Source organism: Trematomus bernacchii, unplaced genomic scaffold (genome assembly GCF_902827165.1).
Source record: "Trematomus bernacchii unplaced genomic scaffold, fTreBer1.1, whole genome shotgun sequence".
NCBI lineage: Eukaryota > Metazoa > Chordata > Actinopteri > Perciformes > Nototheniidae > Trematomus > Trematomus bernacchii.
Window position 1 is genome coordinate 21,569,885 of NW_022987739.1, and position 72,089 is coordinate 21,641,973.

A 72,089-nucleotide genomic window follows, 5' to 3' on the forward strand; every position below is an offset into this window, starting at 1 on the left:
TTTGCATTGTTTTATGAAATTATTGTAATATGTCATCATACTATTGTGTCTGCTATGTGTTTTATCAGTATAAATAAAAATATATGCTCCTTGAATTAGAAAACCATATGAAAATAAATTCTCTAGTTCATAAAGTTTGTGTGAGAGCAGCGGAGGTGAATGTAATTTGTTTTTGTACTTCACACATTTTAACACAAAATGGTATGTCACCTTTAAATACTTTGAATTCCTCAGATAGCCTTTGCCACCATTGTAATGGGATGGAAGTGGATATCTCAAACCGGGACAAATAAACCCGTAACTATGTATGTGATGAAATTCTAGCAGGCCTGAAAAAAAATGCATTTATGTCATTTTTGCAAAGGAACATCCAATGTCTGTCTACACATATCAGTCTGTAGGTCAAAGCATTGTTCTGTTTGTATGTTTTTCAAAGGGTTTATCACTTTACCTAAGGTCACCTTGATCTGCTCTGCTGAGGAGGTTATTATGACATTTTCTGCATGTTTTAAGGTGTTTTCTCTCAGCACGTCACATTCCATCTGCGTGGACGTTCAGAAGAGACCAAACAGGCAGAAGCTGTAGTAGACGGTTAGTAAGGGTCACTGGTGTTAATGCAAAACATGGAGTTCATTGACCCTGTGTCTGTGTGTGTCTGTGCTGACGTACAAGATCGAGAATAACACTCTTCCACTGGGGAAATCTTTGAGGAGAAACAATCTTATGGGAGAATGTTTTTTCTCAACTAATCAGAAAAGAGCAGTTTTTGTTTTTGGCTATGTTGGAGATCTCCAGGAGACATAATGTGTTGACTTCACTTTTGCATGAACTCTGTTGCGAAACCAAATTTCTCGGAACAACATTTTGGGTTCTGTATTCTGGAAGCATTTGAGTGCTTAATCCACGCATATGGATTTGGTCAAATCTAAAATGAAATACTTCAGGATGAATCGTGATTTGTCCATAAACTATGTTCTGCACCTGACAGTGTGATAGTTCTGGGAGCCAAAAGTGAAGCCAATACGCGGAAATCTACGTATAACCTGCTGCTGGTGTAGGGTTATCCAGAATACGTGTTTTCTGCATTTTGGGTTTGTAAATAATATCCAAACATTTGACAAAAGTACATATTTTAGTCAATTCTAATATATCTAATATGCCTATTTAAAAAAAAAGTATGCTTCTAGCTAACGATAGGAGTAAGTTGCTCTGTCTCACTTGAAATACTAACTTTACAATGCGCACATTTTGAGCCTGTAGTGTAATGTGCCCTCACGGGAAGTGGCGGTTGCTGCTGTTAGCTAGCTAGCTAGCTAGCAAAGATCGTTTGCGGTACTAAATCATTACAGACTGCTGAATAAACCCTATAACATAAATATGGCTTCTTTTCTTGGCACAAGAATAGTGGTATGTTACTTAAATAGTAAAAAACACCCATGTGGCCTATATCCTTTTTTTTTGTTGTATAGTGCCGTTATCTGGAGAAACCACGGTGGTCTCATAACTTAGCTGGTTCTTTATCCAAGATGGCTATTGTTGAGTGCGAAAAATGTCCAGTGTACCACACACATTTTAGTACACCATCCGAGTACTCAGGCCTTTAGTGCACTGCATTTTGCTATTCTTCTACTGGGACACCCTTATGCACTCAAAACAGCAAGAGTAAGTTAAGAAGTACGCAATTTGAGACACGCTAATAAATTAAACCTTGTTAGCTTAGCTAATGTCTTAAACACTCAAATTATGAAGGGTCCTGTTTGAGCCAGAGCACGTCCTCAAGCTGAGTGACTATTATCTAACACACCCTATAGCGCTGGACGTTAATCATTAGTGAATCATTAGGTTGAAACTAGCTGGTATTATTACACAATGTGGAAGGATTTTAACACAACCAGTGAACTTGGCAACCCAAAAAGGTATTCTTTTTATTGTCTTCTAACTTTAAACTGGATTCATTTGGCAGATGCTTTTGACTTGATTTTGAAAGTAATTTTGTTTCAAGAGTGTTTGTTAAAGACTTAAGGTGTCACTGTCTAAAACATTTAACAAACCAGTCAGAACAAACACGTTTCTGTTCATTTATGGTGCCTCCACTAACGATTGAAAGACACAAGTTTCTGCTGTATTTTACAGTAAAAAAAAAGACGTTCCTTTTGCCATGTTTCATTCATGTAGTGAAGACACCAACATAAAGCCTAGTATGAATAATAGGGCATGCAGTAGGTCAGACATACGATATATTTTTAAAATCGTGCACAGAATGGTGTTCTCACAGATTGAATATTTAACATCGATGCATGTTTGAATGGAAGTTTGAATTTTGAATAGAATAAAAATGAGAGCTACAGTAACCAATACAAATTATTAATTTATATAGCCGTTAGTTACAACTTTTCAATTTCATAAAGATTTTCTGGTTTGGTACCAAAAAGCTTATCATTATTTTGAGTGGCAGAGATGCTTTGACAACCAGTTCGGGAACCAGGAGAGCAGGGCTTCTTTATTTTCACCATGAGAGAGTCATGTTTGCTCTCAACTTTATGCTGCAGACTTAACACGTGTTTGATGTTCAGCTGAAAGTTTACCACTTCTTTGGCCTCACTCACACACAAAAATGCACTTACTTAAACACGAATACAAACAGAGATCAACAGACAGGCGTGCAACTGAAAAATGAACATAAACTGAGTTTTGTACACACACTTACGCAGTGGGGTTGTGTTTTTCCTCCCACGCTCAAGTGTCCAAATTCCAGTAGGGTTTACAGTAAGGGATGTTATGACACACGGGATCATTGGGTAAGCAGTGCGTGGGAGGAGCGGGGGCAGAAATACTATCGCTAACCCCCCGGTCAATTGGCTGCGTCACTACCCCAAACTCCACTCGTCAGCCCCTGACTCAAGCTGCTGATGGGCTGCAACACAGCTAAAAACAAGGCCTGAACAGGCCCCCTTCCGCTCGCTTATCTAGTGTGTGTGAGTGTTTACGTTGTCACTTCTGGACCGGGCGTGTTTGATTATATCGTAAAATCCAGCAGGTGGTAAACACACACACACACACACACACACACACACACACACACACACACACACACACACACACACACACACACACACACACACACACACACACACACACACACACACACACACACACACACACACACACACACACACACAGGCTGTAAATGTATGGACATCCTCTGAAGTGATTGCACATGAAGGAGGCCGACTGGTTTATAATTTACTCGTTGAAAAACACAACCCTGTGGTTTCGTGTCAGGGCAAGATCTTGTTGTGTTGCCATGACGACCTGTCAATCAGGATGCTCCACATGCCACAGCACTTCCAGCTGCTTTGCTATACACACACCAGCAGAAAACAACCACACAAACAGTTTAACATCACTGATGAATGTTTGGAAGTCGGTTCTTCCTGCTACAGGACTTGAAACATCCCTTCGCACTCAGCGAGACACAAAACAGACACAATGATAAGACCTCACGTTTGTTTTGCTTTCTTTTTCCTTTTAAAAACCCCCGTTTGTTTGTTAGATTCCTTTGTTGGGGGTGAAGTGAGACCGAAATATGTATAACACACTGAGATACTGACACATTTCTCACACTCCTGACTCCTCCAGTGCAGAGAAAAAGACTAATCAGAGAAATAAAATAATGACTTGTTTTTACCAGAAGGTTCAGCTTTTGTTCCTGTTTTTTAATCAACAGTCATTGTTCCTTTTATCTAACTTAACCTGAGCATAACACATCAGAAGTTGTTTTGGAAGGAATTGGCGAGAGGATTGGCATATTTTCTCTTTTTTACAGACGGATCAGTCACGTAGTCATTGGTCCATAAATTGTACTTGCCCTTAAACATTTCTAAGTGTTCCCAAAGTAAGTCCATGAGAAAAGGTATTTTTGGGCTCAATGGCCTCAAGCTACACACCCGGAGGTTCTCATTCCCAGATGCCAAGTTAAAGTGATTTAAAACCAAGGACTTGTTTTTGTACAATCTTTTAACAACCAGAGGAGTTGCCCTCGGAAGGAAAGTTTAAGGTAGTTCTGCATTAAAATGAATCTATGCCTTTTATGACTATCCAAAGGGCTGAATCAGGCAGATACTAGCTTTGTTCTTATTTCCACCCTTAGGTCTTTGAAGTTTACAGTATGATAGTAGCTCAGTCTGCAGGAACTCGGCTGATACATTAGCTACCCACTACTGTGATTAAAGGGAAATAGTGTGGGCACGTGTGACCATTTGAAATTGTATTTGATTCCAACTCTCCATTTGCATACATGATGTTTGAGGACTGTTACAAGCGTTTTCTGTTTAAAGTTTTGAGCAATTTATGGTCTTCAGGCTTTGCTCAAGGGAATAACCCACATTGCGTGAGAAAGTTTAAATAGTGATGCCTGTAAAACCTTTTGCAAACCAAACATTATAAATCAAAAATACTGTTAACACAAATGTCTCTATCCAGTTTGAAATGTCACAATGTGCTGTTCCTCTCACACACTCACACACTCAGGCACTTACACTGATGTCCACTGCTTCTAGTACTAGACTCCTGGTACTAGGATGGGTTAAATGCAGAGGCCAAATTTCGCTGTGTGCTCTGCATGTGTGACCATTAAAGAGGGTTTCATCCCTCCGATTCTATTCTATTCTATTCTATGTGACGGGTGACCTTAATTAACCGGGGTTAAGAGCAGGAAATCAACAGGTATGATTTATTACATGAATGATGAGCCAACCGCAGCCATGATTAATGTAACTGATTGCACCTGTGCTTTTTCTACTGTTTGATAGGAAAAAAGGCTAGTTGACCTACATAACTGGAAATCTGTTTTGGTGCTGTAACGGTCAATCATAAACTCTACTGACTGTTGGACTCTTAACAATCTGATGTTGTTTGGTCAAGCTTTGCTTAAACTTTTAAGACTTTAATTTAAAGTGGAGTAGAGACCATGCACGTTCATTTGTGAGGTGTGTGGTAATGTGTCTTTTGTCAAGCAAGCAAATGTCCAACAGCTGGTGTTTTAGTTTTTTTTTATGACATTTTACGTCAAACTTGATTACATCAACTTGGGCCTTTAAAAAAGTTGATTTTACAAAAAAAAACACCTTTCTCATATTTTGTACACTCAATTGTTGAAATGCATTCTCGAAGGACTTTTCTTAAATCTCTTCCAAAAAACAAATTTTTATAAACTTGCATTTTTGTACCATGTCACTTTTATCTTGTTCACTGTATTGTAGCTAACTATTTATTACATTCCCCCCCCCCCCCCCCCCCCCCCCTATTTTGGTTATGTTTTTTGTGAAAAACTCAATAACATTCCTTTGAATTGTGCCATTAACCTAAATTATATTAACCAAATGATTAATTAAAGTTGAATTATTCTAAATAAACACATTTTCCCAAACATCTCTGACCTTGAACTCAACCTTTACTAGCACTGACCAGCAGAAGTCTTTTTATCTACAAGTGTCATACAGTATCTGCTCTCTCCACACACACACACACACACGCACGCACGCACGCACGCATGCACGCACGCACACACACACACACAGCCCTCATGCTGTCTAGTTTTTCTGTTAGCAGACATTTTCATAACACCAGCAGGAGGCTTCTCCAACAACAAACTGACATTGACCCCGGTGTTGCTCCAAACTTACATCAGCCCCTCTGTTTTTTACCGTTATGTAACTACATAACCAAGTTTGATGGACTCTCGGTATGCGGTATGCAGTGTGTGTGTGTGTGTGTGTGTGTGTGTGTGTGTGTGTGTGTGTGTGTGTGTATGTGTGTCTGTGTGTGTGTGTGTGTGTGTGTGTGTGTGTGTGTGTGTGTGTGTGTGTGTGTGTGTGTGTGTGTGTGTGTGTGTATGTGTGTATGTGTGTGTGTGTGTGTGTGTGTGTGTGTGTGTGTGTGTGTGTGTGTGTGTGTGTGTGTGTGTGTGTGTGTCTGTGTGTGATAACAAGCATAGAAAGAGGGGTTTTTACTCTAGGAGACACATCCCCCGCTGGCTTTATTTTTGTAATCATAATACGTCAATATCATCGCAGTGCAAACACTTAGTATAAAATATCATCTTTAACAAAATGTACATTCACATAAAACATCTCAATAAATACATCTTCAACAAAATAACTTGACTAATATCGGGTCATTCATAGTATATCTCTGAAAAAGACTCTACAATGTACAATAATAACAAGTAATACCTACATATAACAATTGAAACCCGTATCATACAGTATGAAAATATCCAATTTACAGGAAAAATATTGTACACAACTCCTTTCCATCAACTGTTTAAAGCAAGTGTATAAAAATCCTCGTTTTTAATCTCTTTAAAAACTCAAAATAAGCGTTTAAGCTACTATATAGTAAATCTATTTAAAATATGATAAATAGTACAACAACATCATTTCAGTTCAGGTTACGGTGTTAAATAAATCCCCCCAAAAATCGACTCTTTCTATCATTTGAGTTACAAAACTGCTCAAGAACAGCTGTAAAAATACAGGCATTCAACAGAAGGAAATCGACAATATCCGTAGCCACACATTCAGTTGTGCTACAGCTCAACACCAAAAAACTTTGATATGTTTATGAAAATAGGTTGGCACATTTGAAAACCAGCTACCTGTTGACTACAGCAGGAGCGGGGGGGGGAGGAGGAGGAGGAGGAGGAGGAGGAGGAGGAGGGACCCCCGTCCTGATGTCAAACCACCCTGAAAAAGTCCTTGAAAAAGGTTCCGCACACTAAGCTCATGAAGAAGACACGGGTCAAAAAAAGCACCTTACATTCAAGAGGACGGCTACCGTTAGCGCATGCATGAGGACTACATTAAACAGAGTCACTGTGTCCGCTGCTCGGCCTGTATGAATGTTCCATCAAAGCATGCATGTAAGAGCCACAGGCTTGCAGGCAGTGCATGCTAGAACAGATTAAAGGATAGTTAATGGCTATGGTAAGCCGTACTGTGAGTTGCATGCTATTCCATCAAATAAATCATCTGGATTTGTATGAGGAGGCCAGACACGGAGGTTTGGGTGTCTCCCCATAAACAGCAGTTTTCTTCTCTCGACCAAAGCAGCTTTTTAGTTCATAAAAAATACTATAACAGGATTTTTTAAACAATAGAAAATATTTCTTAATACCAAGCACGCAGAAAAAATGTTTTTATTTTTTTAAATAGAATCCCTTGAGGAAGGAATCCCACTCGCACAATACAGAAAAAAAAGTTTTTTTCTAAGTCATGCTTCAACTCCACGGAGATACACACTGGTGTGGCTAGCTATGCACACTCTATTGGCTACATACACTATTAGGTCAAACTAGGATCCAGCTGGCTACATGCAAGGGGCTGAGAGAGGAGACGAACCGCTTTTATTGCTACACTTTGACGAGGAAGAATCTGGAAGTCAAGCATCACAGGGAAACAGACAGCAAACGGGACTGAGGTGCAGCAGTGGCATCATGCACTTAAAGACCATGAGCGGCTCGGCTCAGGGAATCAAGAGTTTACCTCATGTGCCGTCCGAGGGTTCAGGTGGGGGGGGGCACAAATGTCCAGGAAATGATTGAAGGCAATGCCCTGTCGTATTTTGGCGAGTTTATACCTTCAACTGCCATTTACAATTATACATTTGGCTTCATCCACTTTAAAAACATATATCTCTTGGACTACAATGCCCCTGTAATTAAGTCATCTGAGTTGGTTTCCAATAAATCAATCGAAAAGGCAACGAAAAGATGGCAAGAAAATCTTTGTGAGGAGTGCTCGCTAAGGCAACAGCACTGATTTGGTTTGATACTGAGAGAAAAGGGTCAGCTAAAGTTGTTAAAGGAATTTGAATGTGTGCTTGTCGTTGCGAGAGGCTTGCGTGCTACACTAACAGTTGTGCAATTGTTTTTATTTTGATGCTTATTTAGTTTGTTAAAGTTGTGGAAACAGTTCTGGGAGTCGACTCAGAAATCGTGGAGACACCCTTGGCCTTTGATTGGTCACAAAGCAACGTGGCAAAAAGCTTCCTGGATCCTGTTCACGACACTCCACGGCGTGAGACAACAAACAGGGCTCGAGTGAGTGAGAGAGAGTCTGATCGAGACTCCAGTCCTAAACGCAATCCAGGCCTCCCATTGGACGGTCAGAGTATGAGTTGCCTCCCACAGACAGTAGAAGAAGAGTCGAGGTCAGCTGGTGTTATTCCTCTTTTTAATAAACTCTCCATTCTATCTCGACATTTTCCCCACCTCCACTCTTTTTTTCTGTATTTCCACCATCACCATGGAGACAGCATCCATCACAGCGTTGCCGTGGGGACAGAGGGCAGGTACCTTGTGATGCTGGTGGAGGTGGTTGGTTTGGCCATGCCGGGGCTCGGGTTCCTGGTGGTGGCGTAGGTGGTGACGGTGGGGGCGGGGCTTAGCCTGGTGCACACGCTGCCCGGGTTGAGCGCGCCGGAGCGGCGCTCAACGTTGGTTTGAGATGGCTTGCTGCCATGCCTGCGCCCCTCCAGGAAGTATGTGAGCATTTGACCTTTGCCCTTCACACTGACCTGGCCCCGGCAGACAAAGTCGTAGTGGTCCGTGATGATACGATGGACGTCTTCTGTCACCTGGAGAGGGAACATTGAAAAAGGAGGGGTCTCAGCAAAGAAGATCTCAAATACGCTGCAATGCTTTCACCGAAAAGCACCCCAAAGGACTGGATATTTAAGAATAAAAAAACGTTATTTATGACTAAAAGATAGGGAGATTGATACCATTTGCGTCTGTTTCCTTAATGTGTACATCTAGGAGTGGTTAGCTTATCTTAGCTTAGCATAAAGACTGGAAACGTGTAAACAGCTAACCCGGCTATTTCCAAAGTGTCATCGTTAACCTGTACAAACAGTTAGGTGTTGGTACTATTTCTCAATAAATAATAGTTTATCTACCCACTCAGCACTTCTGTGGTGTACCAGACTGTGGCACAGGGTGCCAGATATGGTGTGAGACATTGATACCAAACATGGTTACTTCCACTTACATAACCAGACTTCAGAAAGCTACAGAGAGTTCTTTGGACAATAAATTGTTGCTTATAAAAACTAAACTGACATTTTCCTACAGACACAAATTGTAGTTTTATCTGTCCTTCGGGTTTTAATCCCGTCCTTTTTGTCCAGGTCTGTCTTGAGCCTTTTTGATGGTAATATTAATTGATATTAGAGGACCACAGTGTACCTGTATCTTTCCTTGTACTCCAGTGCTGTCCATCCTGCTGGCTACGTTCACTGTGTTTCCCCAGATGTCATACTGAGGTCTTCTGGCTCCAATTACTCCTGCCACCACTGGACCCACATTGATACCTGGACAAAAAAACGAGGGGGGTGAAAAACACATCTTAAAGTGTTTAATAAATGAATGCACAGGTTTAGGCTGATTTTTGTTTGTTTATATATTGAATATAATGGAAGTCAACACTGATTTTAGGATATCAGATGAGACACAAACGCTGGTCTCCTGGGTGAAAGTCACATGTTTCACCCACTCATCCATCCAAACTAAATGCATTAACATTGTCTGAGAATGTAATTTAAAGGGAATCAGGCTGTTGAATGCTAAATAACAAATATGTGTACAGTTTAACATCTGTGACAAAGTGATCGCTGCACATCCCGAAAAATTATCCAGTGTGAGACAGATTTATTTTTTTCTTGTTGTTATTGTTTTTATCGAAGCAAGCATCTATACTCAAAACAACTTGAGTAATGCAAAATAAATTACATCACAGATGTCCATGCAAAATCAATGTTGTTGCTTCATCTTTACAGTCACAGTTCTGCAGGTTTTAGATATTGGAAAGCAACATGGCACACAGGGACGTGCACAGGTACGGGTTATTGTTGCCCTGACCTGCCCCTCTGGAGAGAGCGAGAGTTTTTTTTTCTTTTTTTTCTGTTGTGGCCGAATCAACATGATAAGCCCACAATTAGTATTGTAGCGTCTCGCTGCGATAAAACACACCTTGTCAGCGCTGTCATCTGCCGGTGCGTTAAAGACCACCTCTAGTGTCGGACTTTGGAAAATAGATTTTCAGTTTTCTCATGGCAGTTAGAGTATAGGCGACAAACCAGGGGACTTATCTTCCTCTTGACACCGTCTGTTATTTACAAAAAAACACCTAAATATACTTGTTATTGTGCTTCTGTCTTTCTGTGTCTTTTCATCTGTAAACTCCCTCACCCTCTCTCTCTTCTCTTGATCGCCCTCTCTCAGGAGAACACTTCACTGTCCCGCTTCATTGTAGGATTTCTGCCATGTCTCTACTTCAGTTTGACCATCTCTGTTATGAAGTTATGGAATACTAAATAAATAAGTAATTAGATACCGTACCGTTACTGCGCTCATAAAGAATGATAAGAATAAGAATAATGCGTATTGAACTGGTTTAATTAATTAGTGAGTTTATTTAAGGTAATTAGTTAGAAGCCCTATTTTATCAGTATGTCTGCACAGCAGTTACAATGGTCAAACTACATTAAAACAGAATTGTCCCCATTTTCTCTTTAATAGTTATTAACATTAGATATTTTAATGAGATATGGACTGCAAAACTAAAAATGTCCCTGGTTTTCCTTTTATGAACTACCGAATGCAAGTAGTCGCCTTAGCTTATTTTGTTATGAGATGATAATGTAAATTACTCTTCAAATTAGTTCATGTAAAAATCGTTTGGTTTCTTTTACATTAAAAACAAGTTAGAATTTTCAAAAGGTCTTATATTTTTTTCCGGGGGGGTGGCCCTTTTTCCAGTTTAGAGCAATAGCCCCTCCAAATGTCTGTGCACGTCCCTGATGGCACATGCTGAATTGAAACTAGGCCAATCTTTGTTTTTGTGCACTTCCTCGAAATCCAGCATTACGCAAATGACTAAAAGTTGCGTTTCTGCAATGGGGGTTCAGCCAAGCACACACACACATTGAGCCCCGCAGTCTGCAGACAGGATGGCACTGTGTACACCAGACTACGCTGGGATTAAACAAGCGCTCCTGCCGCAGGCTCCCCACAGGATACCCAACACAATGGAACCCAGAACTTCAGGTCTCGATGTGACGAGCTTCCTGCAGGGTTCGCTCTTTCTGTGATGCATTTCCCTTTAAACTTACTGGCAATGAGCATCAGTGGTGCCCAGTGCAATAGGTCACCAGCTCCAGCGCCAATGTTTATGTAGACCAGTGTGTTTGTGCATGCGTGTGTATTTTCGCTCACCCACTCTCAGGACAAAGTCGTTGTAAGACTGGTAGTTGATGGCATCCAGGACGTCAAACATTTCGATGGCGAAATCTGAAACTGTGCATAAATGTGAAGTGATGGACTTCTTCACCTGTGAATCAGAAAAACACAGACATATCAGTTAAAGACACATTGATGCACATACAGGCATGCTAACAGCCAAGGTAGGAAGTGATATTACCCTTCAGATGTGTTTCCTTTATGTGATTATAAACATTACAATCTAGGACGCACCAGTTCTTTTCTTTCAAAAGTGAAACCACCTTTGTGACTGACTGTTAAGTTTGCAAAAGTTGCAGAAAGGGCCCTTTTGTTTGTCAGCTTTGCAGGATTTAAAGCATTTTTACGAATGCAAAATGCACAAAAAATATGCTGATGCCAGAGGCCGGTAATCCCTCACGGAGAATTTGTGGGGTGAAACGTGACAGCATTGTAAATATCAAGACACAGGAAATAGCTACCTGCATATACTAGGCCTCTCAAAGTGGCCGTGTGCACTTGATTTTTTATTTCAATGCGCTGATTCCCTGCAAACACACAGAAAAGTTGACACGGAATCTTAATATAGCTACGACAGGTGTACCATGGAGGCAGTTGTAGGAACCAGCCCTACTGCAGCCATGTATGTACTGCCAATAGTCTTGATTTTCTCGATATCCCTGTAGCACTCCTTGTCCATCAGCTGAAAGGTGGGAAAAAAATAGGAAAACAGGGGGGAAGCATTACCACTATTTTCAAATTGGAATAAAGTGTTAGTTCTTATATATCATAGGTTGTCTTGGTAAAATGTAATATTTTGGCGTGTTTGAGCAAATGAATGCTTCAAGATGCTGATTATAGATTCAAGCAGGCCAAAAGTCATCTGTAAGTAATTCCTTAATTTGGAGGACTTTCCCACCAGCAACCATAGCTTATTATGGTATGCTGCGTTGATAAACACAGTATGTTTCTGACCGTCGTGGCCACAATGTCATCTTTAAAAATGATGTTATTGAGGTCATATTGCACCAGAGCTTTACCTCAGATTCTCAAAAGGCCAACATGGGGTAAAGATAGACATAAAAACGGATTTGCGATATATCATCAAGAATGTTCTCACCTCATCAAAGTCAGCAATGATCTCATTGAGCAGCCGAAGGCACTCGACGCCCATGTTGTTGCCGTCCAGCTCGATGTAGAAGTCATTAAAGTTGGCGATAGAGGCGAACAGCACTCCGACCTGAGCGTAGGACTGGTAGTACAGATCCTGGAGGGGAAAAACAATTATTCAAAACTGCATTCATTAAATGGTCTGTTTTAGTTTTCGTCCCGATAAGTTCTGAGCTATCTTCCTTTGAGATGTCTGCCTATACTAAGGAACAAATTGTACAAAAAAGTGTCCGTCACCTTGAACAGTTTTTTAAAATGTTTAAAACAAATTCTCCTGAGGAAATAGTCACACACAAAACTCAAAGTGTTCTGTGGACTATCCAGACTAACAGAGAAAGATGCAATGCTTTTTGTATGCCATTTTCAAGTGCTGTCATACACAATTGTATTCAATAAAATTGTACATGGGTCAGTCCTTTAACTGAACTCATATTGTACATTAATCCTGGTAAAAACCTCAGAATTGCATTCAATGTACTGGTAACGAGGTACAATTCATATGGTCTTTACTATGGTAATTGTAATGAAAACTTCTGGAGCATGGAGTCGAAACACAATGATACACGGAAGAACTTGATGACAAACACTGAAGATTTATAAGAAGTTACAACGACTTTTGCTGCAGACACAAAGTGACACAGCGCTTGACGTAACCAATTCTGAAGATTCCTCACCCAGTCCCATGTCTTTATCTCTATCAGCTGACGCCAACGGGAAGGAATAAGGAGACAAAACACTGAGAGCAAAGCAGCAAGGTTGCAGGCCTGTTATCAGCGAGTAAACTGATAAACTGGGTCAAAGTTATGGGCCTTGAAAATATTTCATCAACAGTTATTAATCTTTAGTCAATAATTATGTATTTTCCGAGTGTTTTGTCTCAGATTTATACTTGTGTTATACTTGAGCATTGGATTCATACAATGATTTTCTCACCATATATTCTACATCCAAGTTCTTACTGTGATTTTGTATTACTTGCACATAATGCATTCTTTTAATGAATTAAGATGTATTTCGATGCTTAAATAGAGTTCCCATGAGATAACCAGTAGTTAGAAAAGAACATAAAAGACAGATGCATTGCACCTGACTGTTAAGAAAATTCAAAAGAACTTAATTTTCACATTGTCTGTGAGAGCAAATTCAGCAAATCAGGTGCTGAGTTATTAATAAATGTCAAATAAAAGAACCAAAGAGAACTGGGACCTATTTGGTTCCATTTAAGTCCAGCAACAGACGAAAGGCACTGTAGTTCCCCATGCAACAAAAACAAATATTATTTTATTATGTTGGAGCGGTGAAACTTTGTATTCCTGGCAGCACTGCGCTGTGTTATGAATACAGTGTACGGTGAACTTTAGCCCAGAGGAAAGAGAGGAAGCCTTTCTATACACTGTAGCTGCGAGCACTCACCAATGTGCCGGAAACAAACTTCCTGACTTCCTGCTCCCAGTGTTTACTAGTCTCAGCCTCAGATGATCCCTGCACCGTCTGATGCACAGCCCTCTGATTGTTGAGGGATAAGGACCACCTACTCTATCTTTTTGTTATTATTAGCAAATCACATGACAGGACCTAAACTAACAATGCATTTAACCATATAACCTGCACTGTGTGCGCGGCCGTAGCCTATGAGTGATGCATCCATGCACATAGTGCTGCAGTGTAGTCCAGAAAGCTATTTAAAACAAAAAAGGGCCACATTCGAATGAGAAAATAAATATCTGTTATGATGGATTCATGTCATAGACTTGATTTAATCTCATCAAATGTTCATTGATGATAATAAAAAGCCAAAACAAAGCAATGCAAATATTCATCTTAAAATAGTATCTCCTGTAGCTCTGCAAGAACTCTGTCAAGTAACACCGGATGATGTCACTGTGTTGATATCGTGGTCATTTCAGACCAGGATTAAAGACTTTGATATACAGACTAGGGATATGGAGTTTCAATCACAACATGTGCATTGAAAAGAAGCTGTCTATGTGCATTATGGTATATGTAGGATCTGCATTGTTAGGAGCTTGACCCACATCTGGGACTCCTAAAACTTACAATATTAAATCACTGGTTTACATTTTCTGCAATTTTCTAAAACACTTTTAAAGTTTTCTTGCAGGTGTAAACTGTGCATCATTAAAACCCCCCTTGTGGTCAATGTTCTTGTAATTCTTGAGCTCATTATGCTACCATAGCTCTGAGGTTTTTTTTTAAGTTGCTAAATTAGGGCTTGCAAATTAAAGCTGTTTTCTAATCTTAGTTATCTTGTATTTAATGAATGCTTTGTACTATACAAACAATTATCCCCTTGTGAATGAAACCATGTATGATAAATATTCACAATGTTATATTTGGCAATGCTATAAGCTGATTCTAGAATTAATGTAGAATCAAAGTTTGCCACATTTTTGCCTCAAGGATTTTGAAAAATGTATATAAATGTAATGCATATTTTAGCTGGATAATTTGGGTCTGCTTTGTTGCCCTTGGTTATCATTTAAAAAAGGACCCTGACAGGATGTACATTCATACGTTTTAGGTACTAAATGTTGACATTGCCAACCAAAAATGTCCATACGATCAGTTTTGTAGCCTGGAGAATCTGTACACAGCGTTAGAGTTTACAAACTGAGCTTGTACTCTTGAGGGGCTTTGAATGTCCTGAAAGGATGTATGTTTTCATCACTTTCTGAGAAAGGGAAGAGGGGGGCGAGGAAGGAACAGAGATCAGTGGAGGGGATGTGCATCACTCAGTGGACACAGACACACAGCTGTCAGCTCACACTCTAACACATGTTCAGGTCAGGGAGCGCCCCTGTCCTAAACAGCTGGAATATTCTCCCATTGAAACACTTGTGGGGCATATATCTTTTCAATATGGGAAGTTCAAACAGAAAAGCCTGTAACTGTAATTTGGTTGAAAACAATGACAGATTTGAAAACATCTAGTTTTACAGCAGCAGAAGCTGGCAGTGTAAACTGGCTTTAGCACCAGCAGGCCAGCGGTAATGAGAATGACTGTGTGCATAACTTCATCACCCAAGAGATCCACCCCAAGATCATTTTTAGGAGTGTAAGGAAAAACACATCTGATTACACTTAGGGTGTAATATCACCAAAGTGCTTAAAAATAACATGTCTAAATCGAATATTTTGTATTGATCACACTTATGTATTTCATGCCGTTAGCAGGAGATGTCTTTATAATTCAGTGGTACTGCGGGTACTGATATAAGTATAACAAAAAGTGTATCAGGCGGCGTATAATATTCATATCATATCTAGTTGGTTTTCGTGCTACACATACTTTAATTCTAGTATTCTAGTATTTCTGATGTATGTATTTAAAATATAACAATATGTTATATAATATAGAATATACAATGTAAAGATATTGTTCTGTCATCATTATTGAATGTTTGAATACGTTCATATTAGGGGTTCCTTCTTAATGAATTAATATAAAATACAGTACGTTGTAGCTCCTTAACAGTGAGATCATTCATATTTTTGGTTTTATTCATGTATTTTCATCGGTGTATTGCTGTGAAAGCACAGGCCCTGACTTACATACAGTTAGAAGAAGCAGTCTGAATGTTTTATTGTGGAGTTAAAACAATGGTTATATTGTAGGTAACCTAAATCATCGTTGGGATCAGGATCTCCAGATTGGTCATAGGATGAATTTAATGTGAAGCATTTAAATAATATTATTTTGATTCTATTTTTAGACTTTTTCCTAGTATTTTTCTTGTGTGCTCCTGTGTACTTTAACCTCTCCAGGCTTCAGGCAGGAGGGAGGATTCATCTTTCAGGGAACTGTTTGCAACAGGACATTAATTACTTACGTATTGAAGGGTGAAAAGCAAAATCAGGTCAGGAATTAATGATCTTAAAGTCATAATAAAAATTATCTTTCAATTAAGTTTTGCCATTTGCTTTGACCTAAATGTCTCGGGGGGTTTTGACCTGAACATCAGGTTAACAAAAAAGCAACTTCCTTGTTTATCAGGAAACACCGGGACGTTTTTTGCTGGAATCAGACGTGTTAACCCCGTTCAGACTAACGCTCCTTCATGTTGGACGAGTCGTGGCATGTCTGTGATGCTCACCATGTTCCTGGGGTTCGACATGAGGAAGTGCTGAGCCACATGAGCCGGCAGCAGGTTGAACAGGATCCTCTTGTTGTCCAGCTTCACCTTCTCCATGTCCCCCCTCTCCTCCTCCGCCTGGATGCCATCAAACAATTGACACGTGGACAAAAGAGAGATGAGTTGTTATAGAAGCATACAGGATGTAGTTCCAAAGTGAAAATGATGCTCTATTGTCTAGATACAATGAACCTTCAATGTGGCTCAAAGCTCAGAGGCAGATGTAATTGCCTTTCCTTATCACTAGAGGGAGATAATGATTTGCAAACAAGACAACATTCACTGTCATTCTTAAAATAGAAACATATACCCTGTCAAGATCCACAAAAGACTGAGCAAACATGCAATTCAAACACACACTGAATTCATTGTGTATTATATATAGCTTTTTCTAAATACAACTAAACTCTTTTCCAGTGCAGTTCAGTGAGAATATTTCAACCTGTTTCGATCACAAATCATCCTTTTTGTGGGTTTTTTGTTAATTGTTTAATTAGAGATGGGTATATATCCAAATAAAAACAAACACATGAATACATTCCGCAAGAGATATGAACTAACAGAAAGTCGCATATTTTGACTTCATCAGTTATTCAATATTATATGATCTTACCCAGCGAGGAACATCGGTATAAAATGAATAATTATCTACATACCAACTGTATGATCATGCCTACACCAAGGTCTAAATGAACGCTCTAATGGGAAGTTAACCAAAATATTTTCACTTTTTGAAGAGTCCATGTTTCAACGGTCTATAACATACTATAATAAGATTAATAACAATAATAATAACAAGAGAGCTTAATATATACTGGATTCTTATGTAGCTAACACTATTGGTATTTAAGAGACATTTTATATTAAAATAAATAATGGCTGACATTTCAGTCAATATATTGCTGCAGTTAAATTAAGAAGAATAATACTTGATTTAGAAAATACTTGAAACCAGTTAATTTGCCTTGGAAGCCAGCTAAAATATTCGAATTGGCATAAAATATATATAACTTTTTGTATATGTATATTAACACTTTTTAAAATTATTTTGCATGATTTGTAGCTTTACATTCCATGAGACATATATCAATATTGACAAACCACAAGCAATTCTACTTCAGATATCTAACCCTACAAAAGAGGATTATATTTGTCCGTAAACACAATTTGGGTTTGAGTGTCTTGCTCAACGAAACATTGAGCTGTAGCAGCAGAGCTAAGGATAAACAAACTAACGCTAAATAACCAGCCAATCTGAGCCAGACCCTTGTTGGAAATTCTTCATAAGGAATAACCCCTCATAGATGCATCAAACATAACTTGATGAGAAGACTTATTTTGCAGTGCACAAGAGCCCAGTGTGTGCACAGACAAAGCTGTATGCAAGTATGAGCAGGTGTGCTCCCTGTGCAAACTGACGTACCTGAGTAGCCCAGAGATAGTCGAGCCGCAGCTTCAGGTCCAGCTGTCTTGAATGAAGAGCCAGAGCACCAAAAAACAGCAAGGCAGCCAACACAGGATCGTACCCCCGTGTGTGGAGAAAACCTCCTCTGAAACACACACACACATAAAATGAGTTTTCTGTTTCTTAGGGAAATAAAAAAAGAAATTAAGAACAAATACAAAATTGGACAATTGGAAAATAACTCTACACATGCAGTTCGTGTCTAACCCCACAGCTTGGCGATAGCCGCTGGTCTCCATGACGACGGTGTAGGTGACAGAGAGGAGGAGGAGCAGGATAATCTTGGGGAGTGAGGACACCCGGAGGTAAGGGACAAGAGTGAGGGTGCCGGCCACACAGGACAGCAGGCCGTAGGACATGTTGGAGCAGGCTCTGTCCGCCTCGGTGCTGTTGGTGTCCGCGAGGACCTCCTCCACTGTGAGGCTGAAGTTTGACACCACTCTGCTCCAAGGAACACAGACCACCTGGAGGAAGGGAAAGAAGAAGGTGGTGGGTTATTGGTGTCACAAACCATATGTCACTTTTGGGTTGAGTTTCAAAATGGTATATAACTGATTTTGCAATAAACAAAGAAAACTACAATTGTAAAATGGATAAAGAAGTTTGAAGGTAGAGTTAGTCTGCAATAGCACAAGGCTGTTAAATTAATTAGCGATTGGAGTTTAAAAAAAGAAAATAAACCCTTTTCTGCTGCACTATTACAATCATTACTAAAACTCATGGAAGTCAATGTTAGCTTCAACAAGATAATTCAAACCAAAATAGTGTCTAATTGCACCTGAACATGTTAGCATTGTCATTGTTTCTTGCTATATTATGGTCCCCATTAGCACTGGTTGCAACCCAGTCTCACTGCATTTCGTGTTATAGTCACGAAATTAATCTATTGATTCGTGTTCATCAAAACGATTTCGCCATTTCTTTCGTGTCACACAGAACGATTTAAAAAGCAATGTAAATAATAACAAATTAGAAGGAAAAACATATTTAAAAAAATACAGATTTCAGTATTCTGACACAGAACGATTTTAGAAGCAATGTATTTATATTGGTAGTAGGCTATGTTTCGTGCCTGCACCAAATAATAACAAATTAGAAGGAAAAAAAGATTAAAATAAATGAAGCTTAGCGCAAGTTCAATCAGGAAGACCAAGCTCTTCATTCATATTACACGTCACTTCATTACTCCCTCATTAAGTGATCGGGGGTGTCACTCCCCAGCTAACCAATCTCTCCTCTCTCCATTCTCACAAGCCTATCGTTGCACCCGCTAATCCCTTTATATCTGCTCTTCCCTCTTGTCAGCTGTCATTTCAAGTGACAATACGCAACCCTCCTCCACCCCTTTCGCCTCCCGTCTCCTTCAGGACCAAGCTAACCTTCTCCCTTCAGTCCGTTCCCACCTACTTATCACCACCACCAGTGTCTAGACCCCGGGGGGTTTCTTCGGAGCGGTTCTTCCCCTCCTGAATGATAATCCTGCAAACCGGGGCCTAATCGCCAAACACCATTCCATTCTCCTGTTTTAATTCTGGCAATCATTATCACATTCATATTACGTGTCCCGGTAATAAATATGTATTTCATACATCAACGTCTCTCCTGATTGAAATACAGATTTCAGTATTCTGAGGCTCTGAGCCCCATTTCTTTTCCTCGCGGACGGCAAAAAAACTCCGACATTATACAATTCAAAATAAAAGGGATAGGCTTAGGGTAAGATATTGAGTAAGAACATGTTTTTATGAACCACACAGCTTCTGGTATTCCAAGACCCGACCGGACAAAAAGACGTGGTGCAGGCACGAAACATACTACCAATAGAAATACATTGCTTTTAAAATCGTTCTGTGTGACACGAAAAAAAAAGTGAAAATCGTGTTGGTGAACACGAATCAATAGATTAAATTAATTTCGACACGAAATGCCGTGAGACTGGGGCACACAAGCAAAGCAATCAAGCATTGTGAGCATGGTAGCATGCTAACGTTAGCAACTAGCTTTAAAGCACTGCTGTGTCTTCAATTTTGCAAAACAATCTTTTTAAGACATCTATTCAGGCTCTTCATTAATAAAAAACAATAATTAAATAATTATACAAGCCAATATTAAAGAATTATCAATGACTGGCAGGGGCTATCTCTTCACTACACCCCTGCTGCTGCTACACCTTCTCTTTATATGTCATTTTACACTAAGAGTAGTCACACACCCACACACAGTTGAGCCTGACAGAGTTCACGGGTTGATGCTGACACCAACCAATTTGCGTTTAAAATATTTTAATTAGTATTTTACATTTGAACAATAAATGTTTTATTCTTCTGAGACTCTGCGGCAGCATCTGCTCGGCTGTGACTCTGCCAACTCATCACAGCAGAGACTTCAAATGAAAATTAAATCATGACACTGTTTCTACACAAATGCTTTGTTCTGCATAATGCAGTTGGAAGTTTAAGAAATTGTCAGCAATAAATACATATTTGTTATTACATTTACATGCACACTAATGGTTTTGATTATGGGGGTATGACGTTGATAAGAAACATAAAGAAACCTGGTTTTTCATGTCGCACTATACATCATCTTATAGATATTTGATCATCTACAATGGAGAAGTCTTGTCTCTGATGAAAGGTCCCATGTCATGGCCATTTCTACTGATCATAATTCCATTGTTGAGGTCTGCTAGAATAGATTTACATTGTTGAATATTTTGGAACATTCAACATTGTAAATCTATCCAAACTCACATTGGTTTCTCATACAGCATCTCTGTATAGTATGTGTATTCACTCTCTGTCCTAAATGGCTTGTTGGAGCTCCTGCCCCCCCCCCCCCCCCTCCCTATGAGCCCACTGTGCTCTGATTGGTCAGCTCGCCCACTATGTTCTGATGAGTCCACCACCGTTACAGCGGAACATCAGTGATTATGTGTTACAATGGCGTTAGCAACCAAAAAATGACACCAGTAATGACAAACAGATGAGAATGCTGCGTGGGGTCTGGGTGCCGTGTTGGCGGGATGTTGAGGGGCTCGCTGCTCCGCCCTTTGAGGCTCGAGGAGCGGACAGTGTGAGCTGTATTACTGGTGTCGTTTCCTGGTTGCTGCGTGGGGTCTGCGAGACAGCGTGACACCGCGGAACTCAGCTACACAACACACAAGAGGGCGGGTAATAACCGGAAAAGCATGTCATGGGACCTTTAAGATGTTCATCTAGGTTGATCAACCCACTTTGATCAATAACTAAATGCTAAATAAACACTTTATGAAACTACTCAAAATAGTTGAAAACGAGCAAAAAAACGTATCTTTGATCGGGGTAATCCTGATCTTTGTTAAATACTGTTTTGATCGAACCAAAAATATATTCACCTAAGGTCTATTTAATTGCATGTTCTGGAGCTTCGACTGCATTTCTTGGTCTGCCTTAGAGAATAAACTTAACATAATTTGTTCTCAGTGGTGGAAAGTAACTAAGTATATCTACTCAAGTTGTGTACTTAACTTTAATGAAGTGCTTCTTTATACTTCTACTCCAATACATTTCAGAAGCGAAATGTACTCCACTTCATTTATTTGAACACCCACAGTTACTAATTCTTTGTATAAAACAAACACATGATGTGCTGAAGGTAAAATGCAGTAATGTACTACTAATCTACACAGCATGTAATTATTCTGAAACGGGGCATTGTGCAGAATGAATACTTTTATGGTTTGTACTTAAACTACATTTTGATGCTAATACTTGTGTACTTTTACTTAAGTAGAAGTTTGAAAACAAGTCTTGTACTTGTAATGGAGTATTGGAAAGGAACATAGTTAAAACAGAGCAACGCTATCCACTAAAAAGACAAAAAAGTTCAACTTAACTCAAGTTTTTGTTCTATCTGTCATTGCCGTGTTTTCAAGGTCACACTTTCACACTCAACTTTTTTTAATTTGTTTCAACCTTTGTCAATCGTGTTTAACAAAAAATGTTAAATGTAATCCACTGTACACAACTGCACACTTACCACACAGGCCTGGGTAACAGAGTATGTGAGCAGAACGAGGAAGACACACAGCACTGTTCGGATCTGGATGGTGAGGCAGCCCGGTTGGCACTAAAACCAGAGGAAGCAGGGAAAAGGGAGGTTGGAAAAAAGAAGGAGCAAGTCAATGAAGCACCTTTTTATCTACCTCAATAGCATTTCATTTGGACACATCATTAGCCAGGAGTGGAAATGAACTGAATGAGTTTTGTGTTGTGGCTCATTACACGCAGGTCCATTAGAGGAAACGCTTAAAGGATATGATGACAGTTCAATGTAGCATGATAACACAGTGTCATATAAAGGGTCTGAAGAATAAAAAGAAGAAAAGATGGCACGGACACTCCAGCCCCACAAGTATGCAGTATGAGAGGAAGTACTCAGATCTTTTATAAAGGTAACATTGGAAATACCAAAGAGTAGAAATGCTCAGTTTCAAATAACAGTTCTGCATTGAAGCAGCTAATTTAAGATCAATGTATATCAAAAAAGTAAAGTAAAAAGTACAATATTTCCCTCTGAAATGTAGTGGAGCAGTATACATAAGTATGCCTTATGCCTTATATCAACGGTGTGCTGAAAAGGTAACTAACAATCACACCGATTTCTTAAATCTTTATCTTTATAATCTTTCTTTTCCAGAAGTTAGTTTAACCAGGAAGTTGAGTTTAGAATAAAGTGCAGATAAAGTCTTTGTGACTTTGAACAGACAATTTGTGTTTTAAAAGGTGAGTGTCTATGTATGCGTCTAAACAGTCTGTTTAAGGAAATATAGTGCAGACACAATTCAAAGATAAGACTAAATGGGCCACAACATTGATCATCATCTACTTGTTTAAGTGGTTTAAAAAGCAAAAAGGCAAATCATTCACTACTTCTACCGATTTATGTGTAAGCACTTTTGGCTGTTGAACTTTCGGAAATGATGTAGACACATTCATCTCATAAAGGAATGTTGTAGTCATAGTGTTATCTTCCTGGTTGAAGCTACAATCCTCATCTTGGTACAACAACACTAAATGTGGCATTTCTATTGTAAATATAAGAACTTGTTTTTCGATGTCGCAGCTCTTACTGTTCAGAGCACCTGATGCTTTTATTTTGCAACTCTCAAGAGAGTGCTATCACGTGAGAAAGGGCTTCAGGGCAACCTAAAGAAAACATGGAAATTAGATAGTATCCAGTTCCCTCATCTCAAAGTCAACTATTTGTTTTGGTTAGAAATAAGGACTGTGGTTAATACAAGCTGAAGACATTTACACGTTTTGTTCTATGACATATTATTCAATGTCAATACGTTTCTTCACTTTTGAATGTGAAAGGTGTCAAAAAATGGTCTGTTTCTGACAAAAACCAGATTAGATTATTAACCGTCATTAAGTCAAACACGAGTCTGTTTTTAAAGTCAACTTTTTAACTTTGCCAATTGCATTTATGCTTCAAAAATCAAAGAGTGATATTAACATGAGAAGATTATGCTGTTGAATAAAACATGTCCGTTTAATAAATGTGTTTTTGTCACAGGTCTTATTTCCTGCAATATTTGAAAATCCAATGGAAAATCCCATTGGCTTTTGTCGAGAGAGCCCTTCTGATGATAACTTCTGGTTCCTCTACAAAAAGACGTTACTACTGCACTACTCCATAAACAGAGTCAGGTCTCTGAGCAGCAGCAGCCTGTGGGAGGTGGTGTAGGAGTCCTACCTGAATACTGGTGAGATGCAGGTACATGACACAGGCCACGTGGAAACACACACACAGCACCAGCAGCAGCAGCACCAGCATTCCCCTGAGAGAGCAGAGGAGAGACCAGAGTGAGAAGGGCTTTCCCACTTTTCCACTGACTGCAGTAAAAACACCTTCCTTTTTAATTGTCACACCAGAGCACGACCAATCCAATTATAAAAAATGGACAAACTGCAAATGTGGAGGAGTGTGTGTTCGTGTGTACGTACTGTGGGATCATTAGCAAATAGATAAGGCCAAACAGTGCAGCAAGGATCAGAGAGAGAACCACCGCGCTGATGAAATGGTCATCATACACCTGGTGATACTAAGAAAGGACAAACAAGAGAGGACAAGTCAACATAGGAAGCTTTCATCCATTATTTTATGTGTATCTGGTTCTCCATGGAAAATCATGACCATGTTTTAACACCAAAGTTTGACATTGTTTAAGAATATTATTTCCAATGTGATGATCATCACTTTGCGCCCATTACAAGAATGTTTTTCTTGATAAAGACTAACATAAGTAAGTGATTGGCCTGAACATTTTAAGATGTATTGAGCACCTCACAGTGCTAAACAACAGGGCCATCTCACACATCGCAACTACAACAGAACTGGACATCACAGACCAACTCAGTCAGTATCCTCGCCCCACTGCCACACGGGCGTGAGTACAGAACATTGAAATATAAAAGAGCTTGATTTGGATAAAGCTTGTTTCCTGCAGTCATTGCTGCCTTAAAGAACAGGCCTCGCTGAGTGTAACTGCCATGTGTGTCGCTATCTGTTATTGTCTATTTTATTGTTGTTGTTGTATATATATTGTATGTATATTGTGTACATGTACAGTTCTGTGAAAATGAATTTCCCCCTCGGGACAATAAATCTATTCTAATCTTAACAGCAAATACTCCAACCTTCAAGACAATTACTAAATGCAAATATAGCATGATAATTAACGCAGCACCAATCAGGGAGAAAATGGAAGGGAAGTCAAGTTTTTGTATCTCTGATATTTTAGTCTCAATATCGTTTTGTTGGTGGCAAGGATGGGGCTATTCTTTACATGTGTGTAGGGTTTTAATTATTCTGCTACCAGTTCTAATGTAAAGATCACACACACACACACACACACACACACACACACACACACACACACACACACACACACACACACACACACACACACACAAACCCATCCCTGTTCTGTGTCTCCTTTATGACTCTACCCACGCAGACACAGGAGAAAGATATCACGTGTGCCGCTCAGACGTTCCCAAATCATTATCTGCACCCCCTCCTGAGAGGGTGGGTGGATTCCTCTCACACACACACACACACACACACACACACACACACACACACACACACACACACACACACACACACACACACACACACACACAGGCTGAGGCGTGGGAGAGAGGGAGAAAGGGGAGACTGAGAATAAGATCGGGTGGGGGGGCTGTAGTCACGAGGCATGATGTTGTGTGATGAGGAAAGTATGCATTTGTAAAAATAATCCAAGTTTCTTTGCAGATGTTCAGTGAGTGATTCCTCACCCTATGCTCCCTGTCTCTGCTCCTGTAGAACAGGGTGATGTAGTTGAGGTCTGTTGTCTCGGACTCGGTCTGCCGCGCCTCGATGAGCCGCCCGATGTAGCGGTTGACTCGTGTTCCTGGGGAGTGCTGCACGGCGGCGGCTGAGGAAGAAGTCCGATTTCTCAGCTTATCTGGAGCAGTCCGCAGGGCTCTCCGCTGTCAGACAACAAGAAGACAACACAATCAGTCTCTGCAGAGGCAAGGCCTGGGTGATGTGCGACAGTTGGCTGGTGTTGTGAGGAATACCAATGCAGAGTTTGTGAAGTCAGCATTTCACCACTGTAACATTCACGAACATCAGTGGAAAACAGATGAAAAGCATCTGTGAGGCTGCAATGCATCAAACACTAAATTGTGTGATGTAATTTGGACAGATAACCTAACAAATCATCATCCTCAGTCGGGTTGATTTGTTTGGCTTTACCACTTAAACTTTTGAGGATTCAGAGCTAAACTGTTGGCTAAAGTAAGTTCAAGTTAATGGTCGTAAAATAACATAACGAAGGCTACAAGCATTGGCTAAAATACAAATTGACTAACAATGCGTTAAAAAAAAGTCAGTTATAAAAGTGGCCAAATCAATGCTAAAGCAAGGATATAAAACTATGTCTAAAATGACTAAAGGAACCAAAAAACGAACTTCATAACCTGTGGAATCTGAACCTTGGTCTGAGGTCACAACTTATAGGGTGTTATTGACTTAAATATGATAGCGGACTGGGAGCTAATGCAAGGAATGTATGGTGCCTTTTAATGCGTTTGCATAAAGGCATTCTGCACAAATCGTACGTAGATGGGTGAAATTCAAGTGTGAGGGATTAAACATTTATGTTAACAAGTTAGAACGTAAATGCATGGACACATTTCCTCTGGTTGGAAAGAGATACAAAGTTTCTAATTGTTGATAAATGATAAATATACCTACAATTTATGAAGCCATTTAGGACATCTCAGACCGTTGACACATTATTCATTTTAAACACTTTGTTTATATAGCTGACATGTAGCCTTCTTGTTATTGCTAAATGTGCAAAGGTGTAATTAATTATATTAATATCTGTTCCATTTAAGTGTCCCTGTAAGCCAGTGTTGACACGACCAGAGCCCTGTGACAGGAATTCCCGAATAGAAAACAGTGATGATAAATAAAATAAAATACACATGTGTATGAAGGCTCTGTCACACCTAGCTAGTTCAACTGATATAAATAAGGCCTTAACAACAAAGGAATGCTAACCAGGCTAGCATCAGCATGTTATGCTCTTAACGCTGCTGCTACAGCTACATGATTTCATTTTCTACGCACAGTAGCTATGTGAGTATATATCATGTTGCTTATTCTGACTATTAAAACAAGCTGTAGCTAAAGGTGCTTTTAGACAAAGCTGAAAGCTAAAACGTTAGCAAGTCAACATGTCTACAGTTAGCATACAGCATTTAGCATGTGATATTTATTACTTCCGCATGTTTAACCCAGTCACACGGCATTTCGTGTAATAGTCACGAAATAAATGTAATCTATTGATTCGTGTTCACCAACACGATGTTCCCCTTTTTTTCGTGTCACACAGAACGATTTTAAAAGCAATGTATTTCTATTGGTAGTATGTTTCGTGCCTGCACCACGTCTTTTTGTCCGGTCGGGTCAGACCGGAAGCTGTGTGGTTCATAAAAACATTTTCTAACTCAATATCAAGCCACGATTATTGTTTTTATTTTAAATCGTATAATTTCGGACTTTTTTTGCCGTCCGTGAGGAAAATAAATGGGGCTCAGAGCCTCAGAATACTGAAATCTGTATTTTTTTTAAATCTCTTTTTCCTTCTAATTTGTTATTATTTACATTGCTTTTAAAATCGTTCTGTGTGACACGAAAAAAATGGGGAAATCGTGTTGGTGAACACGAATCAATAGATTAATTTCGTGACTATAACACGAAATGCTGTGAGACTGGGTTGGCATGTTAGCCCGGTTTTGTTAGCATGTTATTATGTATGATATCAAATAGTGAAGTAGCTAATTGAAAAAAAGTTACATTATCATTTTAGACAACCACGGCAAGTTTAGCACATTTCTTTAACTTTTAATCAAACATGGTAACAAGCTACAGCAATGTTGTGTGTTTACAAAGGCTAAGCATTCATTTAAAACTAAGCTAACACTTATCATAATTATTTTTGCTGTGTTGTTGTAAACAAGCGGACATGTTTACCTGTTTAAGTAAGAGAGATGACAAGCATTTGATGATATTAATTAAGTTCTCCTTTTTAATCTGACATGAAAAAAAAATTAAATGCAGGAAGATCCCCCTGTTACGTGAATGTTTTGCATTTTACAGTAATTGCCTTTTGGGTTTGATATAATCTTGTGGTGCTTCCAGGGGAGATGCTTTTATGAAGCTGGCCTGATGCCATAAACAAAATAAGGCCAAAGTTAAAAATAAACACAATTATGAGACAACACCTTACTCAGAGCAACACATTAGAAGGACAAAAACATCCTTTGTTATTCCTAAAACTGTCAGTGCTGTTCACCAGGGACATAATGTAAGACTGTTTCAAGATACCACAAAGAATGTTATTATATGAGCACTATCCAGTGGCGTAACAAGGTTGTGATTGGCCCCGGTGCAAATATTGTTTTGGGCCCCCCCCCATCGCCCCAAACATAAGCACATACTGATGCGCTCACACACGCACGGACATCAGTGGCGGCGCCAGAGATTTTCTTTTGGGGGTGCTGTGGGGTAGCTTGACGTTTCACAGAGGGTGCTCAAACATTTAGGGTTTTCCCTTACGGTACGTCTACACAGCAGCGTTAAAGAAATCTTGGAGGTGGGCGTATCTGAAGCTTGAGGATTTTTTGCGAGCAACCAATCACATGAATCTCCCGCCCGCGACATACGAAGCAAAAAAGCCCGAAGTAAACTGGATATAAACTCCCCAAAACAGGCGAAAACCTACCACTGTCTCTGCCACCTCCCTCCATGCCTGGCTCCTCCGGTTTATATCCCGGTAGGTCTGGTCATAAAGCACCGGGTGATTGATTCGCTACCGCTAATTTCTCCTCCATTTTTTGGAATATGAGGAAATGACCTGCGGTATGTCTCTCCCAGCATACACGCCGTTTGATTGGCTAGAGCTTGAACTGTCAGATTTGCGTACACGGGATTTGATTGGCTGACGCTTCCACCTCAGCCTCAAAAGTTGAACATTGTTCAACTTTGAATCCTGAAAATCCTGAAAATCTCCGCTCGCCTGCCCACAATGCATTTCGGCGAAAAGTGAGGGAAAGTGACGTCACCCCATTCAAAGTGAATGGGCAGAAGCGTTTCAAGATTTTTTTAACGCTGCTGTGTAGACGTTCCGTTAATCTACCGGGCGCTACTGTGGCATTTTCTACTGCAACACTCCCCACACGCACATACACAGTATATATACACTTGTTACAATGAAGGCTCGATAATCAGCTCACGGCATATAGGTGTAAGCAGGGGTAAAGTGCTATGTTTTTCATATTGAAGCTAAAAGCATCAATCTGGTGCACTTTGAGAGCAAAATGAAGAGATCTATGGATACATCTCTCAACACCCATATGAAACAGAACTGTAAAAAGATTTTCTTTTTCTGTATGGATATTTTACAAATCACTCCCCTTTTAAACTGTATTCTTGTTTTACTGTCATATAGTATTTCATAACTGTTCATTTATTCTCTTATTGTTTTATAACTATAATGATCATATGAAGGTGTGCCTCGGAAATAATTGTTTACATAAATCGTGACCAAACCGTTTGAGACCCACTGAGATAACTTAGACTAAAGTTAACTAAACACTCAGAGTCCTTTAGCCCACGGGAGTCCCTCAGTCTGACAGGAGAGGACATTCCCTTCACCTTGTTGTAGAAAAAGCTCCTTATATCCGTTAGTGCAGCTAGCTAAACAGATGCTAACAACACGGTCCCTGGCACCGGTGCGCTCTCTCTCTCTCGCTCGCTTAATCACACTAAATGCGCGCCTGCCACACACAAACACAAACAGAGCCGAGCTTGAATGAAACACAGAGACCAGAAGTACTTGTTCTGTACTGTGGCATATTTTTTTCGAATCAATCGTTTTTCAAATTATGAATTTCACACGTAAAAATAAAAAAAGACACATACTTTTCTTGGGGGTGCTTGGGGGGTGCTATGGCTATCCTAGGGGGAGCTTCAGCACCCCCTAGCGCCCCCCTGGCGCCGCCTATGACAGACATACACAACCACTCAGAAGGGCCACATGTAGGCTATCAACAACAGCCTGCCCTGGCCTCAGACCACCACAGCCTGACAACGGCACAGCGAACTAAGAAGAGGATTACACCTGTGTCCTTGATGTTTGTCTCTGGGGAATGGGCCGGTAGGCCTTCATGGACCGGTTGCTATAATATAGCTTTTGATCTTGGCGTCGGGGGTCTCAATAGCGCCATAGAGTCCCCTATCGGTTGGGACCCTTGGGGGAACTGTTGGACCACCGCCGGGCACAGCCAAATCCAGCCTCTCCTCCTGGCTGGCTGGAGAAGAAGGTTGCACAGCCACGGCCACGGATACAGCTTCACTTGTGGAGCTAGATGGCAATGATGGTGGTGAGGCAGGTGAGCTATCGTTAGCCTCTGGCTCCGGCTGCGACTGCACGTCAACATTGCTAACGTTAGCGCTCCTGGCCGGCACTGACCGGCTCTGGGCCCGGTTACGCCACTGGCACTATCTGTCATAAAACAAGCACATGCTGTACTTTTTTATAGTTAAAGTATTACCAGTAGTTATTTTAAGAGTGGTTGTCAGTCAGTTCTCTGTTTCACTTACAGGTATTTGACATTTACAGAATTATAATTAGAGTGTGAAGTATATTTAAAATGTACACCTGCTTCAGTGCTTCTACAATATGAAATGAAAAAGGCAGCTCTTTCATTTAATCATCCAGCCTCTCTGGAAGTGACACAAAGATGGTTATATAATTACTGTTCAGTTACATCCATCTTCACAAGCCATTTAGTCTCATTTAAATCCTTAAAGTCGGAAGGGGATTTTCATTAAAGTTTCCTGAAGCTAGTTTTTCTTGCTACAGGAACTTTTGTGAATTCTAAAGTCACAGTTGACACGTTTTGAATCAAGCTGATTTGTACTATAAGGCAAAAAAAGAGAATTGCAAATCATTAGTTGATTTTTGGAGTAAAGAAGTTAATTAAAAAAAGACTATTTTTCCAGGTAGTCACATATTCAGTACTTCCAAAAGGGAGGTACCAGTCCTCTAATCTAGCTAAATGCATAACTTGCATGTGCAGCATTTGGAGGCAGATATTGTGCACAACAGTTTCCCCTTTTATTCCAAATGACTATTGATAGTACACTGTGACTGGCAGCCTGTCTGAGCAGCTCTTCTTTGTTTCTACTTTTTTGTATTTTTCTTTTATATCCCATGTGTCTTTTCTGTTGCTGCCATGACACATGAATTTCCCTACAGGGTCCATTTTATCTTATTTTAGAATTATTTAGGAGGTGCTAGCAGAAATTGAAGCACTTCTACAGCAGCTTTCCGATTCAACTGTAGCACATATTGTACATTGCACATCTGCAGAGTCTTGCTTCATATGGAAAACCTTTATTTTAATTTAACTCTCAACAATTAAACAACGCTATTCCCTACAAACTGGCAAGAGATAGATAAAGGTTGGACAGATTACAAACATTCCATTGCATCTTTCTGATGATGAAAAGTCTGTATTGTAGTTTATATATTTTTAAAGATTAAACCAAATAAAATGCACAAATGCATTATAAAATGCTGTGTCACAATACTAGGATTTTGGCTACTTGGATAATCATGTAACAATGTGGCTAATGCTATTAGAGGAGATGATACCAGGCTGCGGGTGATTACCAGCAGTCATAAGGCAACCTCATCAGAATCATGAAGTACTAATGCCCGGCCAGGCTCACACAGTTGGACGGATTAGGCTAGCAGGCTTTTTCTGACAGGCGGACCCTGTGATGCCATAACACCAATCATCAATCACCAAATAACATCACACCAAGGAACCAACCAGCAGCACTGATATTGCTGCAGGAAAGCAAATATAGTCACAAAGAGAATGAGAAACATTTGAATAAGCAACATTGTTCATTATTGATTCATCAGAGCATTATTTGATAGATTAATCTATTCATTGTTAAATTTATAAAATGTCAGATAATGGTAAAAATTGTTCATCCCAGTTTCTTTATGTCCAAGGGGATGTCTTTAAATACAAATAATTTGTATTTGATATGACATAACACTACAGCTCCATTAAAGGGATTTCTCCTTCTACATAACCCAGATATATTCATATCTACTTTGTACAGTAGTTGTACACACGTGCATGCACATTACAGAATAATGATTTCTATGCGATACAGACTCTAAATACCTTGTCGTCATCATCGCAGGACATGGCGTTGGAGAAGGGGATCTCGGCCTTGAACATCTTCCTACAGTGCATCAGCTGCACCAGCAGGTAGCACACCGTCTTGAACTTCATCCTCTTGGCTGGTTTGATGTCTGACAGAATAAGACCTGGGAAGATCTGGAGATGAGGAAGAAGAAATCAGATGATCAGTACAAATTTGAAACAGTTGGAGGTACATAAAACACGAACAACTTTTTCTACCTACAATCTTCCAATTTATGTTTATGTAAACTGAAAACAAGCTCTTTTCCAGATTTTTTATTAGAGCTTTTATGGGAATAAAGTAAGCATTGGCATGTGACAGCAGACAACAGTACCCACAGTTAGCATACTAACGTACATGCAAACAGCTACATCATGTAAATAGGGTATATGGCATCTAACAAGGTAATGTGTTGTATGCAAATGATGTTTAGCATTTTATCGCAAATCAGTTAGTATTTAGAATGTAAAGTCTACTCAAGTTTAACATGTGTTAGAAAGTTGTTTGGCATCATGTTTTGTTTGTCATGTTAGCATGTTAGCCTATATTTAACATTGCTCACATGTTAGCATTAACTTTGAACTAAAGCTAAAGCTGATAGGCGTTCAGTAATTTGTTTCAAGTAAACCTGATAAACCTATAACCGCTTTCTATGGTGCTAAATTAGAAATCAGGTACAGTGAAAGTTTGTTCAAAATGTAATGGCAAAACTAAAACCTACAACATTGAAACTTCAATCATTACCAACCTCTTTTACCTACAAAAACACATTATTTTGAAATGCAGTTTCTTTAACCTCTTAAGCCCTGAGCCTGTTTTTCAGGTCTCAGGCTCGAAAATGACATTCCCAGAACAAATGACCATATCTTCCCTTCTAAAAGGGTTAAATTAATCATCTTTATTCTCAAAGTAATGATAAACCTGTGAGTTAGATGTAGAAAAGTCAGAATCAATATAGATGTTTTTTATTTTAAAGAAAATTCAGATTTTACATAGTAAAGAACTGTAAATTATAGTGTCCGTCCAAAAACTATTTTTTACTTATAGTGAAAACTACCCTTGGATGATGGTAAGTTAGACTAAAAGCTTTAGGAATCCAAAGTACAACATATAATAAGTACCCTGTATCAAGATTGATGCAAAACAAGTGAAATGTGACCTCTTTAGAGAGATTTAGCAAAAAAAAAACACTTCTGGGGTCATTTGGGTGGATTTGACCTATCTCTGGCCCCCCTTACTTGATTTTGATGAATGCAATCTCTTTATAACCGCTAGAGCCAATGGAATCGAGGGAAAGTTATATACACACCAAAACGTTAACAAATAAGGAGTGAGAGTGACGCGTTACCAAAACCGGAAGCTGCATACACTCTGGTGGCTACCATTAGCAGCTAACTTTTCCGCTCCGATATTTACATAAAAATGGAATTATGGATTATAAATAATTTTTTCAAAGGCACAGGCACATTATTAACCTATGGATCAACAGTTGTAGCATTTTTTTTTCCGTTTTAATGCCATTGAACACGTCTTTTGACCTAATTGACAGCTACGGTGAGACGATCTGCCGTAAATGCTCCGTAAAGGTACGTGTTGTGATGTCTGTGTTTGCTTCCCCTGTCGCAAGTTCGGATCGCTCAGTGATGATACTATACCTAAATAATCAGTGGAGTCTCAGCTTTAATCGGCTATATTGTATGTGCAGTTACGATAAGTAATAAGGGTATCTTTATCTTGAATTGTGTGCCGCAGTGCGTTAGAATATTTTCGCTCAGGGGTCATTTAGATGCTTCTTATGAGACTTGTGTTTTGTTTTGGTAAAAATGGTTCATATCTTCAGTTAGCTGAGATTCTTCCCGTTAATCTGGTGCTACACATTCATAGTTTCATAAATGTTAAGAAGCCCTGAGACATTGTCTCGAAAAAAAAACGGTGGGAGGGGTCCAATGGGGGGACCGCCGTGCTTAAGAGGTTAAAGGGGACCTATCATGCAAAATGCACTTTTGTACGTCTTTTATACATGAATATGTGTCCCCGGTGTTCCAGGGAACTCACCAAGTGTCAGAAAACACAACCCTCTCTATTTTCCTCCATACCCAAATCTCTAAAAAAGGGGCTGCAACGGATCTGATAAAAACTGATCCAGATTTGAACACTGTCCTGACGTCAGGACAGTGGCGCTACGGCTATTGGGCCAACTCCACCAATCAGGAGGAGACAGCCACGGCCATTGCCGTTCGAAAGCGCTGGAGACGCTGTAGTACATATGCCAGGCCTGTAGGTGGTGCTGTTCTCACAGAATCAGCCCTTGCAAAAACAGGGGTTTAAAAGTGCAAATTGAGCAAAATGAGGCATGGCTAAAATGCATGATCTGTTTGGTATTTTGAAAAAAAAAAAGTATAAATATGCCTTATATAGGTATGGTCCTACACTATATTATTATAATATAGCATGATAGGTCCACTTTAATAATAAACCTGAGAAAATGTTGCATTATGTAGTCAAGGACCGGAGAAAATAATGACCTGATGAGAACTCATTTTAACGTGCTTTGGCAGAATTGTCTCATTCATGGAAATAAAGTATGTTTGAGTGGGATATTTACAGTGACGGTGCAATGTTAGTGAGTGTGTGTGTATGCGTGTGTGTGAATGCTCACACAAATACTTTAGCTGCGGATTTAAAATGCTATGAGCAGGCACACTCAGCTCTCAGGCATATGTACAGTAGATAGTGATATTATCCATGTGTATGCCAGCTTAACACATGGCCTCCCTACCTCCCTCTCTGCATCAGAGGATTAACTAACACTGATAGATGTGTCACCTCTCCAGTAAGAGAGAAGACCTGCAAAACCAGAGATGACAGTGGCGTACTTTGCGTCTGTGTGAGGGCACGATGAAAAATGTTTCTATTTGATGTTTCTGTAGGAAGGCATGTCTCTCGTGTCCGAGGCCCGGCTCCACCTCGTAGTCTCCATTCAAACACTCCAGGGTGGTCCTTGTGATGTGCACCTTGCTGGGAGCACAAGCAGAGCAGAGGACGCAAGGCAGTTAGAGATACAAGTCGGACACTAAGGTCTCAAATCATTATCCCCCTAATTATTTTTATCCGCATAAAAACCCTTTGGCTGGCTCAAAATTCTTCACAGCAGAGAAATGTTCATGCTAACGACCTATTTAATCTGGTAACCAGTCCTAAAATCGTATTACTTCACTTGAAACAAGACCAAAATGAGCCAATGCAGCCCAAAGATATCTCATAATAAGGAAACTTATGATTATGACATCCTTACTTTAGATAACAACATCTGTATCTGAAAACAAGCTCATAATTAAGAAAACCATCTTATATTAGATAAAGATCTTGTAATTATGAGATTTCCATGGTGATGCTATGTCATTAAACTGCCTCGTAATTACAAGATAGCATCTCCAGTTTGTCTTTCTTTGGTAAATGCAATGTGCCTCTGTGGTTTTGGAAATGTTTATTAGGTTGCAACTACATAAACAACATCTGTCAGGTGGCTAAATTCATTTCAGTTTTTTGTCTTTTCTGTGAATTTTTTATATATTTGTTTCATCAATATAAAAGTGATTTAAAAAAACAACATGTAGTGTTCCTGAGGTTCATATGCAGAAATAATACATTTCCCAGCTGTTACTGCTGTGAACAGATGCACACATCATAAGCCTATATTATATCGCTGTTGCTGGGATACTGTGTGTGTGTGTGTGTGTGTGTGTGTGTGTGTGTGTGTGTGTGTATGTGTGTGTGTGTGTGCGTGTGTGTGTGTGTGTGTGTGTGTGTGTGTGTGTGTGTGTGTGTGTGTGTGTGTGTGTGTGTGTGTGTGTGTGTGTGTGTGTGAACTGTGAACTGTGAACTGTGACTGCTCCGAATCTAGTTTCAGTGGGTGTAAGAGTCAGCACTGACCCAGGCAGCCCTCCAGTCTCCATCACATTTGCCAGTGTGACATCATTTGACCAGACGTCATACTGCCATTTCCTGAGGCCCAGCACGCCACACAGCACCCGTCCTGTGTGCAGACCCACCCGCATGTTCAGATCCACCTCCGTCGCCTCCACCACGGACCTGCAGGAAGGGGAAGGGGGGAGGTTAATCTCAAAACCAAGAAAATGTTATGTTTGGTTGTTAGGTAGCAAGATCAAAACACAAATGACATTCCATCAGCTTCAACTGTCATTTATATTTAGTGCAAATTAGCTAAATGCTAGCATGCTAACACACTAATCTAAGATTGTAAACATTATGCTGCAGCATCTTAGCATTGCACTGGTAAGCATCCTGTTATTGCTGCATTTATCTCATAGTATACTTTATAATGTTGTTGCTCTTAACTTAGGAACTACCTAACTTATATTAAAAAAAAATTATGGCTGTTAACAGATTAACTATTTATCATTATGCTTGATTCTCTGTGTTTGATGTTCAACTGGATCAACATGCATATATAACTTTTTTAAATGTCTATGTGGCGTCACACGCTCTCATGGTAATCTTTCTCCTAAAAAGGGCCTTAATACCATTTGCGCTAAGGGGTAGACACTAATGACTAATTATGTGTGTTGCATTCATGTTGAGTAAACTTTAATGTTTAGCTGTCTACCCAAAATCTAAACTTAACAATTGCCTTGATAAATGTGTTTATCAAGTATTTTCACATTGTTGTATTGCTCATTTTAATACCAGTATAAAATTAGTGCTTTTTCCATCGCTACCAGTTGCAGGGGAAGTCAGCCCTTTTAAGGAAGACAGCACCTTAACAGTGGTCTAAAAATAGAAAATGGTGTGTGTGTGTGTGTGTGTGTGTGTGTGTGTGTGTGTGTGTGTGTGTGTGTGTGTGTGTGTGTGTGTGTGTGTGTGTGTGTGTGTGTGTGTGTGTGTGTGTGAGACTCACGCGATCGTGTCAATCATGTCCAGTCCCATCTCCACACAGCAGTGGGCGTGGTCTGCTTTGGGTTGGGTCAGTCCTGACACACAGTAGTAACAGTCCCCGAGGATCTTTATCCTCCTGCAGTGATTCTCCTACAGACACAATGAGACGGACACGTGATTGTCTGAAACAGCATACTGCAGTATACGGAGAATGTTAGTTATACTACTAGTACTAGAGTCATAGCTGCCAATACATTGGCTATCGAGGTGGTAATGTTCATCTGTCTGTCAATACAACACTTCGGTCCGTACTGAAATATCTGAATTGCCCTGAAGGTGTCCAGGATCACTTCCTATAAATTGGATGATTGCTTACATTTTCCCTCTCGCAACATCATCAGCTTAATATCTCAATTTCTCCAAAAGAGCTATTGATGATGGAATACCTGCAAAAGGAATTACATTTTCAACAACCTCAGCTAGCTTTTAGTTTAGTGAAGCTAGACTACATGCAAAACTAAAACGTTGAACAGGGTAATAATGTATACCTATACCTATAAGCATTGATATGATGAAGAATCTAAGCATTATGATATTAGCAGCCTCAAAGAGCTACTAGCATGGCTCTAGATTGTTAGTCCCAATCCCATTGTTCCCTCAAATACTCTTTTTTGTCAAAACAGCATTGTTAAGCAACATTCCCAAAAAGAATTGATGAATAAACTCAATGTTCAACATAGCCATGCATGTATTCCTTCAATGTCATGTGTTATTAATGTGCCATCTTTAAACGTAATGTAGTGCTATGTAAAGATGCCAGGCTAAACACCCATGGTGTGCCGGTCCTCCTTGTTTCCTTTTTTTTCTTTTAACGCCTCAAGGCTTCAGCTGGTAACCCTGTGCTTAACGTCAGAAAGCTATGAACTGTGGGAAGTTCCCTTTCGGCAAAGTCTGCAGAAATGTGGCCTTACAGAAAGCATGCATAAAGGGATGTCCGCGAGAGAGCCCTCAAGCACTTGACAATTTGACAGTGGGTCCGCTATAAGCACTCATGGAGTTTGCGGAAAGGCACCCTCCAAGACTGAGAGTCGGAGAGTGTGTATATTAGAATTGGCCCACAGTCTTTTTTTTTAGCAGTAGATCTTACAGTCCATCATTAAAAGTAGTCAAATTCTCTGGATCTGGATCACAGATTGCTCGTTGTAATGCCTTAGCACAAGTCCTTTTGACAGGACCATTGCTATACAAACTTATTTTTTAACAGTTTGAAATCGTGACTTCGGCCATTTCTACATGTATTGGCCGAGAGTTGGTCGCACTAAACATAAAGAATGACCTTTCTTTTACTCCTGTACAAACACAGCATGGATGCCTGAGCTGCATCTCTGCTTATGTAAATCAGATGTGTGTACTTGTGCAACCATGTGTGTGTTTGCAGTTGAGGCCAACTCTAATTGCTCCGACATGCTCTTGAAGTAGGATCCCGCCCACACATTCCCAGACAGATCAGCTATTTGTCACATAGCACATTGTGCACAAACTCCACAAACACCAATACCTCTATGACACAGGAACACACACACAACCCTGCATAGCTACATGCATACACACTGTACAGGTACTTCTGTTGAGTCGCACGTGCAGGGTTTCCATTTGGCGCTGTATCACTCATAGTCGTCAAAAGATCGTAATGGTAGACCCTACAAAGCTTAGCCTGCAGGCACCCTCTGAGTGACAAACACACGCAGACACACACACAGACACACACATACAAAGGCTTCATGACAAATGCAGTGTAAGAGGCGGGGATGAGAAGAGAGGAGACGGGGTGCTCTGGTTTTCTGCTCACGGGAGCAGAACGAGTCTGGCGTGGGAGGATATGAGGAACGGAGTGTGAGTGTGTGTGTGTGTGTGTGTGTGTGTGTGTGTGTGTGTGTGTGTGTGTGTGTGTGTGTGTGCGTGCATGCGTGCGTGCGTACAGAAATGAGAGAGAAATGATCAGCTGACAGAAAGCCATGTCTCTGGAGAAAGGTATCATTGTGTCTTTTTCGGACAAACGCTTAGGATTTTAAACCAAATGATTGGGGACAGTTGGTCTAATTGGTGGAAAAATCAATGTTCTCAATTTGCCTTGTTACATTTCACTACGGCTAGGGTTAAGTAAGGCCTATGTCTGTTATGGTTACGTTTAGGTTGAGCCTTGGGGTAATAAATGTGTTGTGTAGCGTACAGCAGTCAGACAAGCTCAGTAGTTGTGACAAAGCCTGTTTGAAAGTGAATTTCTCTCTCGCTAACACGACAGGGTATAAATCTCAATTAGGATGCAGCTGCGGTTACACACACACATACACACACAGGAAGACACATGCGCAAAATATATCCTCACAAGGTTTCCATATAATGGCTTTCTGAGTGCTGGAGCACTGATAGCACCTTGTATCTTGCTCTCTTGGCCCCTCTCTTCTCTCTAACTCTGACCCCGCATTAAGCCATGACTGATTGCTGAGATGCAGAATGAACTCAAGAGTGATAATCCTGCTGAGCATATGACTGTTGTGTGTGCATATGTGTGCGTGTGCATGCAGAAAGGGAGAGTAAACTGTCTGAAGAGATCTCTTGGCTGGGAGAAGAAGAGGTCATCCGGGTGGCACGCTGAGCGTTGAGTGGGAATGCGCTGTGACCGACATTATGGACAAGATTAACTTTTATTTATCATCAGAAATAAGATCTATTTCATGATTGCATCATAACAATAAACGATTATATTATGTTAAGTTAGGTGTGAACATTTACCATAAATCTAAAATATGTGAGATGAGACCATGTGCATAACAAACTCTGCAGATAGCTGAAAACACACATCCATAATACAAATTATAAAAGTAGGGTAGACATGTGGATATTTTCCGGCTGAACAAAACGTGATCTGTCTGTTCAATTTGTGTCAACCACAGACCTTATTTCCAGCTATTTTCCAAAATCCTATGGAGAAATTGCATTGGTTTTTGTCGAAGGAATTTCCGGGTTTTAGGACGCGTCACTGTGGCACTCTATGGAGCTGAAAAACTGAGAGGTAACATTATACAACAGTTCACAATTCCACTGGGGTTGTGTTTGTTTCTACCTCATGAATTGAGTCAAATTGTAATGCTACTTTTAGCTCTGGTTTGGTCTCCACCAACTCCTGAGAAACAAAGTTACTCTTTAGCTGCTAATTGCTCCGCTTTCTCAACCAGTCAATGATCTCGATTGGCAATGTTTTCATTAAACCCAATGTTCTGGACCAAACAATCTGAACTCAAGGGCTACTCACTTGCTTTTTAACCCAATCTCACTGCATTTATAAGTGGATTGAGCTTGCTCAGAGAAAGACCAAGTAGGGTATCTTTGAAGTACTCAGAGTTACACTTGACTGCAGGTCACATTATGATAACAACATCAGCTGATGAACACCATGACATGTGCAAGAAATAGTACTGCACCATTGGGGTTATAAACTGTGTGTGTATTTGTGCATGTGTTGAGGTAGTCTTAAGCCTACTGCAATTGGTAGTGGATAGAACTATGTCTGTGTATGTGTGTGTGTTTGTGTGTCTCATGCAGTATTAATATAATATAGTCTAGCGGCAGATAACCTATCACTCACCTAATCTCCTTTCCCGTAAAACAACACCACGCAGGCTTACTGACTCCAATGTTTGCAATAATTCACACACAATCTCTATATATCAAGTGCAGTAGTCCCAGTAGTGCTCCTACACACTTACACACTTACACACAAACACACACCATCTCCTCAGGTCTTATCTCCACTTTGTCAAAAAATGTGTTCACTCATCTCTCCCTCTCTTCCAGTTCATTCTCCTTCTTGACCTTCATCTCCATCTCCTCCTCCTCCTCCTCCTCCTCCTCCGTCTCTCCAGCTTGACTTGCACCATTGGATCAATATATGGCTTGGCATGATAAATCAGTTGCGGAACTAAATAAAATATGTCATGTCCTTGCAGGCCTTTTTTGTTAAAGGCTTTTCTCAAACATCTGAAAGCAGTAATTCATGTAATGTATATCCCACAAAAGCAATCTGCTGTGTCTCGTATGAAACCAGAATTGATTAGTCGTCACATAACTTCCATCCATGCCTTTTCCTTCTGTAGTTGTTTTAACTTAACCCACAATGTAATGCTAAACTTAAAGGGGCTCTATTATGCTTTTTTTGGTTTTTCCCTTTCCTGTGTTACATAGGTTTGTGTGCATGTAAATGGTCATCAAAGGCTAAAATCCGTCATAAATTCCCTCCAGAGTGGGTTTCTCTCCCACACCAACCCGCCTGCCTAAAAAACCTTCACTGTAGTCCTTTGTTTACTTCCGTAACATAGTGACATCACTAGGTAATACTCAAGCTTCGATTGGCTATAGCTCCAACACATTGTACGTGATAAGGGGTGGGATATAATTAAGTTGTTGATCAATCACAACAGTGCTGGCCAGCTAACCAATCAGAGCAGACTGGGCTCTGGTTTCAGACAGAGGGTGAAAAGAGGTGAAAAAGAAAGACCTTTTTGAACATTAAAGCATGTAAACAGGACACAGCAGTGGCACAAATCAAATTATAAATGTGCATAATGGGCTCCTTCCCTGTGAAGACAGACGTTTATTTTCGAAAAAGACTGAATGCACTGACAACAATGAAGAGACTCCACCAATACGTTGCATATATCCATACCCGCATATTAATCAGCTGAAACATTTTTTAAATATTTAAGATCATATGCAAAAGAGAAGAAGTTGTTGGAAATGAACATCTTTTATATCAGGCTCCCTCGAACAATGCACATTAAATATGTATAAAAAGGAAATTACGCTTGTACAAATTTCAAATAAGAAAAACGATAATGTAAGACATTAAGTAGGAAAGTGCAGTAATCCGAAAGATGTTTTAAGTCATTTTATAAAATAGTTGCCCTAACACACTTTGTCCACCTAATAACACTGACAAGTTATGTTTCATCCTTTCGGTACCTGGCTATAATACTCCAACACCCACATTTAAAGCCGCTTTAATCAATATTTTAATACAAACAATAGATGAAATGACTATGTGTAATGTGAAAGGGGGTTTCTTGCTACCTCAGCAGTTCCTTTCAGTCCACCGCTGTGGTTTTAGTGCCTGCACATTTATAGCTGTCAGCATTCTCGTTAGCAGGCAGCTGTTTCATCATTAAACTGTGCTCTGAACCCCCTGTGCGCTACATTAAATATTACAATGTGGAATAAAATGTAAGAGTTTGGAATAAAATTCTGAGGAGACTATTTGTATAATAATTCAAACCACCTGTACATGTATATATATATATCTCAATAACCTATCAATCATTGGAGATGCATCACTTGAGGAACAGGCTATAATTGAACCATCGATTTTCATGAACCTTGATCACAATGTGCTTGATTATCCACTCATTTTCATATTGTAATTATGAAGGACATACACTAAGGGGCAGAGGTGGGAAGTAGTGGACTACAAATACTTTGTTACTGCACTTAAGTACATTTTTCTGGTATCAGTACTTTACTCCACTACTTATTTTTCTGACGACTTTTTACTTTTACTTCTTACATTTTTAACACAAATACCTGTACTTTATACTTCTTCCATTTCTTAAACAGGTTTGTTACTTTAGTTTTAATCTACGTTTGGTGGCGTGATCATTATTATTTAGAGTCAGTTGCATGCCTATTTATTTTAACACGATCCGTGTATCCATCATTTCCTGGTCTTCTCTAAAGAAGACGGACCAATGAGAACTTTGTCATGTTGCCGTTGTTCAGCATGGAAACATTCATTAGCTAACAATGACATTATTGTTCTATTAATATAAAGGGAGGTCAGGTACTCTTTAAAACAGCTGCTAGTTATGGGTACTTTTTACTTAAGTACATTTTGAAGCCCATACTTCTTTACTTTTAATTGAGTAAAGAAGTTTAGTCAGTACTTCTACTTTTACCAGAGTATCTTTAAACACGAGTATCTGTACTTCTACTTGAGTAAAGGATGTGTGTACTTTTGCCCTCTCTGCTAAAGGGTAGCAGCGGGGGATGGGAGAGCACTTACTGTAGCCAGCTCATCAAACTTCCCGAAGAGTTCGTTGAGCAGCTTGACCAGTTCCTGAGCAGTACACTGAGAAGCCAAGCTGGTGAAACCCACGATGTCTGCAAACAGGATGCTGTCAGAAGGAAGAGAAAGAAGGGTTATACTCTGATGTGAAGAGCTCTATATCTCCTGACAGCTGATGTCCTCATGTGGAAGGAAACTACTCTATTCTTCTCTCTTTTCTGACAACAAAATACCAACAGGTCACACCGAAGCAGAGAAATGAACTAATGGCGATCAAAAGACAAGCAAGAGTAATCCAATCCCTGATAAGTGGAATCGTCTTCTCTGCCAAGCACTAAATCAATTACAGATCTGAGTTGCCTGCTGCTGTAGTGGGGGGAGGAAGGTGATGAAAGCTACTTAGCCCCTCATTAATTTGCTCAGATGGCAACCAAACAAGGTGTTATGGATCTTATTGACTTTCAGTCTGAAATAAAAAATAAATAAATCACTGTTCCCAGTGGAGTAACGCATCAAGGATAAAGCCGTGTGCAGAGCTGGGTAGGATTTGTTGATACTGATACACACAATTAATTTGACTGATCTGAACAACTGTTTAAATTATAAAATACGTTTAACTCAATGCCCATCTACGAGCCTTCTCCACAGATATTATCTGCATCTCAAAGCCTCTTTTAGCAGATGGAGACACCACAGTTGGTATTTCCATGACAACAGTGCAAACACTATCAAGTTTGTGAGATGCAATTGAAAGTCTGGAACAAGCTTAGTAGAATACATAAGGAAGGTTTTAGCCACCACTTTGGTCCAGAATTAAATATTTTAACAAAATACGGAAATCTACAGCTTCACAATTGTGTTATTTGAAGAGTTAGATTATGTTGTATACTGTATATATAGACACCCACTGTTGTGTCTCGTCAAATGTGTTAGTTATGTTTATGTATTATGTCTGTCATTTCATGTTTGTTCACGTCTGGTCATGTCTCGTTTTCCATTTCCTGTTTTATTTTGTGCTTACCTCCTGTCTTTCATTTCAGGCCCTGTTGTCTTCCTCCCCTTGTGTGTTTTTCCCGCCATCATCAGTGTCTGCCCCGCCCCTGATTGTTTCCACCTGTTCCCACTCACCTCATGTTTAAATAGTCCTGTCTCTCCCCTGTCCTGTGTCAGTTCATCTTGTTTGTTTCCCCGAATGGTCGTGCCAAGCCTCAGCTCAGAAAGGATCGCTTTCTCTCATGTCAGGTTTTGTTTTGTTGTTAATTTTGTAGGCTTAAGTTTTTCTTAAGTTCTCTTTTTGTTATGCTTAGTTTTTTCCTCCTTGTGAGCGCTTTTTGTTTATGCCAGTACTCTGTTAAGAGGGATTACCTGATCTTTGTAATTAAAAATACATTTTGTAACATTCAAGACTTTGTCTCTGGGTCGTGCATTTGGGTTCATCAGTTTGTATCGAGGTCGTGACACCCACTTTGGTAACTTTTCATCAAGTCAACACCAACTACCAGCCAATATTACACGCTAAACTAAAATCCTAATACCACACACTCCACCGTCCACGGTCAAGAATAACCTTTAACATTTATTTGTATTATTGTTTTTGTATCTTCCTCCAAAACTGTTAATACTTGGTTATCATTAGGAACAAAAGCATTGTCTGGGCCAAAAATGAATTGTTTTCATCCATCCACTCCAACCTCCTCCAATGACAACACAGTTTTGTTTTTGGTAAGGGGTAGGAGGGGGAGAGCAGACCGGTGGCGAAGCTAAATAGGTATGCGATCAAACGTTCTAAGGGCCACTTCAAAGGGGGGCCAGATCGGTGGGGATGTCACGCCCCTCCTCGGCAAAATAAAGCTTTTTTTTTCTATCCCCATGTGCTCACGGGGGCATGTGTGTGTTTGTGGCGGCTCCCTGGAGACAGGAGCTCGCTGGGTGCAGAAGCATGATGTTTGGCCGAGTGCCAGCGCAGCAGCAAGGCTGGCGAGCGGGCGGCGATGTTCCCGAGCAGTGTGGGAGCCGAGCGGAGAGACAGACACAGACAGAGGGAGAGTGGAGAGGATGGTCTCTTGACAGGAGTGCTGTTGACATGCTACCTAGCCCTACAATCCCACACTCAGCAGCAGTGGTACAGCTCTCCATGTCTCATCTCTGCCTCGTTGGATTGTAATCAGCTCTAAGTCAGGCCAGGTTCTCACGCTCTGTAATGTTGTTTTCATTACAAGTGCAATACAGGTTGCTGCTGGAAAGGATCTTTAGTGTATGACTTTAACATATCACCTGCTTAACAAGTTGTTTATTATAAAACAATTATATATATTTTTGGCCATCAAAAGGTTTTAAATCCAAAGGAAATGTGTTTTAAATAACTTGTATCATAAGTCAGAAACAACTTAAAAGAGATTCAACTTAGAATAACTTAAAACTGAGATAAACCAGCAAAACTAGAACATGAATGATATCCCTCTTTCAAATAAATAACTGGCCAATCAGGAACATATTATAATGATGATAAGTCATGGATGTCAGGAAACAGGCAACAAAAAGTTTTCCAGAGGTCAAAGTCATATCTTCAAAGTCTGAGTTTGATCCATAACCAAAACATTTTCAGATTGTAAGGCGATATAGAACAGAGAGGAGTCCTTGCGTTTGGGATGATAAAAACAACAAGTGTTTGACATCATGACCACCAACATCTTGTTAGCGCCAGATGTATATTCTATAGTTGAGGCTACACACTGACAACAAATACCTGCTGTGAGAGTGAACCACAACAGGGAAGTTCCATCAAAACAGCTACACAACAATGTGCTGAAACTATAAAGCTCCATGAAGCCAATGGAAAGCCTGACAGGATGTGATGAAATGTGTGGTGAGATGTCACCAATGCGCTTCATAGTTGTAAAGTTGAAATACTTTGATATAGCCTCAACGTTAAAAAAAACAACTAGTAGGAGAATCTTGAGAAAATAGCTCCTGTAAGCTGTAACAGAGCCCCTAGAAACAGTCACTGCTTTACAGCATTTCCTATGCAACAACACCAGAAATGGCTAACGAGGAGCTTTTCTAGTCGGTGGTGGCAACAGCGCTCCGTCCAACTCTCCTTAACCTTTAAGTAGTTAAATAGCGTCACCCTTAATGGCTAACTTTAATTGCTCTTCTTCTATTCTGGACCCTGACGTCACAGACGGGGACTCTCGGATCAAAACACTCCGCATAGCTCAGTGGTCCACAGTTGTCATGACACCCCCGTACCTGACATTGTCATGACGTTGGATGTAGATCTTGTGAAATATCCGCTCAGGCGGCTTCAGGAAGTCCTCCTTCATCTCCATAGCAACATTCCTGGGCAGTAGGCTCATCAGCAGACGCTCCTGAGGAGGGAAGGGTTAACAGAAGAAGAAGAAGAAGAAAAAGAAGAAGAGGCAGTGAGAACTTTAAACGGAAAGGACGTAAATGTACATTTTGAATGTTTGTATTTATGCAGCATGAATACACGTATTTTTTTACACAAATGAAGTAATGAAGTATACTCCTTTGTCTATGACATATGTTAAATGATTATTCATTCAACTAAGTAGTCAATTTGGTTGCATCAGTTGATTGTTTAAGTTAATTGCATTCACCAAATCCAGCATCTCAACAGGAAGATTTTTAGATGTTGTTTGTTTAATAACATTTTAAACTTTATAACAGCTTGGACAAGTCCATAAATCAACTAAACCATATCATTGCAATTTCAATTCATCGAGGAATTTGGTCTTGATCTCATGATATTGAATTGTCTTCGTATTTCCCATCCCTAGTTTCTGATTGTTGGCAAATTAAAGACACTAACTCGTCATTGGGTATTTTTACACAATTTCCCAACATTTTATGATTAACAAAGAAAATAAATAAGCTGATTCATCATTTAACATTAATTACATGCACAATTAAATGTATTTTAGTTTACAGACCTTGAACTCTCAGAACTCTATTGATGTGTTAACACTTTTATTTGAAGATTAATAGACTAAACAATTAATCGATTCATCAATTGGTGAAAAATACAGTGAGAGAAAATCCAATTTCCTAGATCCCAATGTGATGTCTTCTGATTTTTAGTTTTGGTTGACCTACAGTGTGAAGCCAAAAAACGTTCCATTCACAGTTGTATAAAAACGGGGACAAAAATTGAAAATAAAAATAAAAAACGTTGCCATCTTAGCCTTCTAGCTGTATACCTAAATGTGACGCTATAGTGTAGTTAAACTAAGTGGGAAATCTGAAAATTGGTGATTTTGGCAAACATAGTATGGTAAGGGTTAGGTACCCGAATGCATACTGTGGCCTTTAGCATTAAAACACGTCCATCAACCGCTCTGATTTACACAACTTTATAAAAATCGACATGACGTCATTCTTATAGGGAAAACTGGAATATTCCCAAACATCTATCAAACTCACACTGAAGTATATTTGGAATCTTAGTCTGAGGAGTAACTTAAGCGTTAATGGATAATCAAAAGGAGTCCTTCCTGCACTTGTCTGAAGTAGTGACTAACCAGATCAGCATATTTGTTTGTGTGTGTGTGAATGGTCTCAGTTGCAGCAGCATGAAGTACTCTTGAAACTCTCGCAGGATGTCAAACGGTTGTGAATGCACAATGAATCATCAGGCGGCTCTGCTGAATAGCTGCTGAGAGGCAGGATATAAAAGCAGCCGTGCTCTCCGGTGTCTCCCTCCGACACTTTCACATAACACGTCCATTCACACAACTGCTCCTCAGCCGTGAATGAAAAAGGTTACCGACGATACAGGCTGTGTTTGTCCACATGTGCTTGTGCTTTACCTAAACACGTGTGTGTGTCAGGTAATATTAGTTTCAAGGTGTGGTTGTTTCATAAAAAAAATAGAATCCCTTTATTAATCTCATCCATTCCTCCTCTCTGACTGCGTTATAATTCCCATTTCTCCTATCTGTCCCAGGCTTAATTCACTGTGTGCTCTGTTTGACTCTGCCTCTCCTCATGGTGGTTATTTATTAATGAGCTCACTTTCTCTCTCATTAAAAATGAACATTCCTTGTCTTCGAGCTTTACAACAGAGGGGAATTCCCATAAAAATATATTTGAAAAACTGAACTGAGGCAATCCAGTTTGTTTGGACAAAGTGTAAAAGGAAAGCTTACTATTTTTCTTTAGGCTTTCTGACAAGACAACAATAACACAGACAATTTAACATGCAACATTTGTTTAGTAAATTAAAACCAAAGTTTAAAAAGGTAGATATCAATGAAAACAAAGAGAGGAATGTGTTTTAGGATTAACCTGTGACGTGGAGACTTACTACTGTTAGTGATATACTAAATATGTGGATAAGAATCTAATTGATATTTATGAACTGTATATATTGTGAAATTTAAAAAAACGTTTTTCTGTCTGAATCATAACTCTTCTCCCTTAAAGTAAAAGTCAGAATAATTACATCACTATATTGCCAGAAAACCTTCAGTAACAGGACTGGCTGTTCGGTTGAGAGTGACCTTTGACCTTTCCATAACCCTTGACCAATAGTTTTGGAAATCACTCGAAAAAGGTCATAAGTAGACCTTAAATTGGGAATTCTTTCTTTCTTTCTTTCTTCTGAGGTCAATTGTGAACTTAGATGGTTGAATTTTATGACAACACAACACAGCAGTGCTAAGAACGAAGCCATAACGTACACTAAACGGTCTCCAGCAGAGGAAATGAAGACTGCAATGTGGTTTTGAAAATGTTAAGAAGCCTAGTGGTGGGGTTGTTTTGTTGCAGTCAAATTGGCCAACTTATTGTATCGTTAGCACTTATTAGAGATGTCACTGTCCGAGCAATGTATCAAGCATTTGGAACAGGGTGGTTGTAGTTTCCCTCAACGTGAATCAAGAGGAAACTACGCCTTTCCTCTGCGCTGTGAGATTACTATTGAACTGAGAAGTCAATTCACCATCCAGACGCTCAGCGCATAGCCCTCACATGCAGGAATCAATACAACCTATGGATCTGGCTCAAAGCACAATCCCAAGCAAACACCCGACGATAACCAGAGACCTGAAATTCAAATCCGAGACGTTTTTGGGGGATTTTGTCAACCTGGTTGCAAGGCTGTTAGCTGGCTGTTGATAAATCCCAATCAGGGGTCTGTGTGTGTTTCACTCACCCAGATAAACTGTGACCTTTACTGGAGTGGGGAGGCCATGAAAGCAATCTGCTTGTGTAATTACCTGTCAGAAGTGAGCCTGTTACTGCTGGGGGAAACACAGCATATCATCATCCAATCTACAAAGCGCAGGTGGGAAGTGTGTGCTCGCCAGTGTTGTGTATAACGAAGGTGAAGCGTGTTTCAGAGGCATATTACACACATGGAGTAATTAATTCTCATGTGGTGTGGGTGTGTTCATAAGAAAGTGTTTTGTGTTTAAGTTGCCCTATTCTTGCTTTATTAAGTCGCTCTGTGAGTGTGAGTGTCTGTGTGTGTGTGTGTGTGTGTGTGTGTGTGTGTGTGTGTGTGTGTGTGTGTGTGTGTGTGTGTGTGTGTGTGTGTGTGTGTGTGTGTGTGTGTGTACGCGCAGAGGGGGTGGAAAGTGTGGCGCTGTTGCATGTGCCACAGTAATTGTTCTTTCCTTAAATAGCTGCTGTCATAGTAACTGTGTGCCTGTGGGCAGGTTGTTAGAATACATTGGCACCTGAAACCTTTGAAAAAAACAACTTTGATGAACATAAGGGTTTAAGACGAGGTGTGGATGCATCACATCTCACTCTGTTTTTTATGTATCTGTGCTTTTTTGGTTGTTTTGTGCAAATTCACCTGCTTTTCGTTCTCATCCTCCAGCCGCAGCCTCTCCTCGATGCAGTTGCGGGCTTGCAGGAAGACTTTCCTCTGGGTGCGTTCGGTGAGAATCCTCACAAACACCCCCGACAAGTTGACGCTGGTGAAGAGCACCGCGTTGGCCACCAGCTGCACACAAACAAGAACAGACATGCCACACAAAGCTGTCAGCATCTGCATACTGCATGTGAGCCAGAGGGAACACACATGTCCATATGTGCATTTCTGTATGCAGTCATACATCCTGGCTGGATTAGATCTCACAATCCTTGATTAATCCATAGGATGGATTAAATGGCAGACATCCAGGCCAGCAACATTGATTACAACATCACTCATACTGTAGGTGTGACTTAAAGAACAAAAGCCACACAGTGGAATGGCTGGCAGATAAAGTGCATTATTGATTAATGATCAAAGACTACTGATCGTCACAAACAGTTCATTCTGTGGAGCCACTCTGTGTCATTGATTCCTCAAGGGTCAGAGGTGAAAGATCGAAGAAGAAACACTCTCATCCGAACCAGCAAGATGGATGACATACAACAAAATACCACTTCACTCTAGTTGATTGATACGGAAAAACAATGTTTGGGCTACTAAAAGTTTATTTTTTCAGTTTCAAATGTACTATTTAAGAAGGATTAATGTTCTCGGGTTGAACTATCCAATGGAATCTGTAGAGTAAATAGACATAGCTTGTCATATGCCAAAAATAGTTGTGGAGTACTCTATTATTGGACCAGAAATCTGGAGATGTTACATAACTTCAATACTTTCTACTTGAATTATCACTTTTACCTACAATTTCTGGCACAGGGACCAGCACTGAGTTGTGTATGTGGATCTGCATGATCCTGTTTCAGCACTGGCAGCTGGACAGCTCCTCGTCTGCTTCATTAGTGAAAAGTGAAACTTTATGCTGCTTTCAATTGTACACCAACAGTATCCTGAGGCTAAAATCGAACATTGAGGGTGTTTGTGTTTGTGTTAACCCCCCCCCCTACTCGAGGGAACACCGGATCATGCCGTAAGCATACTGTTTCTTGGCACAACTTCACATTCATACTTGAAAGCCCAGCAGAGCGCTTCAAAGTTGCTCAAGGGTACTTGGACTGCACTTTTTGACTGAAATGGGAGCTTAACCAACCCCCTACTCTAAGTGAAGTAGCTATAGCTTAAGTCAACAGAGTTGGGGGAGTAAGTGAAGGGCTCAGCGGGTTGCAGGTGCTGCACTTACCGGTCTCCACTGCTTCTGTTTCCTCCCGGTGAACGATGTCGCGATCACAATGAAGTGAGACGTCGCCAGCATCACCCCGAACAGCACCGCGAGCAGCGTCCGCACCGGCAGCAGCACGTAAGCCACGAGGGTGACGAGCATGAGCTGCCACACGCCTTGCTCAGGGGCAGCGGCGCTCAGCAGCTCCGACGTGCCCAGCGCCAGCGGGAAGGGGCAGCAGAGCAGCGCAAAGGTGAAGCTGAAGAGCAGCGCCAGCTTCGCGATCTGCTGCAGCTGCGTCACCTGCAGGTACTTGACGTTGGTGACGATGAACAGCGACAGGAAGACCACGCAGTGCACCGGGTACGAGCCCTTGGACAAGGTGAGGCGCGGGCTGGAGAGCAGCTCCACCAGGGACAGCGACGACGCGGCCACGATGAGCACCGCCAGCGCCTTGAGGGTGGCGGTCTGCTCCAGCTTCAGGTTGTAGTTCTGGAAGAGCGCCTCCAGCTCCTGGCTGTTGAACTCGTCCTCGCAGGCGACGGCGCCCAGGCGTGCGCCGGCCGGGCAGTGACCCTTCCTCCGCCGGGTCTTGGCACTTTCAACTGGCATCCCCTCCATGTTCCGGCCATTCATGAAGCGGGGGATTTTGCGCACGAGCCCGCTCAACTTTTCCGGTTCCTGTCCTCCTCTGCTCGGGAATCGAACCGGCACCCTCTCCCAGTTCATGCGTCCTGGATGTCCGAGGGTAAGTCTCGGTGTCAGAGGAGGGGGAGAGGGTGGCAGTGGAGACAGCAGAGCACCGTTCGCGCCCTATCCACAGGTTGACGATTGTTGGTGTGTCGTCAGGAAAGTAGCCCGACCAATGTGGTGGTCATCTCCTCTCTACTCCTCCTCTATCCTCTCTCTCTCTTTCTCTTCTCTCTCTATCTTAGAAGCTATCTCTATATCGACTCTCCTCTCGTCTCTCTCTTCTCTCTCTCTCTCTCTCTCTCGTCTCTCTCTCCTCTCTCTCTCTCTCTCTTCTCTCGTCTCTCTCTCTCTCCTCTCTTCTCTCTCTCTTCTCTCCTCTCTCTCTCTCTCTCACCACCCGCGGTGCCTCACGCCGGGTTACGGGTGATCCTGCCGCATCGTTTGTGTATGATCAAAACCAAAACAGCTCACCACGAGGCTCGACAAAGAGTCCTCCCAAAATAAATAAAATAATTGACAATACCTTCCCCGGTTTACTTTCTCCCCCTCTTCCTCTCCCCTCTGAGACGCGCAGCTCACACGCAAACACACAAAGCCTACAGTAAATATGAAATACTCCCTTGTGCCCTTCTCCTGCTTTAATTTGCCTTAGTGAAATGTCAGTGGTTATGTGAAGACAGCAGCAAAACAGAGCTGGTGATTTCCCCTCATTGTGTCTGCAGTCAGAGCTGATGTAGTTCCCGGCTAAAAATAGCCCAGCTGCACCGGTGGATGGTCCAATATAGCAACAATTTGGTCTTTCCCGCATCTCTACCCCTCATATATTGTATTGCACAGTCAAGTGCTCAATTCGAGAGGAGGATTTACAGAAAAAAACACTCTTACCCAATTAACTGTGAAAATGTAAGAATGATGACTTGCATCTTAAAATGTGATGCACCATTGTTATAAATGAGGGCATGCTTTGTGCACATTTGCATATTTTGTGCATGCTTTTTTGGATATTGTGTGCATGTCTTTGTGTTATGCTGTAGGTGTGGCTTTAAGTTTAAATTAAAACACCCACAAGGATGAATCTGGTTGCAGAAATCATATCCTCATAGAGAAAAAAGGCTCGTCAGTGGAGAGTGTAACTCAGTATTGCAAACCAAGAGAAGCCTATAAATATGCAAGTGACAACTTCAACACAAATCCCTCAAAATAACTGGATTAAAACATGGAAAATGAGGAAAGGATAAATGGTCCTCAAAATAGCAGCAGCTGCAGTAGCAAAATGCAATAATTGGCATGAAGAAAAGTAAAAAAACACGTGTTATATAAGGATATAATGAGCAGACATATTCAGGATATCCAAAAATATGCTTATGAAGAAATTGAAATGAGTCATACACATGGCTAGTTTATGTGCAGTAGTTTTTTTACATACATTTTAGTTTAATAAGTCGTTTAAGTTTAAATTAATTAGCAGTGATAAATAAAAATAATATTATAATAGGTGTATTAACATGCTATATTAATATTGTAGAACATGAGGAAAAGATAATGATATGTGTGAAATGCATAGGTGTTAAAAATCAAGACGGAGAAAAAAATAGATTTGACTGTAATGTATTTAGTAATTGTTTACAGCCTTGAGGATAATGATTGATATCCTGTATCAGTACGTGTTTCTACATGAATGCCTCTTTCTCTCCGCTTTACTTCAGTGCTAATTGTGTGATCTGACAAGAGATACAAAATAACAGGCTTTCAAACTGATCAACAGCTTCTCTTTAGCGCGCATACAAGCGTATAGGAGAAAAAAGCAAGTGTTTTGGTGCCTGACCTGACAGCTTGCTTTTTGTTGCTCCGTGTGCCTCAGATCCTGAAGATCTCCGAGGTAATGGAGGCACATCAATGTAGAAGTCAATGTGAAGCACTTTGAGCCTTCCTAACAAAAAAGTCTCTACATGCACACAGTCAATTACTATGTGGTCAATATCTACTATCGTCCGACGTGTTTTTTCAAATCGATGGGTTGCAGGGGCTGGATCGGTGAGAAGAAAGACAGTCTGACCCCATCTGAAGGGAGACTAATGTGATTTGGTCTAGTGGCGAAAAGAGCTGACACACTGTCGCTCTGAAGTCCCTCCACTGTCTAACAGTTAGTCTAAAGATGTTAAGCTCCGAACTGTGTATACATCTTTTTGTGGATGTACTTGCCTGTGACTATTTTTGATAAGCTGCAAAGATATGTCCCTTATAGAGTCCGCTCATTGCTTCCTACTTGACCAAAATCTCAGTCTAAGGGAATCGTATGGGACACATACTGTATGTACAATACATGAGAAATCATCCATTAACACTATTTGGAACTTTTAAAATTCCAATAAGCAGCCATGATAAGCAAGTTCAAATATGTAAGAAATCTTTTTAACAAAGGTAAACAACGATAACAGATCATTTTGCACAAAACTATCATTACTTTGTTAGCTCCGAAAAATACAGCTCACATGAAAATGATGCAGCGTGGGAACAAACTTGATTGCCTCCATATCCATAAAACTCACTAAAGCTCTTTGCTTAAGTAATTTGAATTGATATTTTATCTTTAATCTCTGCGGTCTGAAAACAATTACAACTTTGTTTCTCTCTGTTCTACTTATATCGCAGACATGTCGGAACTAGACGTGACCTTTGACCCCCATGAACTCACATGTTTTATCAGATAATAATAAAATAAAAACTACCATCCTTATGTAAACATGAGCAAAACAATATACTGTAAAATGAGGCTAAGGTTATTTACACGTGATTTTAGATAGATAGAATTGGAGGGATGAAACCCTCTTTAATGGTCACACATGCAGAGCACACAGCACACAACACACACAGTGACATGTTTTTCTCTGCATTTAACCCATCCTAGTACTAGGAGCAGTGGGCAGCTATTGCACAGCACCCGGGGTGGGGGGTTGTCCGGTGCCTTGCTCAAGGGCACCACAGCAGGGCCCAGGAGGTGAACTGGGACCTCTCCAAGTAGCAGTCCACACTCCACATTTTAGCTCTGTTTGGGGACTTGAACCGGCGACCCTACATCTCCCAGTCCAAGCCCCGACTGACCGAGCCCCGACTGACCGAGCCCCGACTGACCGAGCCCCGAGCCCCTACTGACCGAGCCCCTACTGACTGCCCAGCTAGAAATGTTTTGTTCTAAAAACATTCTGAGAATGTTACATTCATTGTTCTAGGAATGTTTTCAGCGGGAAGTTTTCTTTTGGTTCCCAGAACGTTCTTCTGAAAGGTAGGATAACGTTCTCTAAAAACATTCTTAAAATGTTTGGTGATAACCTTCCTAAAATGTTTTTGATAACATTGTTAGAACATTATGCCCTACTATTCTTAAAACGTTTTCAGCAGAAGCTTTTATTTTGGTTCCCAGAATGATCTTCTGAAAGGTAGGATAACGGTCTCTAAAAACATTCTTAAAATGTTTTTGATAACATTGTTAGAACATTATGCCCTACTGTTCTTAAAACGTTTTCAGCTGCAAGTTAGATTTTTTTATGTTGCCAGAATGTTATTATTTTAGAGAAGGATAACATGCTTTATGTTTAAAACATTATGCAAATGTTCTGTGGTAACAATTTACTACAATATGTTTACATTATTAGAACATAAAGACATAATATTCCTGTAATTGTTCAACTCAAAATTCCTGGGTAACTGGACTGACCACTGTAACTATTGGAATTTGACTATTAACACATGTAAAAGGATGACTCAGAATCAGCTTGTGAAAGTAACATTTGTTTATTAGAAAAGGGGAGCTGGGAGTGGAGGTTAGTTATGGCAGCAGTGGGAAACAGTTGTTCCAGGGTGGAGAGGCCTGGCTGGTCTTGGGAGTGTAGAAGGCCTTGTATTCCTCCTGGGAGAGACACAAAAATGAGTGTGAGGCAAAAGCAGGCAAAGTTGTCAAAGAATATGCTGGCAAAAAGCTAGAGCGGCACGCAACAAACCGTTCATGGCAACAAACCGTTCACGGCAACAATCCGGCAGGGAATGAGTGCAGGCTGCAGGCTTTCATAGTGTGGCTGATGAGCAGGTTGCAGGTGTGGTTGATTGGAGATTGCTCCCAGCCGTGTAGAGCAGACCAGCAGGCAGGTGTGGGGAGAGAGAGACACACAGTAGAAACAAACACATACAAACACTAACAGGGGTTTAAGGGACGGGCAGTGATAGTCGGTCCGTTCTTCTATGTCTGTCTTTGGTTTTCTAAGTGTTATTCGATCCATATGACAATAGAGATATGTGCATAAACAACAAAAACACTTGGGGTATAATGTTCGAACAATGTTATCACCAAACATTTTAAGAATGTTTTTAGAGAACGTTATCCTACCTTTCAGAAGTACATTCGAGGAACCAAAATAAAACTTCTCGATGAAACCATTCCTAGAACAATGAATGGTAACATTCTCAGAATGTTTTTAGAACCAACAATGTCTAGCTGGGAACTCAGACATGCCTACGCAAACATGCAATATCATGAATTACATGCTTTTTTTAAAAGGAAAATGTGGTGACATCAGATTTTTTTTAAACATCCTTTTCAAACAAATGCAACAAGTTTGTATTTTAAAGCGCACTACAAATAAATCTGACGTTGACCATTAATATTTCGCATCACAGGAATGTTTTATAAAAAAAGAATAACCTCCTGAAAACATTATCCAAATGTTGCTTTCAAAATGTTCTTCTTTGGTTATCATGTAACATTGAGGGAATGTTTTATAAAGAACATCTTTAATGTGTTACCCCAACAACGTCCAAAACACATCCTTAGAATGTTGCAGGCAAAATGTTCCACCTTTGTTAACATATCACATTAAAGAAACATTTTATAAAAAAACTTTCTGTCATCTCAGGCCTCAATAACATCCTCAAAACATCCTCTGAATGTTGCAGTTAAAACGTTATGTCTTAGTTAACCTTAAACCTTATAGGAACATTACTTGAAAAAATAAAAATCCTAAAAAGGTTCTTTGAACATCAGATGAAAACGTTTCTTTAAAACCTTATTAGAACCTGTAGGTAATGTTAGCCAAAGTTGTGAGAACGTTCCCCGCTAGCTGGCATGTCTGTCGGTCTCAAATCTAAAGGGTGCAATAACGATTTTTATCCAATATGCATAAACAGCGGACACTGTTTATACGCAGCCCTCACAAACCACACACGGCCAGATAGCTTATCTAACAGTTAGAACCTACATACGAGACACAACCTTTATAGTCAGAAAAAAGTGTGATTATTTTCGGATATTTTACACATATGATATTATGAATACTGTGGGCCTACATACCTTAGTGTGATTATAAGTGCATGTGAGTGAATATTGGCATGCATAAATTCGTTTTTATACGTCCTATTCATTGTCTCAATGCGCGCATACATCTTAAGAAAGTTATCACCAAAAATGTTAAGAATGTTTTTAGAGAACGTTATCCTACCTTTCAGAAGAACATTCTGGGAACCAAAATAAAACGTCCCGCTGAAAACGTTTTAAGAACAGTAGGGCATAATGTTCTAACAATGTTATCAAAAACATCTTAAGAAGGTTATCAAAAACATCTTAAGAAGGTTATCACCAAACATTTCAAGAATGTTTTTAAAGAACGTTATCCTACCTTTCAGAAGAACATTCTGGGAACCAAAATAAAACGCCCCGCTGAAAACATTCCTAGAACAACGAATGGTAACAAACATTTCTAGCTGGGAACTCACACATGCCACCGCAAACATGCAATATCTGCTTACAGTTTATCATGAATTACGTACTTGTTTGTTTTTTTCAAAAGGAAAATATGGTGACATCAGATTTTTTTTATAACATTCTTTTCAAACAAATGCAACAAGTTTGTTTTTTAAAGCGCTCTAGAAATCAATCTGACCATGACCATGTTAATATTTGCCATAACAGGAACGTTTTATAAAAAAAAGAATAACATCCTGAAAAGATTTTCAGAATGTTTCTTGGAGAATGTTCTTCATTTGTTATCATGTAACATTGAGGGAACGTTTTATAAAGAACATCTTTAATGTGTTACCCAACAACGTCCAAAACACATCCTTAGAATGTTGCAGGCAAAACGTTCCACCTTTGTTAACATATCACATTAAAGGAACATTTTATAAAACACTTTCTGTCATCTCAGGCCTCAATAACATCCTGAAAACATTTTCAGAATGTTGCTTGGAGAATGTTCTTCATTTGTTATCATGTAACATTAAAGGAACATTTTATAAAACACTTTCTGTAATCTCAGGCCTCAATAACATCCTGAAAACATTTTCAGAATGTTGCAGTTAAAATGTTATGTCTTAGTTAACCTTAAACCTTATAGGAATATTATTTGAAAAAATAGCATCCTAAAAAGGTTCTTTGAACATCAGATGAAAACGTTTCTTTAAAACCTTATTAGAACCAATAGGTAACGTTAGCCAAAGTTGTGAGAACGTTCCCCGCTAGCTGGGTGAGCACTTACTGACTGAGCCCCTACTGACTGAGCACCTACTGACTGAGCACCTACTGACTGAGCCCCTACTGACTGAGCACCTACTGACTGAGCCCCTACTGACTGAGCCCCTACTGACTGAGCACCTACTGACTGAGCCCCTACTGACTGAGCACCTACTGACTGAGCCCCTACTGACTGAGCCCCTACTGACTGAGCCCCTACTGACTGAGCCACTGCCGGACTGCTTTTTGTAATTTCATTAGAAGAACCTAGAAGTTTTTGTTTTACTTACAGTAAGCCCTCTTTTTCTTCAGATTACATTTAAGTGTGCCATGAATGTATACATCTAAAGCAGAAAATAGGCAGTTTGTATGAACCAGATGAAAGTCAGGCTGATACTGTTGGCCAATATACATCCTGCACATATTTAGATTCCTCCTTTTTCCTCCAGTAGCCTCATTGAAATATCTGAACTAGAGACAAACTATAAATAACTGACTTAAAATAGCAATATAACTCATTTAAGAATTAAAAGTTAATTCTTGACCTTGAAATAAAAAGTTAATCAATAGCTGGAGATGGATTCATTTGTTGAAGTTGCAATGCACTTCTATTTCCAAGGTCAGTATATGTACTTGTGACATTTTCATTAAATGTCCTGTGGTCCATTATATAATTTGTAATGGAGTTAGGTGTAATTAACACATTACTTTAGGCTTCATTCATGTTAATGACAGGTGTCCACTCATGGTTATGAGAGTGTCATGACAATGTCCTGTCAGCCCTTCAAATACATTCTTACCATCTCTTAGGGCAGCATTACATCAACAATAAATAAACTAAAATGGTTTGTGGACTGTGTGTATGACCCTCTTTCAGACCGAGCCAATCTAATATGTTAAATATTGAGGGGGGAAATGAGCAGCCCCTCCAATTTGGACTGATCCAAATTTCTGTTTAAAATTGGATTGGTTCACTGACATGCTTCTACAAACTGAGGAGGCAGGTTCCGGCAATGGTTAAGTTAAGTGAATGTGTTCAGCCTCATTAGATTGTGTTTATAGCACAAAACTGTATTGGTGCCTAATTTAAATTTGCCAAAGTACATATTTTATCGGTGGACGGAAACATCAGCTAAATTCATTCAAATCTGGCGTATAACTCCCCCATTACTTTTGTATATTTGGATTTCAAATGACTCACTATCCTTATTTTATCGATCAAAACGTGGTTAAATTCTAACTGCCATTTAAATGGTCTTCTCTCTAACTATATTTCCCTTATTGCTAATCATTCATGTGCATATGATGCCTCATAAATGAACATTAAACAGCTTTAAGTTTGGGAAAATCAAGTGCAGCATTATGTCACATCCCCACCAGCTCCTTTCCAAGTGTCTCATCTGTGCTGTTTAGCATCATGCCTGTGAAGTGAAGTGATACGGCAGCCAGGCGGCTCTCTCTCTCTCACCCTCTCTCCTGAAGTAAGTGACAGCTACAGATTTTTCGGACCATCCTACCCTCCAGGATGCCTTGACAGTCCCCCGTTGCCATGGCAACATAGGCAGTACGGCTTGCAGTTGTGACTGATACGCTGCTGAGGTGTTTCCCAATCTGACACCCTCTCTCTCTCTGTCTGTCTGTCTGTCTCTCTCTCCGACTTTCTTTCAGGTGGTTAGAGAGGATGAGTGCAGCTGATGTGTTTGTACCTGTCTGCCCCGCGGCGACGCAGCACCCTGCCCTGTCGGCTCATCGCGCTCACTCACATTTCTCCAAATTGAGGCTCTGACATCAAGGTTGTGCAGATGAAAGCTTCAGAGGTGACTAAACCACACAAAAACATGCAAAGACACAAGGTGGTTGAGTAAGGGGTAGACATTGTGCTAACTGTGTGTGTGTGGGCATGTGTCTACTATCAATTGATTTAAAAGTTGGAAAATGTCATAACAGCGACCTAAAAATCCCAGCTTTTATTTGTCAGACCTCCAGCTCCAATAATTCCAGCCAGGTGATTTGGTGTGTATGGTGTGTGTGTGTAAGTGTGTGGGATGGCAGCCAGTTGGCAGGGAGACACAGAGACAGATAAATGGGACCTTAGCAGACTGGGATCTTCAGCACATTCATGAATAGGAGCCCTCCACCGGGGCGATCCACCGCTGCTGCACTGTTGTTTGTATTCATGAATAAAGCTGCTTGCTGCCATTCATACAAACACAATTAGCTCTCTGGTTCTCCTGTGGAGGACAGGCTTAGATGAACACAGAACCCAGCTCTCATGCATAAAACACTGATATCCTCATGAACCGCATTGTCTATATCATTGCTGTGCATAGCTTAATGGATTTATTCTTAAATGTTTACAAGATTTTCGCATGTTTATAACTCAGAAAAGAAAAAAGAAACCTGAATGAAAACCTTTAAAGCTGTCCTTGACACCTCTTCACTGCTGCTTTAATGTATTTTTGAAGTGCACAACTACAGATTGTAAGTATGCTTCCTTATGCACAAGAGGAGAAAACGAGAAGGATGAGAGAGGCACAAAAAGAGAGTCTTCCGCAGTAGGCTGGGTGTTAAAGTGTGTGTGTGTGTAAATGTGTGTGTGTGGTCTCTTTGGTTGCAGTGAATGTGTGGGAGTGCTATTGAGAGATATTTTTTATTCTGTGTGTCAGCTCCTCTCATCTCCCTCAGCAAGAGATGTCAGAGGGAAGCGGAAAAACATTTCCAATGCAACTATTATTTAAACACACACTCACACACTCGTGCAAAATACATGCACTTTCAAAACTCTTTCATATGGCACCAGTTGCGTTAAAAGAAGCCTGCCAGATTGTCTGCGCTTTTTATCATTTTCCCTCGGAGTGCCTGTGAGGGAATTTGACATGAACACTATTAAATATGAATACGATCCTGATTGGATGAAATTCCAGATGAATGATAAAGTCTTCCGCAAAAAAAACAACCTTGAATCTGATACCGATGGTGATGAAAGATTAAAAGGGCCCATGCTCTCCGCTTATGAGAAGAAATAAACAACTTCTGGTGTTTGAAAGAAAAAGGAAGCTTTTAATTCTCCCGACACCTCCGAGCCACGGTGACTGAATAATACTTTCCCATACGGTAGATAATGACAATAACGATTCCCTGTGGACATTCGTCAACCTAATGACTTCCACGCCTCTGCTTTTAGTGAATAAAGTCACTGTGGACTGCAAAGTGGGATTAAAGTCATCCTGGTGGAATACAGCGCAGGATGTCTCTCAGGGAAAAAGTTAAATGGATTTTGCTCACTGTCAGTGAAGCTTGTGAACAAAAGCAATCGTATATGTGGCTACCCCTTTAGCATCAAAGCTACTATTTACTACTATATTCCAGACATGAAAGATCTACAAATATCTAAACTCTAAAAATGATGTTCTCAAGCCTCTGTTGACTAGCACATTATTAGTGTCACGGCTGTTAAACATTTGGAATGGATCCCTTAGGCGAGTCACAGGAAGATTAAAGTGGTTCCTCAAATGATTTGGTAGAAATGTGCATCTGAAAAGGGAAATATGTAAGGCAGCCAGGTCACAAATCAAACCTATAAACACATACACATTATGTATGTATACTCATGTTATAAAAGTATATAAAAAGTGCCTATAAGGTTGGATGCCAGCTTCAAGTATGGTAGTATAGCTATATAATAAACCATAACAAAGTAATATTTTAATGAAAGGGGCTTTTTGCTGCCTATAAGTTCTTAAATACTTAACGGTACTTGTTGTTGCCGAAACTCTTGTACTTTTACAATAGCTTTTTTGTAGTGTAATATTGCTACTTTGAGTTAAAGATTGTATTTCTTCTTCCACGTTTGATAACCCCCATGTTGTGGCAGATATTAGCTACCGCCTATATACTACAAATGAATTGGGAAAACTTAAGTCTGCTAGCATCCACCTAGTGTAATATCTTCACAGCGGGTGAACCTTAAAATAGATGAAATGATTAGCAGTATGCTATACCAAGTTTAGCTCAAACGAGATACTCAGACTTTGAAGTTGATGATGCTCTAAAATGATTTATGTTAAGTGATGCGTTTGTTCACGGCTGGTGAACTCCAGATACTGGTCAAATCAGATGCTGTACTTTCTTTAACATTTCTTCTTGGATTGCCATAGTAACACAAGCTTAATTAGTTTAAATATCAGCGTTGGGTATTAGCCTTATTTTGGTGAAAGCCTATCTGTAAGCACCTAAAAGGGGGTCTAAGTGCATAGATTGGTTTACAGAAAAACTAAATAAATCAGGTGCAGATGATCAGAGAACAGTCATATGCAGGGGTGCACATAACTTTCTTAGTGAGTTACTCAAATGAGTACCAGGAGACAATGTTTGGTACGCAAGGTTATGTGTTCAGCCCCTCTGTTTCGCGAACCTCGGCTGGGGGGGTGTGGCTGGGGGTGTGGTATTGAATGTCGACGGGAGGGGTGACGGGAGGGGTGGAGGTGGGCGCTAGTGGAGCACTCGCGTGGAACTCGCGTGGAACTCGCGTGGAACTCGCGTGGAACTCGCGCCAGAAGTTGTGGCACAATTCCGTTGTACACACCGACGTTAACAGCAGCCCCGTCTGTGCGCACGGCGACTGACTCTATCGTCCAGTGATCGAAGCGCCTTCTGGAAATGCTTCTCAAATCCGCCGGTACGCAAATGCGCTTAGTGAGACAAGTGACGGTACGCATTTCAGATGTTTGCCGCGCATGCGTACCTGCGTACCAGTTATGTGCACCCCTGGTCATATGCTTGTTTTTCATCATTGGCAAAACATGTCGTTCGGCGTTTCAGTTGAAGAGCAATAATTGTCCATTAGAGGTGTCAGACCTTTTTACATGGAATCTGAACATTTTAGGACATACCAAACATAAATCCTAAATCAAGCAGATCATGAACACCAGACTGTATGTTAAAGCCCTAAAACAGGCATGACGGTAAACAGGCTTCAGTATGAATCTGGTGGAGATTCAAGACAATTGACGTCAAAGGATCGGACTGTAAAAAATGAGGATAACAGTATTTGTCCTATTTCTTTTGGTACTCTTAAAACCTAAGAAATGAAAAGGTAAATATTTTCAAACCTGTGTGGTGTAAACAGCTTTTTGATAAAGGTATGAGATGGCACTTCAAACTATTATTCCAGTTAATTACAACTCAGATCTTATTTCCATAGTTTCGGCCATCATTTTCTAATTGTTTGATGCCATTATTTACTCACCAAAAGACTGTAATGCCTGTCATCTGGAAATAGGAATAAAATAACCTTGTAGAGAGTTTAAAAATGAAACAGCCAAAGCATTTTTCTACACAAAATGTTAAGAGAAGTCTGGATCAATAGTTGAGATTTTCAGATGAGGGAGAAGCTTATGGTTGATCAATGCCGGAGAAACCCTTGGTGACCACGTTCTCGGGTCAACTTCCCAATCAACTTGACACATCAAATAATCAGCAGCGGCTCGGTGACACTGTGACTGAAAGCTCAGGACAACAAAACAAATCACCAGGAGCTGTGTGTGTGTGTTTCACACTTAATACATGGAGCATTCACCCTACAGATTATAGCTGCACACATTAAATATTTAAGCGACCATGAATTATTGATCCCAATCAATGTTTGCAGATCAGAGCTCTCAGCTGGCAGAGGAGGAGCTAATGAGTGGGGGGGCTAAACAGACAGCAGCACTGTACAGCAGCAGATACCCTCCGGGGGGCTGATGATTAACCATCCATTCGCAAGTTAGCTGGCCAGCATCTAATGTAATTCATATATTCGTATTTCATAGGAATTCATCCAATCCGAAATTTTTCATTTATTAATTTTTGTTCAAATCCTCAACGCTTTCCCCGTAATCTCCTTCCAAATTATATAATCCAATTCAGAAACAAAAATATAAACAAAATTAAGCCTCAACTAACAAGCGTTCAAGTAACTGTGATGCAGTTGCCTGTTTTTCCCCAACAAAAGAGTGTGGATATGAAAAAATAAAGTGTAATTTTAAGATTAGGGAAGGATTGCTACAGTCCCTACATCAAACATCCATTGCGGGTCTGTAACACACTTAAGTTTCCCCATGAAGGTATTGCCAATCATACGAAACCAGGCTGGGTCAAACAGAAACATAAACAGATCATTTTGTTTATTGAACAGATGAAATGATGTAATACTCTGTACTCAACCTGAACAAAGCTAACACAAGTCAGCAGCTTCCCCTGTTAGTCACTGTTTCATTTCAAATCCAATGTGCTGGAAAACAGAGCTAACACCACAACAAATGTGTCACCATCCACACACTGTATTCCTCTGTTTTTCCTGAGCACATGCACAAACACATTGAGGCACTCTCGGGTAGAGCAGCTGTGAGCCCCACATCTGATTATGTTATGACACCAGGCAGGAAACACAAGTGGAAGCGTGTCTCATCTGAGTGTAAAATACACCGAGGACGAGGCTGCTCCATCACAGTAAATGACATAACTAGTTTACATCAGCGCTGCTTTACTGTGCACAGGGAACCAAACTCACAGATTAGCTCAGTGGAAACTCTCAATCTATATATCGCTTTTTTTATGTAGTAGAATTGTTATTGCAGCGTGCTGGTTTGCCAGCCTTAGTTGTGTCTGGGCGTCTCTGAACCCCGGGGGCTACAGCTGATGATTAGCATTTACATAATGAGCTAAATGTTAGCTGCTGCCTTAAACTGCTACTTCTCAGCTGCAGGGGGCAAGCTGACCTCAACATAAACAATCAGGACAGCTTGGGGATCGGGACAATGTTGAAGTTCAAAATGAGTGAAATATGTATGAATTCTATTTTTAGTGAAGTCTATTTAAAGGAGAAGTCTTGCAATATTCTGTTTTTTTCCCAAGGTATCATGAATTGATGCAGAAAATACTGTGTGTGTATCAAATCTAGATATATTCCTCAGTGACAGAGTTCCATTGCAAAACTATTAAGAACACATTAATGAGCCAAACAGTACACGAACACACAAACACTGTTTGTTTATCTGTTGTCTTCAATCCCAGATACACCTTTGAAACACACCCTTTACTGAAGTGTGTTATATATCGTTTGTGCATGTAACCCAAACTTCCCTCATCATAAATCAACATTTATAGTGTTTTGTGTGTTTTGGCCGTTAAAATGACAATTTGCAGTGTCTGAATATTTCTTAGCTGGGACTAATGGCAGGTAACCAATGGAGACTCCAGAAATGTACCAAGAAATAGTCCTACACTGAATAATTGGCACAAGTAAGATGTTGTCTAAAAATAAGCACTTTTGGCCATCAACAATGTATTTACTGTACAGACAACTTCCAGCAAGAAAGTGCACCCGTGTCAAACTATTCTTTAACAACCCAAATTCTCAGAAAGAAAGGGTACAAAATATCACATGTCCTCCATTTCTTTGCTGCTTTATACAAGACACAAATTCTCTTCCTCGTCTTCGCCTTCCTCCTCTCTGTCGCAATCTGTCCTCTGAAAACACAGACAGCTTGCCTGACCGCCTGGAATATACATTTGGATCTGCTTGTCACTTCACATCTCTCTTGTCTTTGTGTCTTCCCCTCTCTTCTCCCCACCTCTACCCGTGCTCATAATCTCTCTATGTGTCCATCTCGACCCCTCTTATAGGGAGCACGCTCACAGATAAGAGATATCCTGCTTTCAATTCTTCAGGCTGGGAACCAGGGGGATGACCAGCTCTAAATCTAAAGAGTGGGGGCTCTAAATGTAAACAGTGGCACGCAGAGCAGCTTAAGGGGCTATAAATAGAGCGATGGAGCAAGAGAGGGAGCAAGCAAGCGCGAGCGAGAAAGCTTTGCTTACGGAATAAAAATTGCTCCCGACAGTCAGGGATTAGTGCTTCCCTGGAGGATTTTCACTCCAAAACCCAATCTCAGGCGATTGGGAAGAGCACCAGCCGCAGTCATCTTAATTCAGTTAAACCCTGCCCAACACGGACAACATAGATGCTTGTGTGCACGCAATGGTACTGAATTTGACATGTTATACACACACATGCTTAGTGGGTAGGAGCATAAGGTGAAGAAGAATGAGTGGGGGGTGTTTGAAGAAAAAATGGCAAAATGTAAAGCTGTGTGTTTTGTTTTGGTATAATTGAAAAACACACACACAGACACACACTCACAAACACATCACTGTGAGCCTCATTACCAGCAGATTACTCAGCACCTGATCCTGCTAAGCTTGTTAAACAACACTGTTCTGCATCACACACACACACACACACGCACACGCACACACACACGCACACACACGCACTCTCTGAGTGCTAATAATAACTTTTGGCATACAGAAAAAAACAGCGGAAAGTATCCTTGACAGTAGAGATGGCTGGTGTCACTGATGGCAATGGAAATGAAAGACACTACTTCCTGTCATTTTCTAGTGTTATTTATAGGTATTTTGTCACTGGGACACAAGAACATCAACACAACAGATACTGTCGGATACACCACCATGTCTTCTGCTTATAAAGTGTTTAGCCCAATAATGGCCGAACACAACACCTACTGTAGCTTATTGACAATCATTGGTATTGTTGTTTGGCAAAGAATGATGCAGAAACAGGGACGTTTATACCAACATCTCTTGCCTATTACAACTTGTTGTTGGTCCTGTCAGGTGGAAGACTAAACTCAATCTTGTATTGTCAAATAAAGCAACTTCTGATTTAATCGAACAACAAGTAAGCAACCTTGCCATAATATCACCAAGTTGCTTTGGTAGAATGTTTACATCTTCAGCAGAAACCGATGAACATCACCATCCTATTGGAGTTGTGTTTGTTTCCACCTGAGGAATATTAGTCCAAAAGTAATTCTCCTTTTAGTTCTAGTTTGGTCTCCACCAACTCCTGAGAAAGATATATACAGTATCTCTTTTACTTTCTTCGGCTGTTTTGTTAACATTCTCACTTTTTTGTGTATACAGAAACAACGCTGAGTCAACTCTTACATGGTGGAGCTGGTTAACCAAAGTCATACTGTGTGTGAATTTCAGTCTGGGGCGAACTTCATTGTTAGGCCTTACAAGTGATGACATTTTGAAAATGAAGAATGACATCATAACATTTAAATAAGGATATGTTTGCAAAGCAAGGAACATTTTTGAAGAGAAAGTTAGGAAAATAATGCATTTTTCAAAAGAGAGGATATTTAGCAAATTAACAATATACACATTTTTAAATAATGGTGGTATTTATCAAATGTACAGATATTTTGTCAGGTCAAAGTACCTTTGGTGGTAAAGATGCACAGAGACATACTGTATCCGACGTAATAGCCTACTGCAGATCCTCTGGTTAAAGATTTTTTTTCTGCTCTTTAGAACATAAAAAGTACACATTTCCTTGAATGTGAAGTTATTATCAGCATAAGCTATATCCTTGGCTACATGGAAATATGAACATCTAAAATGGGACAAAAATGCTCTGTACACTCATGTGCTTTTTAAGTATGACCCTATATATACTAATTTCCACAACTTTATCCACGATCCACTGTTTCTCTGCGTCTTATTTTCTCTCCTTTTAACGACCCAAACGGCTACAGAAATACACAAAGTCAAACATGCGGCCAGAGGTGATAATTCTGAACAAATACTCATGAAATATTTTCAAATGTTTGTATAAAATAAAGCTGACAAACCTTTGGGAAATCAGCTACACCCTCGGAGTCACATGGACAAACACAGGCCCCTGTCCGTTAGAGGTCACATGTGGGCTCGTAGCTCATAAAGCTGGTGGTGAGAGGGGCTGTGGAGGGGGGGCGAATGTGACACTGTGACATTGACGGACATATTTACCGTAACCTCGCCCTGGCCTTGACTGAAGAGAACGCTGTAATTCTTCTCTTCATTACAACCCTTGTAGGTTCACATCTGCAGCTGGCGGACAGGGGGTGAAGACGCATGCCTTCACTTAATGTGTGTGATTCATTTTGGACATCATTATAGCATTTTTTTTAATTGATTATGGTGGCGTAATTATTCGTTTATAGAAATATGTCACAATCCTGGGAAAAAAAGGGTGCAGACAGACTTTGTTTTCTTTACACTTTTCAAATCTCGGTGGCCTCAAGGCGGCATAGTTTAGTTTTTGTTCTCTTACTAGAAGTGACTAGGTTCAAACGCAGGTCAGGGACAGGCCTAAAGAAAGGGAAGAAATACCAAAATGAAAAACAATATATTACATGATATTAAAAAGTCCTGCATTGGAAACAATACTGGAACAGTGATTCTTCATTGGACCTTATGCTGCCCTGGTAAGTGTGAATTAAAGTCTAACAATAATAATAATCAGGGCTGTTTGAGGTTGGCTAGTATTGGGGATGGACACTATACCTCTGGCCCTTCAAATTATAAATCCGTGGTTATGTGCACTGAATTCTGAAGGAGTCCCAAAACCTCGGAAATGCATTTTTGCACATCCAGGTACTCATGTTTCAAAGATTGGTGTTAAAATATATTTTTGGTTGGATGAAAAATGTATAGAAAAATACAAGCATAAGAGTTTCAAACACTTTGTAATTCAAGATAAATACATCAGTACCTACTCCACTTTTGAATTTAGAAGCTTAAGTGTCTTAAAATAGACAGCACTTAACACGAGGAAACCCATCCACTCTGCGGTAAGTATATGTGCTGCTTATTGTCAGTGAATCCGAGAGTCAAATGAGCTAAATTCTACCACTCTAATTACTGTAAAGTAATTCTACAGCTAGCTTAGCTTAGCATTCAGACTGAAAGTGTGATGTAGCCTAGCTTTTCGCAAATTATATATAAAAGTCCTATAAAGCTCACAAATTAACACATTCAACCTTGTTTGATTACATTTGTAAAATAAACTAAGTGCAAAACTCAATTTTAAGAGAGTTTATTCATGAAAATTGCTTTTAAATATACATTCCCCTAAATTAGCCAAAATATGTGATTACAGTTTAAGAAGCCAATAGGGGCGGGGTGTATTTACAGTATTAAGTATTTGTGTTTTCAGACTCATTACATTCTGACCTACATTTCCCTTACATTGCTTTTCTTTTCCACCTTATTTCTCTCTCAGTCTCTCGCTGACAGGCCTAGCTGGCAGTACGACTCAGATTGGTGTGAAATCGCCGCCTAACAGGCGGGAAATTGGCTCTGTTATTTTTGGAGCAGAGTCATGGGGGACCGTCGGACCATCATCCTCTCTCTAATGAGCAGGTGATGGAGGCGTAGCTGTGGAGGGAGGGGGGGGGGAGAGATTCACAGCATCTCAAACACACATGGCAGATGTACAGATGAGAGCGAAAAAAGAGGTTGAGAGAAAGCAGAGTAAAGAGAAAAAGAAGGAAAGAGATATATGTGATGAGATAAGGTTTTACGCTAACATGAATATCAACATCAGATTAGCCCAATATTAATTAGCCCTGCTGACATCCGTCACTCGTGCAAATGAGCCCTCACAGAGCCGGCCTGTGCACAGTGTGAGATGATTGAAGCCTGTTGGGTGTTGGTGAGGAGGAAGGAGCAGATTCCATCTTTAGCATGTCTCCTACATGTATAACGAGGAACATATAGATAAAGGAAATGGTTCCTAAGCTTTTTTCTATAAAAAGGTACCCCTTATGGACATTTTCAAATGGATATTAAAGACTATTAAAAAGTCGTTTTAAGACAACATAATATTAGAAAATAAATCTATGCCATTTCTTAGGCTTATGAAGATACTTCTTACCAAAAACCAATATCCAAATTATACATTGCTCTTCCAAATTGAAAAGGAACCCATACTCAACAGAGGGTAATTTCACAATACCACTGGAATAATGGGATCTGCAGACAGCAATGGCTAATGACAAGCTGTCCCTCCTGGGGAGAATTCAGCTGGAGGAATGTGACTCCATTTGTCTTTACTGCAGCTCAAAAGACTAACCACTCTAATCAGGCTGCCTGCTGGAGGTCCTGTTGGAGCGCAGTGGCAAACCACTTTCACATTTTCTGGAATCGTCCCTCCTTGGCTTCATGTAGGTCAACAGGGTCCTTGAGGCAGACTTTAAAAACGAAAATCTATTTTAATTTCAAAATGAAGTACCTTGGTGATCTGGGCCTCACTGCGCAAAGCGAGATAAATACTTTTATGGGTGTTGATGGAAAAAGGATTTGACTGACTGACTTAACAACATATAGTACACAAGAGAAACAGATATTTAAAAAACTTGCTTTACGTCTCTGATGACAATTGGTCAAAATGACTTACCAATGTGGCCTAATGCAGGTAATTGATAGCAGTAACATACAGTACATGCATTAAGGGCTTATCAGCTTAACTAGACAGCATTAAAACATGTTTTAAGTTTTGTACTGCCTGATTTTAACGTATTCCATAGCTTAAGCCTTACACGACGAGAGATAGATTTCAATTAAGCTAATTATTTGTATTTGTTTTGCCTATGTTTGTGTTGCATGTTCAATCTGAAATCCTTTAAGGTCATTTAATATGCAAGGCTGAATATGTGCAATCCTTTTTGTTTAAAGGGGACCTATCATGCAAAATGCACTTTTGTACGTCTTTTATACATGACTATGTGTCCCCGGTGTTCCAGGGAACTCACCAAGTGTCAGAAAACACAACCCTCTCTATTTTCCTCCATACCCAAATCTCTAAAAAAGGGGCTGCAACGGATCTGATAAAAACTGATCCAGATTTGAACACTGTCCTGACGTCAGGACAGTGGGGCTACGGCTATTGGGCCAACTCCACCAATCAGGAGGAGACAGCCACGGCCATTGCCGTTCGAAAGCGCTGGAGACGCTGTAGTACATATGCCAGGCCTGTAGGTGGTGCTGTTCTCACAGAATCTGCCCTTGCAACTAAAGAGCTAAAAAATGTCAAATTGAGCAAAATGAGGCATGGCTAAAATGCATGATCTGTTTGGTATTTTTTTTTTTTTAAAGTATAAATATGCCTTATATAGGTATGGTCCTACACTATATTATTCAAATATAGCATGATAGGTCCACTTTAAGTATATCTAACACCTTCACCTTGTAACCCCTGTGTGCTAATAAGCTATGCGTTGAGGGGGCTAAAAATGTATGTGAGAAGCACTTGATTGACAATTAGACAGTGGGTCAGCAATATATTTCACGGACTTTGCGGAAATGCGCCTCCAACAATGGGAACTATGTTCTTAAAAGGAAAACTTTATAATTGTAAATAACCAACAAATATATATTATTTGAAGATAAGGTTAACTTTTGTTCAAGTTTGTATTAAAACAATACTCGCATGCAGATCTGTACATTAAAACAACAAAATAAGTGGTACATTCGAGGCCCTCTGGAAAGAACAGCACGTTCCTGATATCACTGATGAAAAATGTGATAAATTAATTAACCTAAATTAGGTAATGAAAAAATCGACTTGACTATTTTCTTGACTATTTTCGAATTAGATCTGAATCACTGGCGGACACACGAATAGCAAGAATCTGCATCTGCGAAACCAATTTGTGGATCATTCATATTGTTTTAAATTAGCTTAGCTTCTCCACAAGCTGTCCATGTAATCAGCTCAGGGTAACCACAGAGTACCACTGGTTGGGAATCACTGCAATACATTAAAGTCCCATAATGCACCATCCCATCTTCAGCAAGCAGAACAACGCCTAGAACAGAGAACATAAAGAGGACTTAACATTAATAAACACTCCTACACTTCTGCCATCACCACCACACTGCAGTGTTAAACTCTGATCCTTTGTGATTCAGACATGCAGATTCAGAGGAAGATCTGCAGAGACACTCCTCAGTTTTCAAGACTGCATATTTATTCATTTCATATGCATATGTGGTTTGAATCAACTCCAAACCTCAACA

At 40.2% G+C, this 72,089-nt stretch overlaps 2 protein-coding genes across 3 annotated transcripts in view; both read right to left on the reverse strand.

The window, feature by feature from the left end:
• Positions 1-6,703: 6,703 nt before the first annotated feature.
• On the reverse strand, positions 6,704-51,616 carry adcy1a (adenylate cyclase 1a). Of its 2 annotated transcripts, none has more exons than XM_034147529.1 (20): positions 51,002-51,616; positions 49,741-49,890; positions 46,167-46,285; positions 42,915-43,026; positions 36,825-36,952; positions 35,840-35,998; positions 34,783-34,924; positions 31,885-32,040; positions 25,399-25,593; positions 24,061-24,158; positions 23,810-23,894; positions 22,088-22,177; positions 18,275-18,531; positions 18,026-18,152; positions 16,564-16,680; positions 12,399-12,545; positions 11,883-11,981; positions 11,276-11,390; positions 9,248-9,372; positions 6,704-8,637 (listed from the first exon to the last, which is right to left on the reverse strand). In XM_034147529.1, the coding sequence occupies exons 1-20, from the start codon at positions 51,614-51,616 to the stop codon at positions 8,323-8,325; spliced, it is 3,351 nt and encodes a 1,116-aa protein (XP_034003420.1). In that variant the 3' UTR covers positions 6,704-8,322. The 2 variants fall into 2 exon arrangements, with proteins under 2 accessions (XP_034003420.1, XP_034003419.1); XM_034147528.1 differs by having other exon boundaries at positions 12,399-12,552; positions 16,526-16,680.
• Positions 51,617-72,022: 20,406 nt separating this feature from the next.
• Positions 72,023-72,089, reverse strand: part of sirt5 (sirtuin 5) — a 7,810-nt gene continuing 7,743 nt past the window's right edge. The window contains exon 9 of the mRNA XM_034147157.1: positions 72,023-72,089. This exon is cut by the window's right edge and continues 1,213 nt beyond it. The gene's annotated coding sequence lies outside the window, so the exon portion shown is untranslated.

Excerpts from the sequence above, each read along its gene's own strand:
- adcy1a (XM_034147528.1), bottom strand. The coding sequence starts at position 51,616 with ATGAATGGCCGGAACATGGAGGGGATGCCAGTTGAAAGTGCCAAGACC. Across the intron at positions 18,153-18,274 it reads GGCTATCGCCAAGCTGTGGG|AGGAGGTTTTCTCCACACAC; the intron begins GTTAGACACGAA and ends TGTGTGTTTCAG. Across the intron at positions 8,638-9,247 it reads GAGTACAAGGAAAGATACAG|GTGACAGAAGACGTCCATCG; the intron begins GTACACTGTGGT and ends TTCCCTCTCCAG.